At 40.9% G+C, this 72,089-nt stretch overlaps 1 long non-coding RNA gene and 1 pseudogene across 3 annotated transcripts; both read right to left on the bottom strand.

The window, feature by feature from the left end:
- Positions 1-16,404: 16,404 nt before the first annotated feature.
- On the bottom strand, positions 16,405-26,215 carry LOC131227251 (uncharacterized). Of its 3 annotated transcripts, XR_009162137.1 has the most exons (6): positions 26,150-26,215; positions 25,912-26,017; positions 23,617-23,727; positions 23,429-23,513; positions 16,862-16,923; positions 16,405-16,700 (listed from the first exon to the last, which is right to left on the bottom strand). It is a non-coding gene; the product is annotated as an uncharacterized LOC131227251 (long non-coding RNA). The 3 variants fall into 3 exon arrangements; XR_009162135.1 differs by having other exon boundaries at positions 16,405-16,923; XR_009162136.1 differs by lacking the exons at positions 25,912-26,017; positions 26,150-26,215 and adding an exon at positions 24,134-24,711 and having other exon boundaries at positions 16,405-16,923.
- Positions 26,216-55,958: 29,743 nt separating this feature from the next.
- Positions 55,959-71,362, bottom strand: LOC131226859 (5-methyltetrahydropteroyltriglutamate--homocysteine methyltransferase 2-like; annotated as a pseudogene).
- Positions 71,363-72,089: the final 727 nt, after the last annotated feature.

Below are 72,089 nucleotides of genomic sequence, written 5' to 3'. Positions count from 1 at the left end.
GAAATGAATGGTGAAACAGAACGTGGTCCCCATTCAAAGGACAAGATCGATCCATTAGAAAGCTTGGATTGTTCAATTTGTGTGGCTTTTCTACCATGGGCCATTCGATGTCGGGCCTAGCTCATCAATGGTCAGGAGTCACTAGCCATATTAATGTCTAGAGTGGTGACTTCCAATAATCTAGGACCAGACATGCTTTATTATCTTTTCTTTTTGTTAAAGCAACTGAACATGTTTGTGACAATCGACATGCATGTTCCAAATCATTTCAACATTTGTGGAGCTTAACAGCATGAGATGCTAATTTTTGTCATGTTGATGCATGAATATAATCGCTTAGATGGGATCCACATATGAGGCCATGGAGGGATCCACAGACATGGAAATCAATGTCTCGGAGAGGCACTTGTCATATACTGTGTTGTATGATGATGGTGAGGGTGAAGATGAAACAATTGTATATGAGGGGTCCTTCCAAGAGATGGAAGATAACTATGTTAAGAACCAAACAGCTCAATGGGTTCTTTATTCTTTACTTTTGATTCCGGCATGGGGCATTGAATTTTTCATGTTGCTTTACCTGCCTGTGAGAAGATACATCTCGCAGAAAGAGTTCCAGTCTAGAAAGCTCTATGTCACTCCTAATGTCATAGTTTACAAGGTAACTCCTATAGCTCCTGTCAATTTTCATCAATTGACAGATGGATATAGTGGATATACAAAATATACATCGAGGTAGGCCCATGGTCAGAGCTGCACCATGTTGGGTGTGTGTCGGGGCCGCAACTAATCCACTCCCTTTTTCCAGGACGCGTATGAGGTGTACCGCAAACACCACCCTAGTGGTGATATGTTGGGTCTGTGGGGCCCAACTTCATATATGTGTTCTATTGCCCCCTCATTGTAGGGCATGAACCCAAAAGTAAAGCAGATCCGAAGCTCAAGTGGACCACACCAGAGTAAACAATGGTAATTGATCGCCTCAAGGCCCAGGGCCGGGCTAGGGCTTAGGGGACTAGAGCTGGGCCAGGGTCGGGCTAGGGCTGGGGTACGGAGACAGCAATCCTAACGAGGCCCATTGCTACCCTTAATCCAAAACAGAGGTTCCAGAAATGGAGCCCACTGTTTGGTAATCTCGACCATTGGTCTGCTGCACCAGCTGTGCATGGACTGGTTGCCAAAAATCTCCTTCATAGGACAACCGTAATCTCGGTATTTGTTGCCTCAAAAGAACAGCTAGACATACAACACTATCCCCATTACACCAAAAAATCAAATAGGATAGTGGCCACAGTATTCAAATTTGGAGATTTTCGGCACATGATCAATCCACGGTGGAACAAACAAACAAGTGATGGCCTAGATTATCGATAGCCATGGGCCCTACTCGTCCAAACTGAAAGGGTCAATCCCATCATTCTCATCTCTGGAGAAGTGTGATGTGATGGTTACTCCATTGGATTAGAATTGTGAATCCCACTTTCCCCGATGGGATGGGTAACGTGTGTACAAGATCATGATTGTTAATCCAGTGGGCCACATTATGAATCTGTGATGGCCCCAAAAGTAGAATAACAGTGGCCCCAATGGGATGGATTAAACATGGAGAATAACAGAGAATCACAACAACATATATTCAACACGCGCAATCTACCCACCTATGGGAACCGGCCCACAAGAGTTTTATCAAGAGGCCATTTCCGTTCACATGCCACCAAATTGAGAGAGACTAGGCATGCTAGTACACCTATTGGGTCCCTTTGGCAATTGTACCACCACATGATGATCCAAAGATCAAGGTCATCCATCAGGTGGGACTCAGACACTGAGAGAAGTGCACTGATTGCAGTATCCTAATAACAAAAACAGTAGATTTCTGCCAGTTCACCATTGACTATAGACCAATCTAGTTAACTGTCCATTTGCAGGCTACCAATGGATCAGAATCAGTGGGACCCACTTTGTACGTACTCTCCTCAACCAACGGACAATCACGTGGCGTTTACAGTGGCTGCGGGCATTAATCTCTTTTGTCAAAACAAGATATTAACAACATCATTTCAATTTCATGGCGTAAGAAGACAATACCTTCTTCCAGCAAGAATTCATGTAACAAAAGAGGTCAGAACACTAATATCATCCTGTGTTTTGTCATCAGCAACCGGTATATTCCACAGCATTGCCTGCAGATGTTAGTTATAAACCATGATCGGCTTCTACTTTCTTTTTTCTTTTCCTTTTCTTTTTGGTTTCTGTTTTTGTTTGTTAGCAAAGGTAAACAGTTTCTACTCCCCCTAACAGGTAAACAGAGAGGATCCATTTAGTCACTTAGCTTCGGCGCACTCCAGCCTGGCAGCGACCCACTTGTCCTCAGTTATGGGCAGCAGGATCACATCTTCGGGTAGCTTCATGTTGGTCCCACGTGGGTACACCCGAATCCTGCTGCCCAAGACCAGAGGGCTGCTTCTTCCTACAGCCGGCACAGAAGTCAGGTCTGTGACTGATGGTTCGGAGCATTCGGAAGGCGTGGAAGATGAAGGGGATGATTCCCTGCTTTTCAGCAGAGGCTTGGCCGGGGAAGATGGTTCCTTGCACTTTGGCACGGCCTCAATATGCAGTTCTGAAAGAGGAGTCGATTGGTAGATGTGGGTTTTGTCCCTGTCTGAGGGCTCACTGGATGAAGCATCCTGTTGATCTCTATTTGAAAACCATGGACATAACTCATATGTCATAAATAAAAAATAAAGATAAATAACAAAATTATCTCTTGCTGTTTATAAATTATAATCTATGTTAGCAATGTTCAGCCATGTTGGGTGCACCCTAAAGACTTGACCCGACCTGACTCATAATTTATAAATTAAAAATATTAGGATTACCAATAGATATCTAAATAGTCAATGTTATTAGTGTGTGGTGTGTGTGTGTAATTGAAACTTAAAGCTTAAAAAAAATAAAAAACTTCTTTTAGTTTTTGAAGATTATTAAAGCATCAAACTACTTGATGATGTCTTTTTGCTTTTTCTTTTTTTAATACAAACACACACCGCACATGGGCACTCAAACCCATGACTTCAATGTTGAAATGCAGTGCGTCTACCACTAAGTCATGCATTGAGACTCCCTGACGATGATGTCTTGGTTAAATCCTGTCCTTTATCAACATTTGTTGGATCGATTACCCTCATCAACCTTAACATTTTTAAGAAAATAACATTGTGACTCACTGGGTGACTCACTCTAGTCACAGCATGTTGCACCGAGTCTTCCCAAGTGGCTGAGTCGACTCGACAAGCCTTCCCCCGAATCAGCAGTGAGTCGAATTCAGGTCCGACTTTCCTAGCAACTCGGCTTGAAATCTCACCAAGTCAAGTTGAGTTGGCTGACTTTCAAGTTGGAAAGTTTTAAAAGTATGGTACAAACCATGCCTGTCCATCACAAAATCAGCCTGATTATCTATATGCATATGTAACGCATAAACTGCAAGCTTGTATTAATGATAGAAGGAATTACAATGTCCTAGTCAGAAGCAAATCTACAGTTTTCCAAAGCATGAGATGCTGTGCATGAGGGGACCATGGTTTAGAAATCCATACGTTGACCTTACAGGGCCCACTGTGGATGGAGAAAGCCTTTGCTGTTTGGCATCCATTGAATGTGGATCCTCAATGTAGTGCTTGAACTGTCAACTTCTTGGCTACCAGTCAAAGGGTTAGGATCTTCCTATACGTGGGAACATAAGATGGGCCCCGCATTTATGGAATCCTGTATGTTGGCTGCTGAGCAGGACCCTGTAATTCCTCCTGCATGCAAATTCTTTTACACAAGCATGTATCGATCACATCAGGAACTTAGAGCAAGATGTCATCTTTAATCCCTTCATTGTCATCCACAGATAGTGTTCTGAGTTGAAAGCAAGATGTCACCTGTAATTCCTCCATTGACACCCACAGATTCAGTGCTAGATTCAGTGCTCCAAGTTGGAAGCGAGTTCGCTCTGGGTCCAGGGTTCTGTAGGAAGTCAGCACTGAAAAGCACTCCCAAGACATCCTGTATTTTACAACGTATAGAAAGATGTGCATGAATCCTCTTCAAAGAACCTAAAGAGGAAAAGCAATGAAGGTGTCAGTGCATTATTCCGCACGCACGCATGCACACACACACACACACACAACGCAGAATTTCTTATGCACACAAACAATTCCTGTACACCAAGCATAAATCACGTTGGGGACTTGCTAAGGTAATAATGATGGATAGGGGTGTAAATAGTGTTGAATCATCCAGTCCATAAACTCCATATAGGTGGGGGATCTATGGTTAGAAGTCCAAGACTATTTAATGCGGTCCTAATGAATCCATCACACAGCAAAAAGCAAAGAAGACGAGAATCCTTGACCAAATTCAATATGGGATAACCAACTCAGCCAAGCCTGGTGGTGACTCAGGTACTGGACAGTGTAAAGCCCACAAAAACATTGAATTTCTACACATCTCACATTCTGGACCTTCAGGTGACAGCCCATGTTCTGATCAATCATATTCAGGTGGGCAAGTATGAGACCTGATGAGATCCATGGTCCGCACCCACAGATGATGGTGATTGTCCAGATGTGATGTCTTCTTAGTGGGCCAAAGGCTGTTTGTAGTGCCTCACAGGGGGTGAAGGTTCAATAGCACATGACACACTTGGCAGGTGTGAACAGGCACCGTGCCAGAGCATGATCCATCAGAACATGATCTGAAGGGTAGGCCAACTTGCATCCATATCACAGACCATCCAGCGATCAATTTGCCAAACTTTTTTCAGCCTCTACATGGCCAGCATCTTCGTTGATCTGATGGGACCATCTGCAGATAAATGCCCCACAAGGAGGTCCCCTACTACAGGATCCGAGCCCTTCAATCAGTTGGCAACTGATAGATGGTTCACAAAACAAACTAACCGAAATAGAGGCCCCATTCCTATGGAAATGGAATTCACAGCCCTATTCACATCCAAGTGCAACAGGACCCAGTAACTCCTCTAGAACAAATGTTACCTGTAGCCTCTTCAACTCCATCCTTGGATGCAATATTCAGAGAGGTAGATGGACTGGAGTTAGTTATGGGCCCTGTGCTCTTCGGCAAATCAATGACAAATGCTGACTGTGAGAAACTGAAGTGCTGCACTTCGGAACTCACAGTTGAGATTCTACTTTGATGGGGACATCTCGCGCACATGCATGCCCCCCCTACGCACGTATGCAAAGAGGAGGAGGGCCCCACCATCGATCTGGATCGATGACAACATCCACGGAGGGTCTTCTAGTTAGAAGGCTGCGTTTTGGTTCGTTAGAGTTGACCCGATAGTCATGTGAATCCCACCATGGGTTCTCATGATCGTGGCCCACTATTCCAATTAATTTAGTACTTTGGGTTTTGCTTATTATTGTTATTATGAGTATCATAGACGGTTTAGATTGTTTTGATTAGTTGTTATTTTTTATTACTTCGTCGCCAAGTAATATATTGTGCACATGGCGTGAGTTTTGGAGTATAGGGTTTTATTATAAATAGGAACCCCTTGTAGTCTTTTTTATTCTATGAAGATTAATAAAATTGCTGCGTTTTTCTGCTCCTCTAAATTTCTGAGTTGTAGAGATTCAATTGGGTGTAAAACCTTCCATTCCTCGAAGGGTTGACTACCGTGATGCGAAGCCACACCTATCCCGATTCGCCCCACCTTCTTCCATCTACATTTCTCTTCTCCTACAATCATTTACGCTTCAAATCCATCCTCTATTGCAGCCGTTTTTCTCTCTACAGCAGATTTCCAGAATTTAGCCTTGCAGGATGGCTGAAACTTCGGTGGAGCACCACGCACAAACCGTGCATCGGATCGAGCTGAAATTTGGAGGTTTTGGAGTCCATCCCTAGCTAACCATGGCTAAGGTGGCCTTTTTCTGAATAGTGGGCCCCACACACGTGCGGCCGAGATCACACGCACGTGCGTCTAGGCTATTATTGTTGTCCACACGTACGGTACTTCTCTGGTTCGTATCTCTCCTCTCTTTCATTGCTCTATTACCCAAAATTCCTAGACCTAACCTTAAATTACTCAAATTCTCAATTTTATGCCCTTTTTTCAACCTTATAGTTCCCCAAATTGAAATTTCTAAATCCCTTAGATTGGGGGAATTATTTTTGTGCATGTGTAGATGAATTTACCCTCATTTGATTCTTGTTTGGTATATAATTTTGATTGATCTAGCCCTAGCATATGTAGGCCTGGATCCGCATAAGATTCCCCTTGATTGAGTGTTTGAACTTTTGTGTTGGATGTGAAATTTTGTGTAATTGTTTCTGAACTAGTGTGATCTAAAGCCCAAAATCTTGCACATCATACTTGAATTTCATGTCCTGCATCATACTTGCTCTACCCGAAAAGAGAATGCATGATAGAATATCTTAGTACATGAGCATCGGTTTAATAGTTTGCCAGACTACATGTAACTCCTCTTTATTGGCATCACATAATCCTATTTGCTAAAAATAGGGGCCCTACTTCACGCATTGAGAATAGTATTTCTGACAAACTACAAAACAATTTCTAGCAGTAATTTGACTTCGTTCCTCATTCAACCCTCCATGGCTGGTTTGCACGTGACCAATGTCAATGCATGCCTCTGCCACGGCTTATTCAAAGAGCTCAGCAAAAAGAAGGTTGATGTCTGGTGGGCTGTCGATCATAGAACTTTTACCCATTACCATCTAAAAGCCCACCCAAAATTGTTGGAAGTGTAAGACGATATTAATGGTCAACGCTCTTCAGTTCAACAGAGTCAAGCAAAAACAAGGCAATTTTATAAGGGCTAGGCTCTACAGTACCTATAATGACAATATCATATCCAATCAACCAAGCAAAAGCAAGCAAGATTATTGATTAACCATTCCACCTCAATTACTTGTCTTTCTTTATTGCTCCCATTGCAATACCTTCTCCCATTTTAGCTTCTTCGGAATGCAAATATTTAGATTGTTCCCTATCCTTTTATTACTTTCACTATCCCAAATAGAAATTTTGGAGATCAGAAACTCAGCTTAGAGTCAGCTTTGTCCTGAGTAAGATGCAACCCACAACTCAGTCAAGTACTTAATCTGAGTTTTTCAAGTTTCCAAGTGTTTGTGACATAATCTGATTATTCGGGGGGCGGGATGGCGGAATCGAGATCTAAATGCAGTGTTCCAAATGCTCAATTATTTATTTTCAGTCTTTATGATGTTAATCCTTTAACTCAATGTAAGCATTGATCGAGTCAACTAAGTTTTAGGACAGTGACTAACAAAAACTAATGCAGCACTGATACAGTACAAGGTCTGTCCCGATACACTATAGGAGCAGTGCATTTGTCTCTCTGAGTCAGAATCAATATGTTTTCCAATCTTCTTTTGTTTTGAAAGTGGATTTTCCAGCGTGAATCTCAGCAATCAATCACACACGTTCATGTCTTCTTGTTTTGTCGTGGGTACTCTGGTCTCCAGGGTATTTTGGAGGATCCAGGCAGGTATTCAAGGCAGCGGATGATCTTCTTGATAGGACCTTTTACATGGTTTGGATGTACTACATGGGAATGTACATTAAGTAACATTCGACAGCTAGCAGTGATCATTAGTCAGTTTTAATAACCTAAATCTTTATGGACAAACTTATGCTCTATATGTGGTGTGAGCAGAATGTGGTTCTGCAACAAACATGTAAATTGAAACCCACCTTATTTGAGATCATGATTGAAACCCGCTTTAGTCATGAACTGAATCCCACTTCAGTTCTAATAACATAAATCTCCATGAACAAATGCATGCTCTATATGTGATCGAGGCAGCAACCATCATAAACAAGTGAAATGATACTCAATTGACTCTAGAACATGACTGAAGCACATAGGAATAAACGTCGGTGAGTGTCGATGTTGTATTTGCATCCTGTTCATGATCCGCATCAGGCATGACAACGACAATATGAACTGGCCTTTATAGCTGGAAAAAAGAAGAGTTAGATAACCATGGCAGCACATATTAAGAGTGTAGAACCACAAGAGGCTTGTGTGGAAATTGGCTTATCTCTAATTCACTGAAAATAACATGAATACAGAGTCGATGAGAGATCTAGAGAGATCTTACCAGATACACATCTTAACAAATAAGGAAATTTCCTAATATAATAATATTTCTCTAATATACTTTAACAATCCCTACCAAAATCAAGGCTCTCTGAAATGAGTAACTTGAGTTTGAAAGGTACGATGAACATTTACGCAAAAGCAAAAGTAAAATGCAACAATAACATGAGGTGAGCAAATGAGGCAACGAAACGACGAGTAACATCAGGCAAGTAGATACTTTTGATGACTTCTAGGATGTGAACCATTGGCACCAATGACTGATGAATGATCTAGTGGCACTTCTAATGGCCTAGATTTCACCCATTGCTCTTCCGGTGGATACACACTTACAGTGGCTAGGATATCTACCATTACTCTTTCGATAGCTTTAGATATTTCGACATCAAAAAATGGTCTGATCCATACACCCGACACAAATGGGTCCGGTCTATACACCCGACAGAATAATGGGTCTAGTCCATACACCTGGCACAAACGGGTCCAGTTCAAAACACCCGACACAAATGAGAAAGGAAAAAAGAAAAGTGCATCTTATCAAAAGGCATGTTACGATGAAGATATATTGTCAAAGGTATAGAGGCGCAAGAAAGACTGATCAAGGCCGTCGGCACCAATCAAAATCCACAAGTCAATGAATGAGAATACCCCATCCCGCAAATGAAGTGTTCGACATAGGCCCGTGGGGTCCACTTGGGGGCAATCACTAGTGGGTGGGTCCCACGAGGTTTAGCCTCTTTTTTATTAATCTTGTTTCTTTCTTCCGTCTAAAGTTGAATTACAAATTCAACTTTAAGATTTAGATGAGGAGATAACGATAAGATTGAATAATCTCTGGTCTCATCCAAACTTCTGGTCCTTCCTATAAATGGGAAGAGGTCCTCTCGTGAAAATCATATCAAGAAACAACGAGAGTACAAAAAAAAAAAAATGAGATATTAATATTGTCCATCTAGATTGTCCCTCAAACGATATAAGTTGTAGACTGTAATCTGAGGCCATCTATACTGTAGAATCAGAGGGGTGATTAGACTCATAAGATCCAGTAGTGGTTAGGTGGACTGCTAGACCTAAACCGTTCAACATCAACTTTGTGGAGATACCATATCGTGTAAACTGTCGAATCCTGAGGGCCCACTCTTCCGCACAGACTTTCGTGAAGACCCAAAGTGCCTACAATAGTGGAAACATAGCTCACCAAATAAACAACTCCCCCCTCCAACAACCACTCCAATGATCAAGGTGAAACGGCGGTGACGATGCCGAATCTAAACGAAGGATGATGTAGCCAGATTTGGAGATTTGGAGATGGGTTTAGATCCGGCGATGATGGAGAATCATGGATTCGATGGCCGGACAGTGATGGAGAAGAAAACCAGAAAGGATAGATGTGGCTTGTTGGAGTGACCGATCAGAGATTCTCAGCAGGCTGAGACAACATGAGTTTCCTGATGAAGAAGATTTCGATGGAGATGGGAGAGGATTTTGGATGTGGGTTTCGGGTTCTATTAACCACGGCGACTATGACAGCGAATTGGTGGAGAACAATGGTGCTGATGTTAGAGATGGTGTTGTTATGACATACACTACCGACAGATAGTAGTGTAATCTGATGAAAAAAAATCTGTTATACAGGTGCCGGAGACAGGGAAGGCAAATTTGAGATGTGTTGGGTGCATCGGACGATCCCTTCAATGTTGGTCAATCCCTTTTCGATTGTAGACAAAGATAATGACACAACAACTGGAAGTTCTAGCTGGTAGATTTGATGCAACAATAGCATGTCCAACAGAGGAGGAGAACATGAGAAGAAAGAGGAAAGGGAGGTGGGATTAGAGCTGGGCAGGGGGCGACTCGACTCGGTGGACTCAATTCGTCTGACTCGATCATATCCGACTCGACTCGAACCGAATGGTAGAGTCGGGTTCAAATCAAGTAGCCCTATCCCGATCCAAAACCCAGCTGAGTTGAGTTCGTGTTACATAGTAACTCGACTTGACTCGAACCGAAACTCAATCTAGTCGGACTCGACCCGAACCAAAACCCGACTCAATCCGGTTATTAAGTACTATATAAACAAAAACAAAAACCCATTCTCTACCTTAACCCAAATAGCCGGTCACCGCACCCAACCCGATCATGAGCCCCCTGCTTCGGCACAACCGCACTACAACACCCGTCAGGCTCCTCTCTCTTTCTCTCTCCTCCACCCGTCCACACAGACGCACCCGTTCGGCTCAATTTCGAGCTCTCCTCCCCTCTCTCTTCCACCCGTTCGCACAGCAGCACCCGTTCGACCATCCTGCCCATTCGAGCTCCTCCAGTGCTCCTCTCTCTCTCTCTCTCTCTCTCTCTCTCTCTCTCTCTCCTCTTCACCCGTTCGCACGAGAGCACCCATCCGGCCACCTTGCCCATTCGAGCTCCTCAAGTCCTCCTCTCTCTCTCTCTCTCCTCCACCTATTTGCACAACAACACCGGTTCGGCTCGATTTCACTTTTTTTTATTGTTTATTGTTTTAATAAAATAAGTCATCAAATGGATAGCTCTAAGCAGCCCTAGGCACGCTGTGGTGCGTCCAGGCAGACTCGGGAGTGGCTTGGGCTCAATGTGGCGCATCCGAGCTTGGTCAGAATAGGTGTGGTGCGCCTAGCCTAGCTCGGGTGCGGTGAGGCCGGGCTCACTGTGGCCTGGCTCGAGTGTGGTGTAGCCGGGGTCGCTATGGTGTGTCCAACTTGGCTCGAGTGTGGTGTAGTCGGGCTCGCTGTTGTGTGTCTAACTTGGCTCAAGTGCGGCCGGGCTAACCCTAAAACATAACCCTAAACCTAAAACCTAACCCTAACCCTAAACCCTAAATCCAAACCCTGAACCTTGAACCTTGAACCCAAAACACTAAACCCTAAACCCTAAATCCAAACCCTAAACCCTAAATCGTAAACCCTAAGACCTAAACTTCTAAACCTAATCCCTAAACCCTAAATCCTAAATTGCTAGTGTGTTTTATTTATTTGAATTAAACAATTAGTGGTTAATTTTTTGAAATTATGGTTTACATTTCTTATTGCTTTGCTTATTATCGTGCATTAGATAGTTATCTTAATATGTATGGATTACATTGCTTTTTTGCTTAGCTTATTATTGTGCTTGCACATTATCTAGTTAGCTTAATATGTATGGATTACATTGCTTTTTTCTTAGGTTATTATTGTGACTTGTGAGTTAGATAATTAGTTGCCCATTTGAGGATTTCTATGTGGCCAAACATAGATATAATGTATTTTTTGTGGCATAAAAATCACTCAAATTGTCTCATTTTGGATAGTTTAAGGTTAGATAGATAGTATGCTTTCATATAACCTATTTAAATGTTCATGCCCGATCTGCGCTCCGTCTCATTTCTCTCTAGATATGTTTCTTCCTTTTCATTTCTAATATCAAATATCTTCACATTGCTTAGATATTTGGCATCGGAATGTGATGGAAGATCAACTTATCTGGAGAAACATGGGGAGGTGCTGCCGAATTTTCGGCGTGGGCGTTTAAATGGGAATATGAAAGTATTTAGATTGTTCCCTATCCTTTTATTACTTTCACTATCCCAAATATAAATTTTGGAGATCAGAAACTCAGCTTAGAGTCAGCTTTGTCCTGAGTAAGATGCAACCCACAACTCAGTCAAGTACTTAATCTGAGTTTTTCAAGTTTCCAAGTGTTTGTGACATAATCTGATTATCCGGGGGGCGGGATGGCGGAATCGAGATCTCAATGCAGTGTTCCAAATGCTCAATTATTTATTTTCAGTCTTTATGATGTTAATCCTTTAACTCAATGTAAGCATTGATCGAGTCAACTAAGTTTTAGGACAGTGACTAACAAAAACTAATGCAGTACTGATACAGTACAAGGTCTGTCCCGATACACTATAGGAGCAGTGCATTTGTCTCTCTGAGTCAGAATCAATATGTTTTCCAATCTTCTTTTGTTTTGAAAGTGGATGTTCCAGCGCGAATCTCAGCAATCACATATTCATGTCTTCTTGTTTTCTCATGGGTACTCTGGTCTCCAGGGCATTTTGGAGGATCCAGGCAGGTATTCAAGGCAGCAGATGATCTTCTTGATAGGGCCCACCTTTTGCATGGTTTGGATGTACTACATGGGAATGTACATTAAGTAGCATTCAACAACTAGCAGTGATCATTAGTCAGTTTTAATAACCTAAATCTTTATGGACAAACTTATGCTCTATATGTGGTGTGAGCAGAATGTGGTTCTGCAACAAACATGTAAACTGAAACCCACCTAATTTGAGATCATGATTGAAACCCGCTCTAGTCATGAACTGAATCCCACTTTAGTTCTAATAACCTAAATCTCCATGAACAAATGCATGCTCTATATGTGATCGAGGCAGCAACCATCATAAACAAGTGAAATGATACTCAATTGACTATAGAACATGACTGAAGGACACAGGAATAAACGTAGGTGAGTGTCAAAGTTGTATTTGCATCCTGTTCATGATCCACATCAGGCATGACGAAGACAATATGAACTGGCCTTGATAGCTGGAAAAAAGAAGAGTTAGAGAACCATGGCAACACATATTAAGAGTGTAGAACCACAAGAGGCTTGTGTGGAAATTGGCATATCTCTAATTCACTGAAAATAACATGAATATAGAGTTGATGAGAGATCTAGAGAGATCTTACCAGATACACATCTTAACAAATAAAGAAATTTTCTAATATAATAATATTGCTCTAATATACTATAATAATCCCTCCCAAAATCACACTACAAGAAAATAGGCCTTTACTAGAGGCCAAAACCGCCGGTACAAGTACTACCGGCGGTCGGACGCGCTGTCCCCTTTTAGCGGCGTTTGTAATGGCCGCTGCTAAAAATCAAACTTTAAGCGGCGCTTCTTGCGACTGCCACTAAAAACTGTAAAAACGCCGGAAAAATTTATAATAAACGCAGTTCAAATTGTTAGAAACGCCGCTAAAAGCTGTAACTAGTGCCGGTAAGAGATTAAAAACTCCAGTAAAAGCTGTAAAAAAACGCCAGTAAAAGTGCCAATAATAGAAATTCCTACTGATTCTTTACTAATCCTTTCACATAAATTCCTATTGATTCTGGCTAATCCTTTCCTATAACTGCTGTCCTACAATCAAATCTCCATCGGTCTAACTATCAAATCTCTATCTGCATAATTATCAAAACCCTATGACTGAATGACAAGAATATGAATTACCCAATAATCCGATTTCATAAAAACTAAAATGAGAATAGAGATGAAAAGACAGTGAAGCAGACAAGAGTAACCCGGCCCAAAATTCAACAGACTCCTATTTGGATCATTAAAGCAAGTCTTCAAACTACAAGGTAGATAGCTTCAAATGTTTTCAATTAAAAATAATCAATATACAGAACTTGTGTGACAAGCCCCTGTTTGGTAACAAGACTAACAGATATCAACTAATGCAGATATAGAACACCTATTACTCAAGGCAAAGAAATACTATTGGCAGATATCAAAAAATTCTACCAAAGAAATAGTTATAATTCAGATAAACTTCATCAAAAATTACCTTAGTATGTTCCTTAAAGTTTTTGAAGCAATACAACATGACATGATGACCATTCACATGATTTGTCAGAATGTTTGCATCATTTGTCACACTGAAAGCACTGATGAGAAACATGTGATTCTGTCAACTCATTCAACACATTATCTTGCCAATACTAGTGGAAAATCAAGCTAATGCATAAGTATTTAGTATCATGCAGATTTTCATGTTGAATATGGTAAATTCAAGCTCCATAAAACCTGCTATTTCATACTGTCTGAACCCGCCTGATGGATGGCTTGGATCTTGCACCTGCTTGTCATGCTGGGACATATGGTGGCATGTAGATGGTATGCCTTGTACAGGCATGGGTGCTACAGATAGATTTTAAAAAAGGCATCCATAATTGACTCAGATTGAGTTAGTTCCTAAACAAGTCAATAATTAAGCCAGAATCAAACCACATGAGCACAAAGTGAGTTTACTGCATCATTCGGTGCTTGGTTTCTACAAAAATTGAGTGACTCAGTAGAATACAGAGTCTCAGCTTCTAGTTTCAAACCATACCCAATGTCCATGTGGTAGAGAAAGACTGTGAGAATGAAGTCATGGGCTTGATTCCAGCTTACCCACAAAACAAAAGAGAAAAGAAAAGGTCATGAAATATAAAACTACAAAAAATGCTTCAGGAACAAAAGAATTACTTGGGGAGTGTTTGTCGTAGGACTTCCACATGAAGCATCGGTTCCATCTACAGCCTCATGATTGCCAAGGCAGAAAAAATTCAAATAATCTTGCGGCACATATGTTTTTTCGAGCCTAGCCTCTTCCAAGGCCTTATAAATTGTCATACATCATTTGCATTGTTTTATTTTGCAGCAATCGAAAGGTCTCCATATAAATAAACATTACATCATACAGAGTACAAAAGGATGAATGATAAAATTTATAATATAAAAAAAATAAAAATAAATAAACGTAAATTAAATTTCCCATTCAATGTAAGATTCCTAATAAAAACTAAAATCAAAGACAGTCGGTGAAGATCACCTGCCAAAAAAGAATCCTCTGTGTAGGAACACTTGTCAGATCACCTTCAGGCCACATTGGGATAACTATATAGGCAGAAAATCTCTCATTCGCTTTGATCTTGTTTGCAATCTTAAGAGCAATTTCCATTGGTATTAAATTGTTAGCACCTGCACAATAACCAAAACTCCTTGAAATTCTTAAGTTGGAAATGTTGAACTCAAGAAAATTTTGAAGTATATTAACAGCAGCGAATCCTTGTCTGTTTAAAAAGATCTTAGAATTTTACAGTTGCCAACGAGCAGAATTAGCTACCAACATAAGCAGCTAATTACCAAGATAGCAGAAAAAAAGAACCCTAGAAAAATAGCCTCGCATAAATATTAAAGAGAAATATGCAACAGACAGGTATATTCCCCCACACACTAAATTCTGATAATGACTGCCTCTGACTCCAAATGTACGAACCACTGAATAACCTATGCCCCAACTTGTAAGTGTACCTGCACCAATATCAGGTTATAAAAAAAGATTTTGAGGCAAGGCATAAACAAAGGTTTCCTGACAGGCTACTTCAATTTGAACGCCCTACCATTAAAGACTTCCTAAAGCCTAGTGTAATGTTTATTAATGTTTATTTATTATCCAACCTATGAATAAGATCATATAAATCTGGATGAAGCAAAACTAATCATCGGGTTTCAACCACAAAGCCTGATTGCAAAACCAACAAAGCTTTTAAATATTGCTCAATTGTGAAGTGCAAAACAAAATCGGGCAAAAAAATTCAAAGTTGCATTGACTTAATTAATTTATTTTCTGCCAAATGGAAAAATAAAATAAAAAAACTTGCAGTTCAAGATGTTGATGATGATGATGATGATGATAAAAGGAACAAACACTAGCTGAAATGATAGAATGCGTAAATTGGAGTTCCCCTATAACACAGGAAGGAAATTTGATCATATTCTGTTTGATTTCATGGATTATACAATTTAAACTAACGTGCAAATTTCAAGCAATGCAATAGCAACAAAAATGGTTAGTAGTATCTGACCTTATGGTAATATGTAATTGCATAATTGAAATTATCCTGAAAAGGGAAACAACAATCATCAAGACATTGGAATTATTGGACTGAAATGGAATTCGTCTGCACTTGAGAGATAATTGCTTTCTAGGTACAAAGGCAAGAGTAAGAAGCCCTTCAGAATTTGGATTCATCCAGAGAGAAAAGGGCATAACACATTACATCCACCACGAAAGGCGTAAATACCCAAATGCAGTAAAAAGAATATATAGATTGGTGTTGCTCATATCCGGCACTCAATATTGCAAAACCAGCTCAAGTACAAAAGCAATTGGGGCAAGCCTCTTCTATCTGGATTTTTTTAATGAGCTGAAATGAGAGCCTCTTCTTCCTACACAAGTGAAGCAAGAACACAGTTCCAAACTCAAAAAAATAAAAACCATTGCATACAGAAAATGCCTTCTGATAACTGGCTACAGAAAAATGAAGAAATGACAGAAAAGAAGCTTGGAGTGAAAATAAGCCTACCTCAAGTCGTGCAACGTGTTCTGCCTCAGCCCTGGATATTCAAGTAGAAAACCGAATGACAGCTGAGTTCTATTGACATGAACCAGCCAAGTAATACCAAGTCAATGCAAATGAAAGTTGACTCAGAATATGGCTGTTCTGAGTTGATTTGGGTGAGTCCCAAGTCAACCAGCTGAGTTCACAACAATGAGTCAAACCATATAAAATGCAATCCTACAAAAATCAGAATGCCAACAAACAGTTGAAAGAGTGATTTTGTAGATGTACGAAGCTAATGAGAAAATGAGAAATGAACTTGCCTGTGTTAACGTTGTTGCATCTGCAATGACAAATGGCACATTCACAAAGCGAGCTAATGTTTTTGCAAGCAATGTCTTCCATGTCCTTACAATTAATATTATAGTATGTAAGCAAGATCATGAACCTCAGTCCACGTGAAGGCAAAAATCCACAAATCCTTAAGGCAAGCACCAAGAATAATGTGATAGATAAATGAATTAGCAGACAACCAACACTTCCATGCCTTTATAAAGCAGAGTCCATACCTGAGCCAGTTGGACCCATCAACAATACATTGCTTTTCTCTAGCTCCTCCGAATCATCATCCCTCGTACAATGCAAAACAGTAATTAAAAATATAGAATTTGAGAGAGGGAGAGGGAGAGAGAGAGAGAGAGAGAGAGATGAATCAGGACTAAACAGCAAGAAAATAAACACGAGTAGCTTTCCAATTCCCAAAATGGAGAACAGGTGTATGCAAATCAATCAGGTTGGGTTTAAATATCAGCTTCCAAACAACTTTTTATTATTATTAAAGATGCGTGAAGTTTTAAAAAGTGCATGCTTGTATGTATGTATGATGGATGGAGCAAATTCAGTGGGTGAGTTTGGGACATCCAAAAGGTCAGAATCCTCCTTTCAAGAAGCCCCATGGTTTGATGAAGATGTGGAAAGTCAGGTTGCTGATTGCCATGATCAAATGCAAATCCAGAAATCAAGGTGTCTCCAAGATAAGATGACTTCCAAGGAGAGATTGATTTGGTTGGCTGTATTGAGCAGTGAGGAAGCTTCCAACAAGGATAAATTCTGTGCATGTTGATGTTGAAAATTTTCTAAAGGCTAGACATAAAACTGAGAAACAACTCCATCGAATCAAAATGTTTAAGAAACTCCCCAAAAAGCCTGTATGAAATTTTCAGTTGTTCAACTGAAACAAGAATCAGGATAGAACAGAAAACAGATAACAATGACAGAGAAAATGTGTGAGTAGAAATGGAGCTACTTGAAAAATTTTAACCAGATGTGTGATCCTTGAGTAGAATCTTGATCCATCACTTCATGAAGAGTGTCAAGAACAACCAATATCAGACAATTACCATACGAATGATAGAAAAATGTCAGTTCTTCAAACCGATTCAATCACTCAAATCGGAAAGCCCATAAAATGGAATCAAAATTCTTCTTCTATAAAAAGCATTAATTGAAGATTTACACTGCAAGGAATTCTCCATCAGCTGAAACATTGAAGGCAGAAATAGGGTCACGGACTATTTTCTTTGATCCAACTCTCTCCCATGATATGGTGTTCCAAGAGACATATAGGGTTTGATTATCATCACTATTACGAGAAAAACAGTAGAACCCGAAAACCTCACCCTGAATTTGACAGACGTATCCAGCTTAGATTCACAGATACAAGAAAAAAATACCAAATTATTTTTTGATTCTGCAGAAGTAGTGGATTAATATCTCATTCTCACAAATAGTTCTTGAATGAAAGTTGTAAACTGAGAGATGCAGAAGATTTTCTGTGTATTTGAGACAACCCAATGGGGTTGAATATATAGAGATTACAACCATCTATACAAGGAAAGTAGTAAACGCAAAATCCCCTACCTATAGAAACAAGATATACAAGGTATGTGAGGTATCTAACATCCCCCCTCAAACTAATGCTGGTCATCGACAAGTAATAGTTTGCCAACAAGAAACGAGTGACGTGCAGACGTGAGGGACTTGGTGAGAATGTCAGCAATCTGATCATGGGATGCCACATGTGGAAGAGAAATGAGCCCAGACTGAAATTTCTCACGAATAAAGTGACAGTCCACTTCAATATGCTTCGGTCGTTCATGAAAAACTGGGTTAGAGGCGATCTGAATGGCACTGAGATTATCGACATGGAGTGGAGTAGGATTCTGTAGAGGAATGCCCAAGTCTGAAATAAGTCCACGTAACCAGACAAGCTCACTACACGCAGCGGACATCGCCCGATACTCGACTTCTGTACTCGATTTGGAAACAGTGGCCTACTTCTTACACTTCTAAGAGATGAGAGAAGTGCCGAGAAAAACACAGTAGCCAGTGGTAGATGTTCGCGTGAGAGCGCATCCGGCCCAATCAGCATCTGAATAAGCACAAAGGTCTAGAGTCGTTGTGGAAGAGAAGAATAGAGATCGATCTAGAGTTCCACAAAGGTACCGTAGGATGCGCAACACCACAGTCATATGAAGAGTCCGAGGAGCAGAAACAAACTGACTGACGACTTGGACAGCGTAGGCAATATCAGGGCGAGTCATAGTTAAGTAAACCAGACTCCCAACCAGACGGCGGTATAAATCGGGCTGTGCAAGTAGATCACCATCATCACGACCATAGTGAACGTTAAGTTCTAAAGGAGTCTGAACCATCTTCTGATCCGTCAATGATGCTAAGGCGAGAAGATCCTTAGTATATTTACGCTGGCTGACCAGAATCCCACAGTTGGAACATGAAAATTCAAGTCCAAGAAAATATGTTAGATGGCCGAGGTCTTTCATCTTGAATGATGATTGCAGAACTTCCTTTAAAGCCGAAATGCCAGTAGCATCGCTAGCAATTAGTAGGAGGTCATCAACATAAACCAGAACAATAACAATGCCATGAGCAGTGGTGCGCAAAAATAAGGATGGGTCATGACCACTTTGAGTAAAGCCAGCACCCGTAACCACATTGTGAAAGCGTTGGAACCATGCCCGTGGTGCCTGTTTGAGGCCGTACAGGGCTTTCTTTAAGCGACATACCTTATTGTCAGGAATTAAAGAGCCAGGAGGAGGTTTCAAATATAGGGTTTCTTAGAGGTCTCCATGAAGAAAGGCATTTTTCACATCCATTTAAGAGAGTGGCCATGAGCGAACAGAAGATATAGCCAGAAGAGTACGAACAGTTTTCATCTTGGCCACAGGAGCGAAAGTCTCATCGTAATCAATTCCGTATTCCTGTTTGTATCCCTGAGCGACAAGTCGAGCCTTGTATCGATCCAATGATCCATCAGACTTGAGCTTTACAGAATAAATCCATTTGGTACCAATTAGCTGTTGATCAGCGGGTCGAGGGACAATCTCCCACGTATGGTTATTATCCAATGCCGCAAGTTCTTCTGCCATAACCTTCTTCCAACAATCATGAGTGGCTGCCTGAGAATATGAAGTAGGAATAGAAACAGTATCCAGAGTAGCATTCATGACAGACATAGAGCATATCAAGTGATCAGGCGCTCGATGTTCACGAGCAGAACGACGTATCGAGGTAGGTTCAGGATCCACAACAGGTACAGTAGGTTCAGGTTGAGTAATAGGTGGTGGATCTGTACGTGGTCGACGTGAGTATACCTGCAATGGATGAGGGAGAGTACTCAAGGCAAATGGAATTTCAGGAAAGGTCGTTAGACCAGAAGAGTTTGGAGTGTGCGGAGGAGGAAGAGATGAATGAAAGGCAATATTTTCAACAAAAACAACATGTCGTGAAACCCGAACACGACGAGAAACAGGATCATAACATCGAAAACCCTTTTGAGTTTCCCCAAATCCCAAGTACATACATTTGACCGATTTTGGAGATAGTTTATTACGTTCACGTGAAGCCAGGTGAACATAATAAATACAACCAAACACACGGAGTGTGGAATATGTAGGAGGTAAGCCGGTGAGAACAAAGTAGGGAGATTTACCATTCAGAACTTTGGTTGGCATCCGGTTAATCAAGTAGACTGAATGTAACATGGCTTCCGCCCAGAAAGAACGAGGAACACTCATAACTGTCATCAGAGTGTTGGCAGTTTCAACAATATGACGATTTTTCCGTTCAGCCACCCCGTTTTGTTGTGGAGTATCAGAACAGGTGGTCTGATGAATAATCCCATGACCTTGAAGAAATGTACAAAATTCGGTTGAGAGATATTCCCCCCCTGAGTCAGAACAGAGAGTTTGAATTGGAACCCGAAACTGAGTCTCCACCATAGAGTGAAATAACTTGAATTTTTCAAAAACCTGTGACTTTGATTACAGAAAGTAAATCCAAGTGTACCGTGTGAAATCATCAATGAATATAACATAGTATCGTAACCCAGAGAAAGACATAATTGGTGATGGACCTCAGACATCTGTATGCATAAGTTCAAACATAGAAGATGATTTTGTAGTACTTAAAGAAAAGGGAATACACTTACTTTTTGAAAGACAACAGGAAGAACAAGAATAATCCAAATCATTTTTATTAAGAGAAATATTCCCTAACATGCCAGATGAAATTAACTGAAGTAACCGATCCGAATGTGGATACCCAGGCGAAAGTGCCACAGTTTTCACATTTTATTTGTTGAAGTAATATCTGATGAAGATGGAGAAAAGAAACAACGAGCCGGAGTGACAGATGGATCAAAGTCAAGCACGTACAGACAACCATGCCACCTACCCTTCCTAAGTACCTTCCCCGTTACCAGATCCTGCACAAAACAACAGTTGGGAAGAAATATGACTAAGTAGTTATTGGAAGTGAGTTGACCAATTGAAATTAAATTGGAAGAGAGGTTAGGGACATGAAACACATCACGAAGAGTGAACTGGCGATGAGCAGAAGGAGAGAAAGTCAATGATCCAACGGACTGAATAGGTAGTCTAGTATCATCCGCAGTATAAATAGCCTGATTGCCGGTATAAGGACGAATGTCACGAAGATGGGATACATCACCGGTCATATGATTGGAAGCACCCGAATCGAAGAACCATGTAAAAGATGGGGATATACCTGACATACCGGCAGCAGAAAGGACCTGAACAATTTGTTGGAGCATCGCAGGAGTCAATGGAGATGAAAGACCTTCAGCAGAAGTAGTAAATGCAGACTCACTAACAGATGGCTAGGAAGAAATAGTGGCAGCCGTAGCAGAAAGAGCACGACCACGGCCGAAAGAAGATGCATAAGCTCGTGTACGGCAGTCCTAAATACCATGACCAGTCCGTCGATAATAAGCACACCATTCCTTGCATTGAGCGACAACATGACCCACCTTGTTGCACCCGCGACAAGTCAAGGGAGAGGAACCAGAACCACGTGTTGGTGGAGTTGTGGACACAGCAAGCACCATATCAGATGAGCCCGGAGTTGAGAAAACTTTTAGCCGTTGTTCCTCAGCCAATAAATCATTAATAACCGAATTCAATGGAGTAGGGCTACGGTTCAAGAGAGCAGCCCGACAATGCTCAAATTTCGGACGTAGCTTCATAAGGAATTGACGAACTTGCGCACTCTCGCGCATAGTTTGGAATATTTTAAAGTCACGAGGAAATGTTGAATCCGTCATAGCCATCTCTGTCCAAATTGTGACAATTTTGGAGTAAAATGATTGAATACTGTCGTTACCCTTACCCTGAGTAAGGGTAACAAGATCCTGTTCCAAACGGTATAACCGGGCCGCATTACTCTATTGATAAATCGACTGGAGATGTTCCCATATCGCCTTAGCAGTGCGATGAGGCGTGAGTCTAACAGCAATGGACCGATCGACCGAATCGAGAATCCAGGTAATAATCCGTCCATTGTTTATTTCCCAATCATCTAATTTGGCGGCATCTGTGAGGATAGTAACATATCCATCCAGTAGTCCTCACAAACCACGACCCTTGAGGAAGTTCTTAAAATGGATGGCCCATGGAGAATAGTTGGTACCATCAAAACTACAACGTGGGGCTTCTGTACGTGATGAATCCTCATCCATTGATTGATCTGAAGTAATGGAATACATAGAAGAAAGTTTCAGATGTACCGTACAGCAAGGGATCGGAACAGAGAGTGCTGAATCCGGATCTGGAACAGAAGGTGGCTGGATCTGGATCTGGATGAGCAGAGGTTGAATCTGGACGAACAGGATCTGGACGAGCAGAGTGTGTCGGATTTGAATCTGGATTTGGACGAGCAGAGGCCGAGCAAGGGCTAGCCGGACGAGCAGGGATGAACAGAGGAGCAGAGGGACAGAGGCGCAGAGGTGAGCAGAGGCGAGTAGGGACGACCGGACAACGCAGCAGGGTCAGACGGGTAGATCTGAAGTAGAGGGGTCGCAGGACGAAGCAACAGGGACAACCGAACGACGCAGGGGAGGTCGGATGAGCAGGAACAATGACCAAACGTAGCAGGGATGGCCGGACGATGCAGCAGGGGCGGTCGGACGGCGTGGGAGAGGCGGCCGGACGACGCAGGGGCCGTCGGATGAGCAGAGGCACTTGCCAGACGCAGCAGAGGTGATGAACGGACGACGCAGGGACGGTTTCGGATTAACTTGGCTCTGATACCATGTAAACTGAAAGATGCAGAAGATTTTCTGTGTATTTGAGATAACCCAATGGGGTTGAATATATAGAAATTACAACCATCTATACAAGGAAAGTAGTAAACGCAGAATCCCCTACCTATAGAAACAAGATATATAAAGATATACAAGGTATGTGAGGTGTCTAACAAAAGTAGTATCGTCCTCCAATGAAGGAACAACTTGATTTAAAATAGCATATTAAAAATTCAAGCTAGAAGAAACCATCTTATCTTGGAATGCATAAGAATGGAAGTCGAGGATCTCACTTCCACTGTTCCACATTATTTGCATGAATGATGGAATTGAGAAATGAAGTTGCGGCCTCATTTGGTAGTCTTGGCAAAATAACATCATAAAATTAGAGTGAATATGATAAGAATACCACTATAAGTACAAACAACTTAAGGCTCGGTGGTGGGAATATATAGGCTTAGAGAAAAGAAACTCAAGGCTGGAGATTTTCTAGCCTTGAAGAGGTGAGGCTTACAAAGTTGAGCAAGAATACCAATGGCTACCAGAAAACATCCACCAACAAATGTAATAGATAGCATTTGCAATGATGAAGAGCTCCTCTGCCACAAAATGAAACAGCCATCTAAAGAATAGATGCTGATGTTAACAATGCATATTTTTTCAATGTCATTATACAAGTTCCACTCATCACAACTTCAATACCTTACTCTTTGATAATTTTGAAATTTCCGAAACCAACCCAGATGAGGACTGTTTGTTAGGGAGGGTGTACAGATCTTCATAATATAAATCCAGAATTTTAGCCAATCCAACCTGCAAAAATCATGAGTTAGCATTAAATCCAACAAACAACATATTAAGCTTTCATGAGACTTGAATCTTTTGAAATAGCATTTTATTTGTAAAAGAACCGTGCAAAAGTTTATAAATTGAGCTGAAGTCTCTCATCAACACTTGTTCAAAATTCACAACATGATGCATAGCAGACAACAAATTTCCACCTTTGACCACTGAAAAGACAATGCTAGACTTCTTTTTTATAGGTTAAAAAAAATGCCAACATTCTCTTGAATAGTTGCACATTGCATGAAGCAAAGCAACAACAGACTTAGGTGTGGGAGTCGGGAAGTGTCTACTTCAAAATGTTATCAAGTATCAGCATCTAGGAAGTGGGAGCAGGAGCAAGATTTTGAAGCATGACTCAAAGAGGGAAGAGCACCTAGTTAGAACTCAGAAGAATCGTGCAACTAAGCCCTTTTCAAATAGTTACAATTTAAACAATCCAATGCCCTGTAAGACGACAGAGCTTAAACACCGCTGGAATGCAAGTAACAAAAATTTTGATATGGAGCCAGCATCATTTGATTCATTAATACAACCTTGAGTTTAATTCTAGAACTCATAAGAACGTATAAAACATGCAAAGAAGCAAACTATTGTGATATAGCACATCATCGTATGTAATGGGCCAGACTCCATTTAAAATGGTGGTGACTACTCCTCACATGTGGCACTAATGCAAAACTATCCAGACCATGAGCCCCACTGTGTGGAGCATGCCTGCGTAATCATGCAGATCAATCAGCCAGCATATGCTCCACATATGTAGTTGAGAGGATTTGTGGTGTGTGACACATGATGTTGCCATCTTTAAATCATGATAGACGGCATTGGGAAGATCTGTTCTATTTGCCATCTAGAGAAAAATATCTACAACTCAAATAGTTTCTATACATAGTAGCATTCAAGGAATAAAGCCATATACACACAAGTGGGCCCCAACGTAGCACTCATGGAATAGAGCTTATTCTACAAAAACTTTTAATAACTTTTATGGTGTGGCAACCATGATGGATAGTAACCTTGATAGATAGCAACAACTTTGATTGATAGTAACAACTTCTATGGTGAAGCTGCCTTGATAGATAGGTTGGATGCCATACACACACAAGTGGGCCCCAATGCAGCACTCATGGAATAAAGGTTATTCTACCAAGACTTGTACAGGAACAGTTCTCAAGACCATTCATGTGTACAAGATTAAGTTTCACTCATTTACATCAAATTCATAGATCTCAATCTCATAACACACACTGCTAGTAAAGAATGGGAATGTATTTATGATTGTTCCCTTCTTAGAGAAAAAGAAAAGGGCATAAGATGCTACTCAAGAAGCTTTTGCACTAATTTCTTTTCCCTCTACTTTTATCCTGCAGCTCATCAATTTATATCCCACCCAAGTGTCATAAAGACTATACAATAAAACCATTTTAAGGGTTTGAAATAAGATAAAGTTAGCAAAAACATAACATAACTATATCGAACATGACTGGGGTTGAAATGAGACTAACTCTATATAGGCCTGCTAACAAGACTGAGACATCAGGATTCATAGGCATGCGTGTTAACATGGAGCGCATGTAGAGAGCTAGGCTGTTTGGCAGGTGGGCCCATTGAATTCCCTGGCCCAAAAATCAAGCCAAATGCAGATGCACTCATATGATAAAAATCTAGGTATAAAAAAAAATATAAAAACAGATTTAAATGCGATGGAGGTCCACTTGTTTAGATTGTGGAGAAGCTAATAGTATCAGACCACTAGACCTGATTTATTTCAGATCCATGGAGAAGGAGATGAGAAGTTGAGCTGACATGCATAATGATGTTTGCTGTATAATCAAGAGGAAGGGAGAAGCATTGTGCAATCAAACAAAAGTGATTCAGATGTTCTGTTCAATCACCAATAGGGTTAGAAGAGATGGGAAAAAAAAGAAGTGATTCCAATGTTCTGAAATAGTTAATCGAAAGAGGATGCCCCAGGTCTAGCCAGCATATTTGCTTTAGGCGTGAGGGCCTATTTGTTTACCAATCGTGATTGAAGCATTTCTTCAAACATGTAGGGGGCCATGGACAGCGGCAGACATGGCTGCCACTGCCATGGATGCTGCCCAATTTCTGGCCATCAAAAGAGAAAAAATAGAGAGAGAGAGAGAGTACTGTCAAGTGCCTTCTCGGATTTCTTCTATTCTCTTCACCGTTGATGACCACGTCCGTAGGTTACTGGGCGTACTCGATCTGTAGCTATAGATCTTATCTAAGAACCCTGAGAATGAGAAGAAAGGAAGAGAAATAAGAGAGAGTGAGATTTGGAGATGGGAGATGGAAAGTTCCAAATCAAAGATGGGAGAAGCGCAGGAGACGAGTGGGAGAGATGATAAAGGGAGTGTTAATTAACCAAATAAGTAGCAGCAGAATTCTTTTGGAGAGAAGAGGCATCCCTGACGAGGAATAGAAAGGGGGGGGAGAAGGTTTTCGGAGAGAAGAGGCACGCGGGAGAAGAAGCACCTTTTGGAGTTCGGGGGGGCGATTTGGGGAAATATATTTTAGGTTTTTTTAAAAAAAAAAATGGAATGTGTGGCAGTGGCTTCATCCTACAGGGGCGGGCACATAAAAACACCCCTGATTTCCATCTACAGTGGCGTTTGTTGTGGCCGCCTGTGATAAAAGCGCCCCTAATAAGGGTATTTCTTGTAGTGTCAAGGCTCTCCAAAATGAGTAACTTGAGTTTGAAAGGTACGATAAACATTTACGCAAAAGCAGAAGTAAAATGCAACAATAATGTGAGATGAACAAATGAGGCAACGAAACGACGAGTAGCATCAGGCAAGTAGATACTTTTGATGACTTCAGGGATGTGAACCATTGGCACCAATGACTGATGAATGATCTAGTGGCACTTCTAATGGCCCAGATTTCACCCATTGCTCTTCTGGTGGATACACACTTCCAATAGCTAGGATATCTACCATTGCTCTTCCGATAGCTGCAGATATTTCGACATAAAAAAATGGTCTGATCCATACACCAGGCACAAATGGGTCCGGTCGATACGCCCGACAGAATAATGGGTCTAGTCCATACACCCGGCACAAACAGGTCCGGTTCAAAACACCCGACACAAATGAGAAAGGAAAAAAGAAAAGTGCATCTTATCAAAAGGCATGTTACGATGAAGATACATTGTCAAAGGCATAGAGGCACAAGAAAGACTAATCAAGGCCCTCGACACCAATCAAAATCCACAACTGGACAAATAAGAATACCCCATCCTGCAAATGAAGTGTTGGACATAAGCCCGTGGGGCCCACTCATGTGCAATCACTAGTGGGTGGGTCCCCCGAGGTTTAACCTCTTTTTTATTAATCTTGTTTCTTTCTTCCGTCTAAAGTTGAATTACAAATTCAACTTTAAACAAAGATTTAGATGAGGAGATAATGATATGACTAAATAATCTCTGGTCTCATCCAAACTTCTAGTCCTTCCCTATAAATGGGAAGAGGTCCTCTCGTGAAAATCATATCAAGAAACAATGAGAGTACAAAGAAAAATGAGATACGAATATTGTCCATCTAGATTGTCCCTTAAACGATATAAGCCATAGACAGTAATCTAAGGGCCATCTATACCGTAGAATCAAATGGGTGATTAGACTCATATGCTCCAATAGTGGTTAGGTGGACTGCTAGACCTGAACCGTTCAACATCGGCTTTGTGGAGATCCCATATCGTGTAAACCGTCGAATCCTGAGGGCCTACTCTTCTGCACAAACTTTCATGAAGACCCAAAGTGCCCGCAGCAGTGGAAAATATCTCACCAAATAAACAACTCCCCCCTCCAACAACCACTCCAATGATCAAGGTGAAGCGGCAGTGACAATGCCGAATCTGAACAAAGGATGATGCAGCCAGATTTGGAGATTTGGAGATGGGTTTAGATCCGGCGGCAATGGAGAATCATGGATTCGATGGCCGGACAGTGATGGAGAAGAAAACTAGAAAGGATAGATGTGGCTTGTTGGAGTGACTAATCAGAGATTCTCAGCGGGCTGAGACAACATGAGTTTCTTGATGAAGAAGATTTCGATGGAGATGAGAGAGGATTTTGGATGTGGGTTTCGGGTTCTATTAACCACGGCGACTATGACAACGAATTGGTGGGGAACAACGGTGCTGATGTTAGAGATGGTGTTGTTAAAAACAATGGCAGTATGGCATACACTACCAACAGATTGTAGTGTAATCTGATGAACAAAATCTGTTATATAGGTGTCGGAGACGGGGAAAACAAATTTGAGATGTGTTGGGTGCATCGGACGATCTCTTCAATGGTGGTCAATCCCTTTTCGATTGTAGACAGATAATGGCACAACAACTAGAAGTTCTGGCAAATGGTGGATTCCGGCTGGTAGATTTGATACAGCAATAGCATGTCCAACAGAGGAGGAGAACAGGAGAAGAAAGAGGAAAGGGAGGTGGGACTAGAGCTAGGCAGGGGTTGACTCGACTCGGTGGACTCGATTCGTCCGACTCGACCCGAACCAAATGACAGAGTTGGGTTCGAATCGAGTAGCCCTATCCCGATCCAAAACTTGGCCGAGTTGAGTTCGTGTTACATAGTAACTCGACCTGACTCGAACCGAAACTCAATCCGGTCGAACTCGGCCCAAACCAAAACCCGACTCAATCCGGTTATTGGGTACTATATAAACAAAAACAAAAACCCATTCTCTACCCTAACCCAACTAGCCGACCACGGCACCTAACCCGATCATGAGCCCCCTACTCCGGCACAACCGCACAACATCACCCGTCCGACTCCTCTCTCTCCTCCACCTATCCACACAGACACACCCGTTCGGCTCGATTTCGAGTTCCTCCTCCCCTCTCCTCCACCTGTCCGGCCACCCTGCCCATTCGAGCTCCTCTAGTGCTCCTCTCTCTCTCCCTCTCTCCTCCACCCGTCTGCACGAGAGTACCCGTTTGGCCACCCTGCCCATTCGAGCTCCCCCAGTCCTCCTCTCTCTCTCTCTCTCTCCCCTCCACCCATCCGCACAGCAGCACCTGTTCGGCTCGATTTCACATATTTTTTATTGTTTATTGTTTTAATTAAATAAATCATCAAATGGATGGCTCTAAGAAGCCCTGGGCACGCTGTGTTGCGTCCAGGCAAACTCGGGAGTGGCCTGGACTCAATGTGGTGCATCCGGACTTGCTTGGAATAGGTGTGGTGCGCCTAGCCTAGCTTGGGTGCGGTGAGACCGGGCTCGCTGTGGCCTGGCTCGGGTGTGGTGCAGTCGGACTCGTTGTGGTGTGTCCAACCTAGCTCGAGTGCGGCCGGGCTAACCCTAACCCTAAAACCTAACCCTAAATCCAAACCCTAAACCCTAAATCCAAACCCTAAACCCTAAATCGTAAACCCTAAACCCTAAGGCCTAAACGGCTAAACCTAATCCCTAAACCCTAAATCCTAAATTGCTAGTGTGTTTTATTTATTTGAATTAAACAATTAGTAGTTAATTTTTTGGAATTATGGTTTCTATTTCTTATCACTTTGCTTATTATTGTGCATTAGATAGTTATCTTAATATATATGGATTACATTGCTTTTTTGCTTAGCTTATTATTGTGCTTGCACATTATATAGTTAGCTTAATATGTGTGGATTACATTGCTTTTTTCTTAGCTTATTATTGTGACTTGTGAGTTAGATAATTAGTTGCCCATTTAAGGATTTCTATGTGGCCAAACATAGATATAGTGTGTTTTTTGTGGCATAAAAATCACTCAAATTATCTCATTTTGGACAGTTTAAAGTTAGATAGATAGTATGCTTTCATATAACCTATTTAAATGTTCATGCCTGATCTGCGCTCCATCTCCTCATTTCTCTCTAGATATGTTTCTTCCTTTTCATTTCTAATATCAAATATCTTTACATTGCTTAGATATTTGGCATCAGAATGTGATGTTATCTAGAGAGACATGGGGAGATGCTGCCGGATTTTTGATGTGGGCATTTAAATGAGAATATGAAAGTATTACAATTCATCCAACCTTAGATGGGTGACTAATTTAGAGTTTAGTATAAATCTTTAAGGCATTAGATTGTTAATGCTAATATGATTTAGTATCTTTCAACTATTAGATGGCTAGTGAGGGTCTTTCCAATACCCTCGGCAGTTTGTCAGTTACATCGCTGATGATCTTAGAAGATGAAAGATTAGGTCTAAAAGATGAAGAGGTGTCCATTGATATTAGTACCCCATAGTCACAGATCACAGGAAAAGCGAAAAAAAAGATCGGTAGTGTGGGAAGATTTTGAAGAAATAACCTTTAAAAACAGCACAATGAAGATACAATACAAGTACTGCAAGGTTTAATATGCTAAACAAGTAGATGGGTCAACCATAACTCTGAAGAAACACATTTTAAAGTATCATAGAAAAATGACAAGTCAAACCTCAGGGCAACAGACACTTTCATTTACCCAACCTTTAGTGGGTCCGTCACAAGGTACATTGTCCATCTATAAGTATAAAAGAGAGCAAGTGAATGAGTTGATAGCCATATTTATTATTACCAATGAAAGACTGTTTCAGATGATAGAGTCCTTTTTATTGAATTAGTCAAAGGCCTTAACGCCAGATACGAGAAGGTCTCTCATACAACAATAAAGAGGGTGTGCATGAAGATGTATAAAAGTGAGAAGCTCAAGTTGAAAGGACAGTTGAAATTAATTTTCTGAATTAGCCTGACATTAGATTTGTGGACAGCATCCAATCAACGAAAGGGATATATGTCACTAACTGCCCACTACGTTGATGCTGAATGGAGGCTCTGCAAAAGAATCCTAAACTTTCGTTATCTTGCGCCTCCTCACACTGGATTGATGATTTCAAACTACATGAACAAATGTCTTGTGAAGAGGGGCATTGAGAAGAAAATATGCTTGATAACTTCAGACAATGCCTCTGCAAATGATAGCATGATAACGACTTTGCAGAACTAGTTTAGGGCTATCGGTGACTTGTTTTTTGGTGGAAAGATATTTCATGTTAGGTGTTGTACCCACATCCAACAATTAAACCAATGATCGAGAACATAAGAGAAAGTGTGAAGTACATATGGGGATCAGCTTCATGATTATATACATGGAATGAGATTGTGAAGTGGTTGAATTTGTCATCTTAGAGAATGATGAAGCTGGATGTCATGACACGTTAAAATTTAACTTTTGAAATGTTAAATTCAACGACAGCTTTCAGAGATGCATTCTCTTACTATGCGGAGCGTGATAGTGTGTATCTTTGGTTGCCTTCTGATGATGATTGGTCAAAAGTTGAATTAGGTCGCAAGTTCCTTTCAGTTTTTTATGACACAATGAAGAAATTTTCAAGAAGTATCCAACAACAAATATATTTCTGCTAGAACCTTGAAGGATAAAAGATATCTTGCACAGAAGTTGTAGTAGACCAGACTTTTTATAAGTAATGACCATGGGTATACAGTTAAAGTTCGATAAGTATTGGTTCAAGTACAGTCTGGTAATGGCTATTGCAGTCGTTCTTGATCCACGATACAAGATGTTCATGGTTATATTCATATTTAATAAGTTGTATGGTGAAAAGAGTGCCTCTGAGGTCGATAAGATTCATGATGCAGTTGATGAGTTGTACAATTTTTATGTACAAACGGTGAGCTCCGCAAAAGACAAAACTGCAGCTGTAAGCCCGTGTACTCCTCAAGTGGGTTCTAATTCTGTTGTTGATGAACAACGAGACATGATCTAAGATTTTGTGTCTTTCCTGGCACAGGTTGAGACTCACACGCAGACAACCCAATCAGAACTGCAACACTATCTCAAGGAGTCACTTGTAAAGTACAAGAGCGAAGATTTTGATGTTTTGGACTGGTGGAAGTCAAAATCTCATGATTCACAATACCATGTGCTCTCGTTAATGGCACGAGACATTATCAATTCCAATTTCAACCGTGACATCAGAATCTAAGGTCGTGAACAAGTATTGAAGCTCACTTACACCAAAATCAGTTGAAGCGCTCATTTCAACACAGGATTGGCTGCGTCCGATCTGGGGGAAAGGGAACTCTGTTGATGAGGAGTTCGATGATGAGAAGAGTGACAAGCAAGATGAGACAGTAGTCTGATCGGGACGCACCACCAGCGAGCTCAACCGCACGCCCGGACCACACCCGAGCCAGCCCGGAACACCACAACAAGCCCGAACCACCAATCGAGCTTTGAAATAAATAAATAAATAATTAGATTAGAAGTTTACTTAAAATTGGGCGGATTGCTGCCGGATTGCTGCCGGACGAGTGGATTACTGCCGGATGGGTGGATTGTTGCCGGACAGGTGGAGGGAGGAAGTGGACTGAAGATGAGAGAGAGAGGAGGAGGAGGAGGTGGAGGTGGAGGAGGGACGGCCGAACGGCTGCTGGGTTCGGGTAGACGGTAGTCCGATCGTGAGTGGCGCAGGTAGGGTTAGGGTAAGATAAAGGTAAAAAAAAAAAAGAGTAAACTTTTTATATATAGTACCCGATACCAGATCAAGTCGGGTTTTGGATCGGGTTGAATCTGACCGGATCGAGTTTCAGTTTGAGTTCGGTCGAGTTACTATGTAACTCAAACTCGACTCAATCGAGATTCAGAACCGGATGGGGCTACTCGATCCGAACCCGACTCTACCTTTCGGTTCCGGTCGAGTCAAATCTGACCAAGTCGGACAAGTCGAATCCGCCGATTCGAGTCGGGTCCTGCTCAGCTCTAGCTCGGAGTCAGCTCAGAGTTCTTCCACAGTTGAAGCCGTAAAAAGATAACCAAAGGATGATTCTGGCAACGAAGGTGGAGGATGGGGTTACTATTATGAAAAAGGTTACTCAGGTTACACGCAATAAAAGCATTCATCATATAGAGGATATTGAATGAATGAAAGTTTTATTGGTCTATATACGGATGTGGTTTATTTACTTTTGATTTTTTACAGCGGTTTATTTACTTTTGATTTCAAAACAGGATCGGGTACGGTCAGCCCTAACTCATTTTATGGGCATGGTTTATTTCCTTTTATTTACTTTATAGTCGCATTTTTTGCATATTGCAACTTGCAATGCAAAGAAGACCCCAGTGCAGCCTTGCCATAGTAACCCAGCCCGATGACCCGATCTGACTCGATGCCAACTCGATCCAACTCGGTATTTCTAACCGGATCGGACTCGGTTCGGATAAGACCAGCCCATACCCGAACTCGAATCAAGTCAGGCATGCTGAACTCAGTACCGAGTCGGATCGAGTTTAGGTCAAGCCTTTTTCACAACCGGATCGAGTCAGGCCAGCCCTAACTCGGTCCAACTCGACTCGATACCCAGCTCTAGGTGGGCCTAGGGTTTGAAAACCCTAGTTGTGATACCATGTAGAACCACAAGATGCTGCATTGTGGAAATTATCATATCTCAAGTTAACTTAGAATAACATGAATATATAGAGTATATGAAAGATTTGGGGAGATCTTACCAAATACACATCTTAAGAAATAAGGTAATTTCCTAATCTAATAAGATTGCCCTAATATCCTCTAACAAAGAGAGAGTCAACACATTCAACAAGATAATTGAAGTAAAGTGTGCTCGAACATAAGTATCTAGTTACAACAAAATTTATCAAACAAGTACAAGCAATTATTGGGAAGACAAGGGCTTTAAATGGTTCATAGTGCAAACGTCATGAGGGCTTCCTCATTTGTTTGTCAGATAAATATCAGCCAAAAATACGACAATCTAGCATAAAAATATTTTGTAGGATTTACACATCATATTTGGATTCCTATCACGGTGTGTCATAAAGGCCACTACGGGACCGTAAAGATAACAGTGGCAATTGTTACACGTGACGGGATTGTAATGGTCGTAATGGCCACTATGGAAAAAATGACCTGTAAAGGCCCATTATTTATTTTTTTATTAAAAAGGGGACCGTAACGGCCATTACACCCCATATCGTAAAGGTAACGGTGATGGCCATTACAGCCACAATTACCGTTATGGAATACCTTGATTCCTGTTCAAAATGAAGAAGACTTCTTTTTTTTCCTTCTTCGGTGAAGATGGGAGAAGTTTTTATTCTTGTTCTTTTATAGAAGAATAGAAAGGAAATTCTGTTTTTTTATGCGAAGGGAAGGATAACTGTTAAAGAGGGAGAGCTTGGAAAGTTGAAACATGTTTCTATTCTTTTAGTTATACACATGCGTGTATGTGCACATGTAAGTGAATGTGTGGATGGATGCAATGCATGTGGACATGAATCTATGCGCGAACGCATGGATGTATGCATGCATGCATGCACCGATGCATGTATGAAGGAATCTGACTATAATTATAACAATTTGATGGGGTTCATGTAACATGCAATGTCTAGCAAAGAAAGTGAGATGTTGACTCCGAAAGGTGAATTGAACATGAACTTGTGGATTCAGTTTCCCCCTAAATAAGAGATAAATATTGCCTGGATGTGCCTAGCACAACAACTTTGTAAATTCATGCACACTACAAATTTAACAGCATGTCTCTCCATATGGTGCACTAAAAAGCTTTGCTCTTACAAACAACATATGCCTCAAGTCAAAAGCTAGCTTACGTTAGAATCAATTTATTACTCCATTTTTTAGTTTCTCTGCTCTTTCACGGCCAGGATTGTTTTTAGATCAATTACATGTAATCTTTGAAAAATCATGAGGCCAATCACAAATCAATTACAATTTCAAAACAAATTATTATGTTAAATAATGTATTTTCCTTCTCATGACCTTTCAAAAAGAAGAAGAAGAAGAAGAAGAAGAAGAAATTATGCTTCTCATAAAAATAGATAAAAACATGCAAAAAAAAAAAAAAAAAACGTAATGCAGATTAGCAAGTTATCTCAATTTTGTAGCACATAAGAAAATCTTAGTTGGCAATTGAACCAAATATTAGAGTAGTTAACAACGGCCTCACACATTGATGCAGAACCATGAGTTAAGGGATGGAAGATTACGCGATAACTTACGCTCTTTAAGACAAGACCAAGCAACCTTTGCTGCAATCATCTCTGCCTGCTTCTTGGTTTTTGCTGCTTTTCAGAGAAAACCTCTCCTTCTATTTCAACAGTGGAAAAGAAAGTAGGCAAATGAGGTAGACCGGACCTAACGGTCTTACATACCGATAGCGAAAAGCCTTCTTTCTGAGCTAATTCCTGCAAAAGGTTCTTGCAAAAACCAGCATCATCCTTCAGAAAGTAGGCCACAAATCAATAACCTCATTCATTAAGACAAATTAAAATGCACAAAGAAGTAGCTTATAACTAGGCACTAGCTCAATAACATTTAATGAGGAACACTTGCCTCTTGATATCCTGCTGACAAAGATGCCAGAGCAACTTTTACAGCAGCATGTTCTGCTTGTCTTAGTGTGCAGAAAAAATCAGGACTCTCAAAGGTCCGTCCATCTACTGTAATTATAGCCTTAAAGCAGAGGGCATGAGACTGTCCATCACGAAGACTAGAATAAACGGGTAGACACAGGTTTCTTTTCTGGGCCAAATTCTGCAGCTGGCTCTTGTAAATGTATTGCATTTCTAGAAAGAAAAGAAAAACAAAAACCAAGTGCAACTTTTGTGAGTACATGCTAACAGAAATCAAGGTTATATAGACTGGCAACGAGTGATAAGAACATTGGAGACAACAGAAGAATTTGTCAAATGAAATTTCTTTTTTCTTATGTAAATACACAAAAGTTTCAAAATCAATTGTCAGTGACAAACTAACCTTTAAAAAATCGTCAATCATTATTTACTGATCAGGATTTAGAACTTGCATATAAGAAAATCACATATGCAGCTCAATGTGCAGGAGCAACTACCAAGTTAGCATTAAAAAGTCAAATGTAGCCTACATGGGCTTTTCATTTGTTTGGGTTCACAACTTAATTTCCAGATGCAGTAGGAAGTGACATAGGAATATCAACGAATTTGCCACTGATCCTATCTGAAAGATAAAGTTTAATTTCATGAAGCAGATATTAGAAAGTTTGCAAAGAGTACAGCAATCTTTTGTCACCAGACACTATGTTAAGTTACTTTCCTTGTCGAATGACAACATCCCTTTGACCTATAATTGACGGACTTCTATTGATATTTGAAAAGCAAAAATAAACTTTCAAAAGAGGAAAGGTAGAACCAACCACACATGCTTTCTTCTCGCTCTTCTAGCAAGGGTCCCATGGTATCAAAAAATAAATAAATAAATTGTTGGACATAGGCCTAGTGGGTGGGTCCCATATGTTTAGGCCTCTTCCGGCCTCTTCCGTTAGAGATAGTTTTCAAATTCAAATTTGAATGAGAATGGGAGATTGGGATAAGACCGGATTCTCTGGTCTCATCCAAACCTCCCATCCTTTCCTATAAAAGGACGAGGCTCTCTCGTGAATAAAAATATATATGAGAAGTACCGAGAGTACACAAAAGAATAGTGGCTGGTACATAGTAATTTGTCCATTTAGCTTGTCCTTGGGATGATTTAAACCATAGATCATAATCTAGGGCCATCTATACCGTAGAATCAGAGGGGTGAATAGACTCATCTGCTCCAGTAGTGAATAGGAGGGCCCCTGGATCTGGACTGTTCATCTTCAGCTTTGTGGAAGTTCCGTATCGTATAGACCATCAAATCTTGAGGGCTCACACTTCCGCACATACTTTCAGTGGTATCAGAAAGAACTCAACGGTGGATCTCTGATTTATTATTTTCATCTAAAAAGGTAAGTGGCCCCTTTTTTTTAATGGATTGGATTCCTGTTCATGGCTTTTGAATGGTATGAGATCAATGTGCGCACTATGACTCTCGATGTGCACATATGCACCAAATTTGTGCCCACGTGGATGCATGTGCACGTGTAAAATCTGGACTCTTAGATGTGGATGCCATGGACAGTGCCCACTGCATTTGATATTTTTTAAAAGCCTTGATTATGTTTACATGGAAGAGTTCCACAACATCAATTGAATTAATAAAGATGAATCTGTCCAAACTTAGAGAACCATAATCAAGTGGGTTAATGTTTGTAGAACGTCGGTTCACACCATAGAACTTTTTGGAGCCCTACTCTCATATAGACCATTGGATCGGCAAAAGACGTTTGTGGTCAATGGCTGGCAATTGAGAATGGATCACTGGACCTAGAAAATCATGTCTGATAGTTTCCAAATGCATCACCCGAATCACCTTATGAAAGGGTTGAAGGGAATATCAACGTCACGATATACCAGTAAGATTCAAATGGTGGGCCTTTCCATCCCATTATTCCTATGGTGTGGCATGTTTACACCCATATATGATCAGTCAAACAGCTGTCCAAGGTCTCTATACAGCCAACAACCAGATTAATATAATTAGTGTATACATATATGGTCCAGACTGTAGACATGTTTCACTCTTAACATGTGCGAGATCTAGACCACTGATAGATGCACTGTGCATGGATGCAAGATAACTAAATAGTAAAGACGGCACACCTCTAGTTGTTCCATTGGATGCACTTTTACATGTGCATCAAGAACTCAAAAGTTAAAACCATTTCTCCACGGTATACGTAGCAGGTAGATTCACTGATCGTTGTCGTCAATCTGGCAATCCTTATTTTCTTTGGTCTCTTTTTCAACAGCCACATATAGGAAAATTCTATCCATTAATTTTTCTTTAACTATACTACATCGATGATGAGAGAGTGATAAGCAAGATGAGACAATAGTCCGATCGGGACGCACCACCAGCAAGCTCGGCCGCACGCCCGCACCGCACCCGAGCCAGCCCGGACCACCACAGCATGCCCGAACCACCAATTGAGCTTTGAAATAAATAAATAAATAAATAGATTAGAAAATTCACGTTTACCTAAAATGGGCGGATTGCTGTCGGATTGCTACCAGACGAGTGGATTACTATCAGATGGGTGGATTATTGCCGGACAGGAGGAGGGAGGAAGTGGACTGGAGATGAGAGAGAGGAGGAGGCGGAGGGGGAGGATGGACAGCCGGACGGCTGCTGGGTTCGGGTAGATGGTAGTCCGATCAAGAGCGGCGCAGGTAGGGTTAGGGTAAGATGAAGGGAAAAAAAAAGTAAACTTTTTATATATAGTACCTAATACCGGATCGAGTCGAGTTTTGGATTGAGTCGAGTCCGACCAGATCGAGTTTCAGTTTGAGTTGGGTCAAGTTACTATGTAACTTGAACTCGACTCGGTTGAGATTCGGATCTGGATGGGGCTACTCGATCCGAACCCGACTCTACCGTTTGGTTCCGATCAAGTCAGATCTGACCGAGTCGGACAAGTCGGATCCGTCAAGTCGAGTCAGGTCCTGCCCAGCTCTAGCTCGAAGTCAGCTCAAAGTTCTCTCATAAAGTCGTAAAAAGATAATCAAAGGATGATTCTGGCGACAAAGGTGGAGGGGGTTACTATTATGGAAAAGGTTACTCAGGTTACACACAATAAAGGCATTCATCATACAGAGGATATTGGTCTGTATGCAAATGTGGTTTATTTACTTTTGATTTCAAAACAGGATCAGGTAGGGTCAACCCTAACTCATTTTATGGGCATGGTTTATTTCCTTTTATTTACTTTGCAGTTGCATTTTTTGCATGTTACAACTTGCAATGCAAAGAAGACCCCATTGCAGCCTTGCCATAGTAACCCAGCCCGATGACTTGATCTGACTCGGTTCCAACTCGATCCGACTCGGTATTTCTAACCGAGTCGGATTCAGTTCAGATAAGTCCAGCCCATACCCGAACTCGGATCAAGTCAGGCATGTTGGACTCAGTACCGAGTCAGATCGAGTTCAGGTCAAGCCTTTTTCAGGACCGGATCGAGTCAGGCCAGCCCTAACTCGGTCCAACTCGACTCGATACCCAGCTCTAGGTGGGCCTAGGGTTTGAAAACCCTAGTTGTGATACCATGTAGAACTGCAAGATACTGCATTGTGGAAATTGTCATATCTCAAGTTAACTTAGAATAGCATGAATATATAGAGTATGAAAGATTTGGGGAGATCTTAACAAATACACATCTTAAGAAATAAGGTAATTTCCTAATCTAATAAGATTGCCCTAATATCCTCTAACAAAGAGAGAGTAAACACATTCAATAAGATCATTGAAGTAAAGTGTGCTCGAACATAAGTATCTAGTTACAACAAAATTTATCAAACAAGTACAAGCAATTATTGGGAAGACAAGGGCTTTAAATGGTTCATAGTGCAAACTTCATGAGGGCTTCCTCATTTGTTTGTCAGATAAATGCCATCCAAAAATACGACGATCTAGCATAAAAATATTTTGTAGGATTTACACATCATATTCGGATTCCTGTCATGGTGTGTCGTAAAGGCCGCTATGGGACCGTAAAGATAACAGTGGCAATTGTTACATGTTATGGGGTTGTAATGGTCGTAATGGCCGCTATGGAAAAAATGACCCGTAAAGGCCCTTTATTTATTTTTTATTAAAAAAGGTAATGTAACGGCCATTACGACCCCTGTAACATCCATTACACCCCATATTGTAAAGGTAACGGTGATGGCCATTACGGCCACAATTACCGTTACGGAATACCTTGATTCCTGTTCAAAATGAAGAAGACTTCTTCGTTTTTTTCCTTCTTTGGTGAAGATGGGAGAAGTTTTTATTCTTATTCTTTTATAGAAGAATAGAAAGGAAATTCTGTTTTTTAATGCGAAGGGAAGGAGGGTCCAGATCACAACCCTTGCTTCAAAGGCACCGTTTCCATCAATGGCGTCAATTAACAAACCATTGATTCTGCCAGATCCTCCAAAGAAGCTCAGAACATGGCCGCCAAGCTCGCTTTCAAGCATTTCACCACCGTCGGAAGCTTCAACGTGGTTGCTGCCTTTCTTCCATTGTCATCAGCAGGTGAATTTCGTAATTCTGTTTGTTTTTTAGGCCAATTCTTGAACTGAAGCGTCAGAATGCCTTTTCTTTTGAGTATTTGCTGTCGTAGGATAAGATTTTAAGCATTAGGTGCGCAGGTTAGCATTGATCATCTCCTCTGCTGTCTATGCACTCCTCTTCCTCATTTAACATGTGAATTCCACAATTTTAAGGGTTTTCGAGGCCGATTCTCTAAGTGGAAGCTCGGAATGCCTTTTCCATTGAGTTTCTAGGGGTGTAGGATAAGATACTCAGCATTAGATGCGTAGGTTAGCACTGATTGTCACCTATATTGTTTATGCACTGTGAATTCCGTAATTCTGAGGATTTTTTAGGTCGATTCCTGAACTGAAGGCTCACAATGCCGTTTTCTTTTGAGTCTCTGGGGGTGTAGGATAAGATCCTAAGCATCTTGTGTTTAGGTTAGCACTGATTGTCTCCTTCAGTGTCTATCTACTCTTCTTCCACTGTTGCCCGGTGATTTGCGTAATTCTGACGATTTTTTATGCTGATTCTTGCAATGGAGGTTCGAAATGCTTTTTATTTACCCTTTTTCTTTTGATTCTTTGAGAGTGTAGGATAAGATCATAAGCATCAGTTGCGTAGTTTAGCACTGATTGTCTCCTTCTCTTTCCATGCACTTGTCTTCCATCATTGCTGGGTGGATACTGTAATTATGAGGAGCTTTCAAGGTTATTCTGGAAACTGAAGGCTAAGGATGCCTTTTAATTTCTCCTTTTTTTTTGAGCTATTAGGGCTTAGGGTGAGATCCTCAGCATAATATGCGCAGGTTAGTAATGGTTTATATCACCGTTCCTCTTTCATGGCCGCCAGGTTACTTTTGTAATTTAGAGGGTTTTGGAGGCCGGTTCTTGAAATAAAAGGCTTATTATGCCTTTTTCTTCTGCCCCTTTTCTTTTACCCTTTGTGTGTTGGGGGTGTAGTATAGGATTTTGAGAAATAAGGTTTGTTGGTTATCACTGATAATCTCCTCTACGGTCGAAGCCACTTCTCTTCCCTTGTCGCCAGGTTAGTTCTGTAATTCTGAGGGTTTTTAGATCATTTCTTGATTAAATGAAGGCTTAGAATGCATGTTTTTTTTTCCTGCCTTTAATTCCCTTTTGAGTCTTGGGGGGCATAGGATCAGATCCTGATCAGAATTTGCTTAGGGGTTGTTTGGATTCCTGTAAACGGTTTAAGTGGTAAATGATTTACAGGTTACAGGTTGATCTGTTTTTCTGTAAGCTGTAAATGATTTACAGGTAAATAATTGTTTGTGTTTGGATAGCCTGTAAATGGAGAGCCAATCTTTGAAAATCCAGCCGTTGGGCTGTAAATGAAAAGCCTGTAAATGAAATCATAGCTTTTTGCTGGGAAGTCAAATGGGGTTGAAAGTTGTAAATGATTTACATGCATTTTTCAGCATGCAAACGCAAACTATCAACCATTTTTACCTGTAAATCATTTACTAGTAGCCCTATTTACAACCATCCAAATGACCCCGTAGGTGAGCATTGATTGTCTTGAAATGCTTCCAACAAAGCCATAATTTCTAGGGGTTATTGAAGGCTTATTCTTGCATTGAAGGAATTCAACTGAACTTCCCGGTTTAATCAAGAATCTTAGATTTATTTATTTATTTTTGTTTTTGAATGAAATGGAGTGTGTAAGATAATATACTAAGCATACTGTGGAGAGGTTAGCATTGGCTGACTGAAAATGATCTGGAATCCCTAGTTCCTGCTGTTTTAAACAATGATTCTTGAATTAAAAGGTCTTAAGAAAAAATATCTAATTTTTTTTTCAGAGAATCTTGGAGTTTGTTGAGTTAAAAGTGGTGTGTAGGATCATTTCTAAGCATTCTGTGCATATGTTAGCATTGATTGTCTTAAATAAATTGCTTTGGAGATGCTACTTTCTAGGTTTTCTCGAAGACTGATTATTGAATTGAAGGCTTTAAACTGAAATTGCCTTTAAAAATGCTTTTTGGAGTTTGTAAGCATATTGTGCGCAAGTTAGCATTAATTGTCATTGAACGGGCTTCTAGCCTTCCAAGTCTTAAAGGATGTAAATTTTATTTTTTTTTTCTTAGGATGAAGCTGGGTTGCCGCCTTGGGGGCTTTGTCTACTGTTTGTTTTGTAGTTTCCTTTTTACTCCTTTAATAAAAGCTCACCATCTTTCAAAAAAAAAAAAAAGGAAAAAAAGAAAGGAAAAGAACAAAAAAAGTTAGTACTAGCATTTTAGATAATTAGTACTAACTTTTTTTGTTCTTTTCTTTTCTTTTTTTCCTTTTTTTTTTTTTGAAAGATGGTGAGCTTTTATTAAAGGAACAAAAAGGAAACTACAAAACAAACAGTAGACAAAGCCCCCAAGGTGGCGACCGAGCTACATCCCAAGAAAAAAAAAAATTTACATCCTTTAAGACTTGGAAGACCAAAAGCCCATTCAATGACAATTAGTGCTAACTTGTGCACAATATGCTTACAAACTCCAAAAAACATTTTTAAAGGCAATTTCAGTTTAAAGCCTTCAATTCAATAATCAGTTTTCGAGAAAACGTAGAAAGTAGCATCTCCAAAGCAATTTATTTAAGACAATCAATGCTAACATATGCACAGAATGCTTAGAAATTATCCTACACACCACTTTCAACTCAACAAACTCCAAGTTCACTGAAAAAAAAATCAGATATTTTTTCTTAAGACCTTTTAATTCAAGAATCATTGTTTAAAACACCAGGAACTAGGGATTCCAGATCATTTTCAGTCAGTAAATGCTAACCTCTGCACAGTATGCTTAGTATCTTATCCTACACACTCCATTTCATTCAAAAACAAAAATAAATAAATAAATCTAAGATTCTTGATAAAACCGAGAAGTTCAGTTGAATTCTTTCAATGCAAGAATCAGCCTTCAATAACTCCCAGAAATTACGGCTTTGTTGGAAGCATTTCAAGACAATCAATGCTCACCCAAGGGGTCATTTGGATGGCTGTAAATGGGGCTACCAGTAAATGATTTACAGGTAAAAATGGTTGACAGTCTGCGTTTGCATGATGAAAAATGCATGTAAATCATTTAAAGCTTTTAGCCCCATTTGATTTCCCAGCAAAAAGCTGTGATTTCATTTACAGACTCTCCATTTACAGCCTAACGGCTGGATTTTCAAAGATTGGCTCTCCATTTACAGGCTATCCAAACACAGACAATTATTTACCTGTAAATCATTTACAACTTACAGAAAAACAGGTCAAGCTGTAACCTGTAAATCATTTACCACTTAAACTGTTTACAGGAATCAAAACAACCCCTAAGCAAATTCTGATCAGGATTTGATCCTATGCCCCCCAAGCCTCAAAAGAGAATGAAAGGCAAAAAAAAAAAAAAAAAACACACATTCTGAGCCTTCATTTCAAGAAATGATCTAAAAACCCTTAGAATTACAGAACTAACCTGGCGACAAGGGGAGAGAAGTGGCTTCGACCGTAGAGGAGATTATCAGTGATAACCAACAAACCTTATTTCTCAAAATCCTATACTACACCCCCAACACACAAAGGGTAAAAGAAAAGGAGCAGAAGAAAAAGGCATAATAAGCCTTTCATTTCAAGAACCGGCCTCCGAAACCCTCTAAATTACAAAAGCAACCTGACGGCCATGAAAGAGGAACGGTGATATAAACCATTACTAACCTGCGCATATTATGCTGAGGATCTTACCCTAAGCCCTAATAGCTCAAAAGAAAAGGAAAAAGGAGAAATTGAAAGGCATCCTGAGCCTTCAGTTTCCAGAATAACCTTGAAAGCTCCTCGTAATTACAGAATCCACCCAACAATGATGGAAGACAAGTGCATGGAAAGAGAAGGAGACAATCAGTGCTAAACTACGCAACTGATGCTTAGGATCTTATCCTACACTCTCAAAGAATCAAAAGAAAAAATGGTAAATAAAAAGCATACGCAAATCACCTGGCAACAGTGGAAGAAGAGTGGGTAGACACTGAAGGAGACAATCAATGCTAACCTAAACACAAGATGCTTAGGATCTTATCCTACTCCCCCTGAGACTCAAAAGAAAAAGTCATCCTGAGCCTTCAGTTCAGGAATTGACCTAAAAAATCCTCAGAATTACGGAATTCACGGTGCATAAACAATATAGGTGACAATTAGTGCTAACCTACGCATCTAATGCTGAGTATCTTATCCAACACCCCTAGAAACTCAATAGAAAAGGCATTCTGAGTTTCCACTCAGAGACTCAGCCTTGAAAACCCTCAGAATTATAGAATTCACATGTTGACGGAGGAAGAGGAGTGCATAGACAGTAGAGGAGATGATCAGTGCTAACCTGCGCACCTGATGCTTAGAATCTTATCCTACGACAACAAATACTCAAAAGAAAAGGCATTCTGATGCTTCAGTTCAAGAATCGGCCTAAAAAACAGACAGAATTACGAAATTCACCTGCTGACGACAATGGAAGAAAGACAGCAGCCACGTCGAAGCTTCAGGCGGTGGTGAAATACTCAAAAGCGAGCTTGGTGGCCATGTTCTGAGCTTCTTTGGAGGATTTGGCGGAATCGATGGTCTCAAAATCGACAGCTTTGATGGAAACAGTGCCTTTAAAGCAAGGGTTGTGATCTGGACCCTCCTTTGAAGTGGCGTATGTGGGCAAGCTCCATGATTTCTGATGTCAGAGCACTTGCAGCCGAGATTTATACATTTTTCTTCACGAGATAAATGGAGGGGTACGATTGAGATTTTTTCCATTTTATAGAGAGATGGGGAGAGGAGGAAAGAAGGCGAAGGGAGAAATGGGGAGCAGATTAGGTACGGCCCCGGCCTGATTGAAGACGGTGCACTTCTTACGGTGGGTCCCACCTTGATGTATTTATTCTATATCCACACCGTCCATCTGTTTTTTCAAATAATATTAGGTCATCATACCAAAAATTAATCAGATCCAATTCTACAGTGGACCATACCATAGGAAAAACCGGTGAATGACCATTAATGGTCCATAGAAGTTTTCGATCAAGCTGACATTTTTTTTTTCCATTCATACAATTTATCTAACCTTATCAACAGGTTGGATGGAAAATGAACATTACGTATATGGGCCCTAGAAATTTTTTTAAGGGTAGGGCATTCATTCAACAATTTTTCCTATAGTATGGTCCACTTGGATTTTTGATATTCTAAATTTTTGGGATCTACTCTAAAATAATCTTCCAAAACGGATGGACGGTGTAGATATAAAATATACACATAGAGGTGAGTCCCATGGTAAGGGCCGCACTGTCTTGTGTGCAGCCGGGGCGGCACCTAATCCGCTCCCGAAGATAGTACAATACATTGATCCACACTATTCATTAGGTTCAGCGCACATTTCATGACCTGTTATGCAAATATTAAACAAATCAAACAAATATTAACCATTAATCATTGACCATTAGAATGGACGGTCAGTAATGTTTACATAAAAATAGGATCAAACAAAATTTGATCCGTCCGTTTGTTGTCCCCCATCAAGACTGTTATGATCCTAAAGAATCGTTTTTTAGATAATCACAGCCATCCGATCTATAGCTTAGAAAAAGGCGGCTAAACAAAATAAGGCCAAATAAAGGATTGTTTAGATCATCCGATCAGTGTGATTTTTGCACAGTGGATCACCAAATTAGTGTAATTTCAGTTTTCAAGTCCAATCTAAAATGATTTCAATTATTTGGACGGTTCTTTTTTAGTGCCTGTGTATCAACCATCACACTCTTCCGGAGTATCCAAGTTTTCTTCTGAGAGAGAGCCGTTGAGGAGTACGGAGGGAATAATTTGATACGTGGCCCGTGTTTCTCCACCGTATAATGAGCTTTTACGTCTCAAAAGTAGGACCCGCATGGTGATCTGGACCATTGGTCTGTTTTGTCCCACGGTGGATGAAGATTTCAAAAAAATAACAAATAAAAAAGTTTCAGAAGGTCTAAGTGATCAATAACATTATCTTTATTGTCTTAATGTGGACCGTTGTTAAACATCTATTTATGGGCCATAAATCGAACGGTTAATATTTTCTTATCAAGATATTTACTTTTGAGATAATATAATCACATTGGTATACAACAAACCAATGGTACAGATTCTTTGAAAAGAGGCTCAATTTTCAAACTTGAAAATCGTGTATAGCATTTGAAGATGAGGACCGCGTATCACACAGTTCTTGAGAAATTTCCTACTGTACAGCCCATTTATGGCCCACCAGCCATTTGAAGCCCACCTCTTTTTAAGCTTCCAAGATTACCCCCTGTGTACGGCCGACTTTTCAAGGGACCAAAATACCCCCGTCATTCGTTCCTTCCGGAGGCCGATTGGCTGGGGTGCGAAGACGAGCGCTGACGCTTGTCGACATGGGCCCCACAATGATGTATTTATTACATCCACACCGTTCATCCATATTTCGAGATCATTTCAGAGCATTATCGGAAAAAAGAATCATATCCAAAGATCAACTGGACCACACCACAAATAGCAGCGGGAAACTGGATTTTCACTGTTAAAAATTTCATAGGGCCCACCTTAACATATATTTTCCATCCAATCTATTCATAAGGTCACAAAGACCTGGATGAAGAGGAAAACAAAATCATATTGATCTAAAACTTCTGTGACCACTGAAAGGATTTCAATGGTAGACATTCAATCCTCCACTGCCTTTTACGGTGTGGTCCATTTGATAGCTAGATCTGTCTTATTTTTCGTCTCAAGCCTTAATACGAGTTCGCCAAATAGATGGACGGTTTGGATATAACACATACATCATAATGGGACCCACAAAAAGTAGTGGGGATTACAACAGCAAAAAATAAAAATAATAAATAAATAAGGAACTTTAGGCTACTGGGTTTCAATGACTACGGATTATAACCGTAGCCATAGCTGTAATATGTGCCAGTCAATGAAAATTTTATTTTTTATTTTTATTTTTATTTTTTTTACATGGAGAACTTTATTCTTCCTACAATTTTCTCTAATACATATTTATATAAATATATATGTGTAAGTATATATATATATATATATATATATATATAAGCATATAAATTTTTTTTCTCTCTTTTTTCATTTCTTTCTTTATTCATTTAACAAGAATATCTTATAAACCAAAATTAGTTACTTGACATACCCTATATGATTTTGGGGTAGGAGAAGCTACTTTAGCCAACCAACCTGGTTAATTTTCAAGATTCCATCATGTCGATGGTCGAAAATCCATTTCATTCACTTCGCGGTCAATTTCAATCCGGTCGCGGTTAATTTCGTTCATTTCATTTACTTTGCGATCATTTTTATGCATTTCATGGTCATTCCTAGCGATTCCGTGTTGAGTCACGGTCATGTCCACGCATTTCACGGTCAATTCCCTTCACTTCACGGTCATTTCCACGCATTTCACAGTCAATTCGCTTCACTTCACGGCCATTTCCAAGCATTTCACGATCAATTCTCTTCACTTCACGGCCATTTCCATGCATTTCACGGTCATATCTGGCAATTCCGTTTACGTTCACGGTCATTTCGACGCACTTCACGGTCAATTCACTTCACTTAACGGCCATTTCCAAGCATTTCACGATCAATTCTCTTCACTTCATGGCCATTTCCATGCATTTCATGCTCATATCCGGCAATTCCGTTTACGTTCACGGTCATTTCGACGCACTTCATGGTCAATTCCCTTCACTTCACGGCTATTTCCAAGCATTTCACGATCAATTCTCCTCACTTCACGGCCATTTCCATGCATTTCACGGTCATATCCAGCAATTCCGTGTTCATTCATGGTCAATTCGACGCACTGCACGGTCAATTCACTTCACTTCACGGCCATTTCCAAGCATTTCACGAGCAATTCTCTTCACTTCACGGCCATTTCCATGCATTTCACGGTCATATCTAGCAATTTTGTTTACATTCACGGTCAATTCGACGCACTTCATGGTCAATTCACTTCACTTCACGGCCATTTCCACGCACTTCACGGTCAATTCACTTCACTTCACCATCATTTCCATGCATTTCACGATCATTCCCAGCGATTCCGTGTTCATTCACGGTCAATTTGACGCACTTCACAATCAATTCACTTCACTTCACGGCTATTTCCACGCACTTCGCGGTCAATTCACTTAAATTCATCATCATTTCCATGCATTTCACGGTCATTCCTGGCGATTCCGTGTTAATTCACGGTCAATTCACTTCACTTCATGGCCATTTCCACGCACTTCGCAGTCAATTCACTTCACTTCACTTCACCGTCATTTCCATGCATTTCACGGTCATTCTCGACGATTTCATGTTCATTCATGGTCAATTCGATGCACTTCACGGTCAATTCACTTCACTACACGGCCATTTCGACGCACTTCGCGGTCAATTTACTTCACTTCACCGTCATTTCCATGCATTTCACGGTCATTCCCAGCGATTTCGTGTTCATTCATGGTCAATTTGACACACTTCACGGCCAATTTACTTCACTTCACGGCCATTTCCACGCACTTCGCGGTTAATTCACTTCACTTCACCGTCATTTCCATGCATTTTACGGTCATTCCCGACGATTTCGTGTTCACTCACGGTCAATTCGATGCAGTTCATGGTCAATTCACTTCACTTCACGGCCATTTTCATGCACTTCGCGGTCATTTCACTTCACTTCACCGTCATTTCCATACATTTCACGTTCATTCCCGGAGATTTCGTGTTGATTCACGGTCAATTCGACGCACTTCACGGTCAATTCACTTCACTTCACGGCCATTTCCATGCACTTCGCGGTCAATTCACTTCACTTCACTGTCATTTCCATGTATTTCACGGTCATTCTCGGCGATTCCGTGTTCATTCACGGTCAATTCGATGCACTTCACGGTCAATTCACTTCACTTCACGGCCATTTCCACGCACTTCGCGCTCAATTCACTTCACTTCACCGTCATTTCCATTCATTTCACAGTCATTCCCGGTGATTCCGTGTTGATTCACGGTCAATTCGACGCACTTCACGGTCAATTCACTTCACTTCACGGTCATTTCGATGCACTTCGCGGTCAATTCACTTAACTTCACCATCATTCCATGCATTTCACAGTCATTCCCGGCGATTCGATGTTGATTCACGGTCAATTCGACGCACTTCACGGTCAATTCACTTCACTTCAAGGCCATTTTGACGCACTTCGCGGTCAATTCACTTCACTTCACCGTCATTTCCATGCATTTCATGGTCATTCCCGACGATTTCGTGTTGATTCGCGGTCAATTCACTTCACTTCATGGCCATTTCGGTGCACTTCGCGGTCAATTCACTTCACTTCACCGTCATTTCCATGCATTTCACGATCATTCCCGGCGATTTCATGTTCATTCACGGTCAATTTGATGCACTTCACAGTCAATTCACTTCACTTCACGGCCATTTCCACGCACTTTGCAGTCAATTCACTTAACTTCACCGTCATTTCCATGCACTTCACGGTCATTCCCGGCGATTTCGTGTTGATTCACAGTCAATTCGACGCACTTCACGGTCAATTCACTTCACTTCACGGCCATTTCCACGCACTTCGCGGTCAATTCACTTTACTTCACCGTTATTTCCATGCATTTCACGGTCATTCCCGGCGATTCCGTGCTCATTCACGGTCAATTCGACGCACTTCACGGTCAATTCACTTCACTTCACGTCCATTTCGACACACTTCGCGGCAATTCACTTAACTTCACCGTTATTTCCATGCATTTAACAGTCATTCCCAGCGATTCCGTGTTGATTCACAGTCAATTAAACGCACTTCACGGTCAATTCACTTCACTTTACGGCCATTTCGACGCACTTCGCGGTCAATTCACTTCACTTCACTGGCATTTCCATGCATTTCACAGTCATTCTTGGCGATTTCGTGTTCATTCATGGTCAACTCAACGCACTTCACGGTCAATTCACTTCACTTCACGGCCATTTCAACGCACTTCGCGGTCAATTCACTTCACTTCATCGTCATTTCCATGCATTTCACGGTCATTTTGCTTCACTTCACAGTCATTTTCATGCATTTCACTGTCATTTCCAATGATTTCGTTTAGATTCACGGTCATTTCGATGCACTTCATGGTCAATTCCCTTCACTTCACGGCCATTTCCATGCATTTCACGGTCAATTCGCTTCACTTAATGGACATTTCAATTCACTTCATGGTCAATTCCCTCCAATACAACACACTTAAACCAAATCACTCCCTCTAAATTTCCCACGACGTTCACGCTCATTTCCATACTGTTCATTCATTTCTTTAAATGATTTACAATCATGGACCAAAAAATTAAGTACATCCAAAGCTCAAGTGGGCCACGTAATAGAAAACAGTGGAAATAAAATAGTCGAGGTCGAACGGGTCATACCCGGTCGACCCCAACTCATTGTACATATACCCGGTCGATCGGGTTGTGACCCAGTCGACCCCATTTCCCTACAATTCACATAAGTGGGGTCGATCGGGTCCTAATCCGGTCGACCGGGTAACTGTACAGGGAGTTGGGGTTGACTGGGTCTGACCCGGTCGACCCTGACTATTTTCTCTGGCAGGCATTCAATCTGCAGTATTTTCTATCATGTGGCTCACTTGAGCTTCAGACCCGGTCGACCCTGACTGTTTTCTCTGGCAGGCATTCAATTTGTACTGTTTTCTATCATGTGGCTCACTTGAGCTTCTTATTTCCATCATTTTTCATTCATTTGTGGTTTTGTATTTGAGATGATGTTACCAGCTCAGCCCTCTTGATTTTTACTAGTTGCAGGACATATCAAGGCTTCTGGAAAGAACCCAAGCCAATCAATGTGACCACTTTTTTCCATTTATGACAATCCAATAAGTTCCGAAAATAGCTTATTCACACTTCTAAACATAGATATGATAATGGATCGAAGGATGTTATATTGTATCGGTCAATAGAGAAAGGGCCTCTGTCATCATCAGGTGAAGGATTCGAAGTGGAGGATGTGGGCCACCATCTTCTAATTGAGAATCTTTATTTGCATGAAGGGGGAGAAGGAGACGGTAGTGATTTAGAGGGTATGTTATTCCATGGGGTCGATAGAGAACGGACCGCTATCACCATCTGAAAAAGTATTTGAAGTGGAGCATGTGAGCCACCATCCACCAATCAAGAGACTTGATTTACTTGAAGGGGCAAAAGGAGATGGTAATGTACCGGAGGGTATGTTACTACATGGATTTATAGATAAAAGGCCGTCATCATGTTTTGATGAAGGATTCGAAGTGGAGGAGGTGGGCTCGATCATCAAATCAATGGTGAGGATAAACCAACGATAGACGGGACATGTATAAACTTAGTGTACAATAGAAAAATCTGCTATTTGTTACGAACATAACGCAACTCAGTTTTTCTTGTTCAGATGAGTCACTATGACATTAGTAAACTTGGTAGAATTTCTCACAGTCCGTGTTCACAATATCAGTATCGATGTATGTATGACCCTTGGGATACAAAAATATCCATCTTGTCCACAGAAATGTTTAAAGGCATGGATTTCACAGTCAATTCCCTTCAGTTCATGGTCATTTCCACGCATTTCACGATCAATTCCGGCGATTCCATGTTGATTCACTGTCATTTCCATGCATTTCTCGGTCAATTCCCTTCACTTCACGGTCATTTCCACGCATTTCATGGTCAATTCGCTTCACTTCACGGTCATTTCCATGCATTTCAAGGTCATTCTCGGCGATTCTGTGTTGATTCACGGTCATTTCCATGCATTTCACGGTCAATTCCCTTCACTTCACAGTCATTTCCACACATTTCACGGTCAATTTGCTTCACTTCACGGTCATTTACATGCATTTCACGATTATTCCTATCGATTCCGTGTTGATTCACGATCATTTCCATGCATTTCATGGTCAATTCCCTTCACTTCACGGTCATTTCCACGCATTTCATGGTTAATTCGCTTCACTTCACGGTCATTTCCATGCCTTTCACGGTCATTCCCGGTGATTCTGTGTTGATTCACAGTCAATTCGATGCACTTCACGGTCAATTCACTTCACTTCATGGCCATTCCCATGAATTGACCGTGAAGTGTGTCGAATTGACCCTGAATCAGCACGGAATCACCGGGAATGATCGTAAAATGCATGGGAAATGACGGTGAAGTGAAGTGAAATGACCACGAAGTGCGTGGAAATGGCCGTGAAGTGAAGTGAATTGACCGTGAAGTGCGTTGAATTGACCGTGATTGAACACGGAATCACCGCGAATGACCGTGAAATACATGGAAATGACAGTGAAGTAAAGTGAATTGACCGCGAAGTGCGTGGAAATGGCCGTGAAGTGAAGTGAATTAACCATGAAGTGCGTCGAATTGACCGCGAATCAACACAGAATCGCCGGGAATGACCGTGAAATGCATGGAAATGACGGTGAAGTGAAGTGAATTAACCGCGAAGTGCGTGGAAATGGCCGTGAAGCGAAGCGAATTGACCGTGAAGTGCGTCGAATTGACCGTGAATGAACACGGAATCGCCGGGAATGACCGTAAAATGCATGGAAATGACGGTGAAGTGAAGTGAATTAACTGCGAAGTGTGTGGAAATGACCGTGAAGTGAAGTGAATTGACCGTGAAGTGCGTCAAATTGACCGTGAATCAACATGGAATTGTCGGGAATGACCGTGAAATGCATGGAAACGGGGGTGAAGTGAAGTGAATTGACCGCGAAGTGCATGGAAATGGCCGTGAAGTGAAGTGAATTGACCGCGAATGAACACGGAATCGCTGGGAATGACCGTGAAATGCATGGAAATGACGGTGAAGTGAAGTGAATTGACCGCGAAGTGTATGGAAATGGCCGTGAAGTGAAGTGAATTGACCGTGAAGTGCGTCGAAATGACCGTGAATTAACACGGAATTGGCGGGAATGACCGTGAAATGCATGGAAATGACAGTGAAGTTAAGTGAATTGACCGAGAAGTGCGTGGAAATGGCCGTGAAGTGAAGTGAATTAACTGTGAAGTGCGTCGAATTGACCGTGAATCAACACGAAATTGCCGGGAATGACCATGAAATTCATGGAAATGGGTGTGAAGTGAAGTGAATTGACCATGAAGTGCGTCGAATTGACCGTGAATCAACACGGAATTGCCGGGAATGACCGTGAAATGCATGGAAATGACAGTGAAGTGACGTGAATTGACCGCGTAGTGCGTGGAAATGGCCGTGAAGTGAAGTGAATTGACCGTGAAGTGCGTCGAATTGACCGTGAAGCAACACGGAATCACCGCAAATGACCGAAATAACGGTTAAGTGAAGTGAATTGACCGTGAAGTGCGTCAAATTTACCGTGAATCAACACGGAATCAGCGGGAATGACCGTGAAATGCATGGAAATGACGGTGAAGTGAAGTGAATTAACCGCGAAGTGTGTGGAAATGGTTGTGAAGTGAAGTGAATTGATCGTGAAGTGGATTTTTAACCATTGACCCGATGGATTCTTGGAAAATTATTATGTTGGTTGGCTAAATTAGCTTCTCCTGCGCTCAAAATCATATATGGTATGTTAAGTAACTCATTCTAGCTTAGGAGATATGCTTGTTAAATAAATAGACAAAGAAATGAATTAAGAGATAGAAAAATATTTTTATATACTTATATACACGTATTTACATAATTATATAGTCGAGAAAAATGTAAGGGAGAAAAAGTTCTCCACGTTTTTTTTTTTTTTTAACAAAAGGTGGAACAGCGAGTTGTGGTGGACCCGGTCGACCGGGTCAGTGGGACAGCGAGTCGGGGTCGATGACCCGGTCGACCGGATCAAGGCTGGGTTTTTTTTTTTTTCCTGTTGTAATCCTATCGCTGTTTATGGGTCTCATTATGATGTATATATTATATCCAACCTGTCCATCTATTTGGTGAACTGGTATTAAGGCTTGAGACGAAAAATAAGTCAGATCTAGCTATCAAGTGGACCACACCTAAAAGGCAGTGGAGGATTGAACGTCTACCATTGAAATCCTTTCATGGGTCACAGAAGATTTGGATCATTATGAATTTTTTTTTTCCTCTTCATCCAGGTCTTTGTGACCTTATGAATAGATTGGATGGAAAATATATGTTATGGTGGGCCCTACAAAATTTTTAAGGGTGAAAATCAATTTTCCCGCTGCTCGTTGTGGTGTGGTCCAGTTGATCTTTGGGTATGATTCTTTTTTTTCTGATAATGCTAGGAAATGACCTCGAAATATGGATGAACGTTGTGGATATAATAAATACATAACTGTGGGGCCCATGCAACGTTGATATCTTTTGAACCGTTCGTACAACTCGGAGTTCGAGGAGCGTAAGCGCTCGTCTTCGAGCACCAAGCGATCCGCCACAGGAAGGAAAGCAGGGGCATTTTCGACCTGAGAAATGGGGCCGTACAGCTGGGGAGTATTCTTGGAAGGCAAAAAGCGAGTGGGCTTAAAAAGGTTGTGGGCCATATACTGTTCGTACAGTTGGAAATTTCTCACAGTTCTTCTCTGGCCGTTACTGATTCCCTCTCTAAGAAGTACGGTGCATGTGATACTGTACATGCGCCACCATGGTTTGGTGATCCGAACCATGGTTTCCGTACATGCGCGACCATGGTTCGTGCTCTGATCTGATGAGATGGATGGATGGCTGGGAATGACTTGGAAGTATTCAAGATCGGAAAATCTTAACCCTTCGATCACTGTCCCAGAGAAAGACAGCTAAAAATAGATAGTAAAGAAGTTCATTCATCAAAAGGTTTACATATTCCAAGGTAGGGAATTTTTTAAGTGTCCACCGTCGAGAGTGAAACCCATCGTATAAACGGTTTGGATCATCGAAAAATCTCACGACGTATGTGTAACGGGAATGGATTAGGTATTACCCTGGTAACGGAATGGTATTAATTGTATTGGATGGGATTAACGTTGTTATTGCACAATGACCGTATGTTGGGAAAATACCATGGTATTATAACCGGACGCAGATTGGACACTGAGAGGTTGAGTAGCAAGACTCTTATGTGGGACCCACCATGATGTATGTGTTGTATTCATACCGTCTATCTATTTATAGTGATCATTTTAGGGCATGAGACAAAGAATGAGTCAGATCCAAATCTAGAGTGGACCCCACCACAGAAAACAGTGTGAAGATTAATGCCCACCGTTGAAACCTTCCTAAGGTCCACTAGGATGTTTGTCTGACATCCAACGTGTTAATAGGTTAAGACAGAGATGAAAGAAATCATGTCGTTACAAATATTTAATGGTTGGCGCCACTTTCTCCATTGTTTTATGTGGTGGGGTCCACTCGAGCTTTAGATTTGACTCATTCTTTGGCTCGTGTCCTAAATTGATATCTCCAAATGGATGGACAATGTGGATAAAACTCATAGCTCATGGTAGGTCTCACGGAATTTAGTGACACCAGTCTTGCTACTCAACCTGTAAGTAGATAATCCGCGTCCATTATAACTAAAATCATGTCGTGGATTTCACGTGTGCTAAAATCACAACCGTCGTTCACTTGTACACCTATAAACGGTGTATTTAGATGGACAATATAGATCAATGACATAATGTTTGTGAGAAATCTAATCTATTCATCTGTTTGGCCGGATTATGTTAAGATATAGTCTAAAATATGCGGCAGATCCAAAGCTTAAATTAGGAAAAATAATGGTAGTAAAATGTTTATGGTTGAAACTGCCATAGGGTCCTATGTGATGTTTATATGCCATCCATACAGTACATAAAGGTCATTCCTACTAGTGATCTAGACCATCGATCTTTACCATCTGATCGGGCATGTGGGGCAACAGTACACTTGGAGCTGGACAGAGTACGAATGCACGAGGATCCAGACCATCGATCTTTACCATCTAATCGGGCATGCAGGCCCCCCACTGTACACAAGGCGCTGCATGAGTGAGAATGCACAATGATCCAGGCCATCGATCTCAACCATCTTATTGCGCATGTGGGGCCTACTGTACACGTGGCACTGTAGTATGCAAATGCACGGTGATCCAGACCTTCGATCTTTACCGGGTTGTGCCAAGCTCGGATGCACATTGATCCAGACCATCGACTTTTAAATTTCGGAGCAAAAAAATGCCGAGGCAGGCCGCAGGCTCTTACTCGGCGCTAGCAAGCTGGGTACGGAGGAGCTTGGCTGCAAAAACCATGTTAGTCAGTGCAGGATTCACCTTATGATACTTGCGGGTCTTGAGACCGCAATCGGGGTTGACCCATAGGATATTCGTCTCAAGCACAGCAAGCATCTTGTTGATGCAGTTGGCAATCTCCTCCGTCGATACGCGGGGAGTGGATGTTGTACACACCTGGACCAATGCCAGTGCCATACTTGACCCCCTTGCGGAAGACGGAGAGGAGCTTCTCATCAAAGCAGGAGTTCTCAATGGTGATCACGTCAGCGTCCATGTCGATGATGGAGTGGATGATGTCGTTGAAGTTGGAGTAGCACATGTGGGTGTGGATCTGTTGTGGACAACATAAATACAAGGGAGATTAGTAGGTGTGAGTGTCCATCAGTTCCACCATAGAATAAATCCAAAGGGTTAATCTGAATTTGGTCTCTAAAATTGGAATGTTAATCTAAATTGATATACGCCATGGGTACAATTTAAGTGCCTAAGTATCAACCCTGACACTATGCCGGAGTACTAAATGATAGAGTTTTCCTCCTCAGTTCAGAGGAGAGATGGTGCAACCAGTTGAAAATCGGACGTGTTTCACCGCGTTGCTTGACCAGTCAAGTGGACTGCTCGATCAGTTGAGGGAGCCACTCGATCGGTCGAGGGTCACTCCACTCAAAGTCCAGGGAGCTTAGTTTTTTGGCCTCTACTAGTCGAGGGTTACGCAGATTCAATCCGAATTTGGTGCGGACTATGTAAATTTGAGGTGATTTTCGTAGAGGTGCGAAAATGAGTTTCCTAAACTATAAATAGAGGTCCCTAGGGCTTTTCTAGGATATTGAGAAGGCTTTCTAAAGCTATCGTGCTAAGGGTTTTCACGACTAAGGTGAGAGAGAGAGAGAGAGGGAAAGCTTGTGGAAGGGAGAATCCTTAATCGACGTCTCAACACTTCTATGTCCTCGTAATCGGTGAGATCTCTTCGTTTTTCATTGTTCTTTTATTGTTTATCCACTCCTGCGTGAATGAAAAAGGTTTGATCCAAGCGAGGTGTGCTTGTGATCGATTATAACGTTAAACTTTATAGTGAATTGTTGTTTTGGACTAGGTCCCGTGGTTTTTACCTCTTTGAGGGTTTTCGACATAAAAATCTCTTGTGTTCTATGGTTTATGCTTTGATTTATTTCATTGCTTTATTATCCCATAATTCTGGTGTTTTGGGAGGCGTGATCATAAGGTTTTTGTTCAATCCCAACACTAAATAACTCCTTCACTAGCTTTAGAGATTTCTTCTATCTCTCTAAGGGTTAGCTTGTTCTGGAAAAGATTAGTAGCTAAGAGAAAACTAAGATGTCTGAAAAGCAAAAGAACCTGCAGGATCTATTTGTTTTTTTATAATCCTATCCTATTATGGTCTTTTAAAATAGATGGACGGAGTAGATTTGTCACAGATATCTTTATGGACCCCACAGAGCCCCGAGTATAGAGATATCTGTGACCCCAGGGTCACTGGAAGTCCGCTGCCTCTAATGCCTGTAATCATTAACATTTCCTTTTATGCGTAGGGCCCATCTAATGGGAGATCAGCTTTATTCTTGGGCCTCTGAATGTAGAAAGTGGGACCCAACTGATGAGGGGCTTGGACCTCTCTCACACCTGTGGTCGTTTGACAGCATGGATTTAAAATCTTATGTAGTTGGTAAATTTTGAAACTGGTAAAATCATATCTATGCTATAAAACGTAACCGATTTCGTGGTGTGCCACACACCATCGACCTCCATGGTGTGTCCACGTCACCAAGTTTGGTGGGCTCCACCAAGATGTGTTTGTTATATCCATACTGTCCATCCATTTTATGAGATCATTTTAGGGAATTTCCCAAGAAATGAGACATTTAAGAAGCTTAAGTAGACCACACCATAGAAAGTAGTGGGAATTGAATGTGAACCATTGGGAAATTTTTAGCAGCAACAAAAGTTTTGGATCAATTTTATATTTGTTTTTCTCTTTCATACATATCTGTGTGACCTCATCAAAAGGTTGGATGACAAATAAACATCATGGTGGGCCTTGGGAAGGTTTAAATGGTCGGAATCATTGTCCCCACTGTTTACTGCGATGTGGTCCACTTGAGCTTTGGATCTGTCTAATTTTTTTAGATCGCAGCCTGAAATGATCAAGTCAAATGGATGGACGGTATGAATATAATACATATACAATGGTGGAGACCACAGAATTTGGTGATGTCAACACACCACAGAGAGTCAAAATAATGAGTGGGGGAATTCCATGATGTGGCCCACCAAACCTGCAGACAAGATAGTGTCCACTTGCCCAATTTAGAAAGCTTAAGAATTGCATATCCCTAAGTCCTCTCAAAATATTTGGCACCAGATTTGCTTGAATACATCCTAACTTATTACAATGAGATGTACGGGGACACTAGCAGTTGCTCTGGGCTTGGATTTCTTTCACAGGTTGAGATTTCTTTTTGACAGCTGCAAATTCATGAGTCCACTTTATCAAATTGGAAAAAATGCCAAGGACCGAGCCGAGCCAAATTAATAATACACCCTAATGGGGTTGATGGGCCTCTACGGCCAAACCCAGCCTGGTTAGTAGATGGTCGAACTTTCAGGTCCAAGTCCATCACCAGGCATGATAATCAAGACCAAGCATGTATATGGTTGGACCAGGCCCAAAAGCCCAGACGGGCTGGTCTAACCCGTTTATGACACTTTTGGGTCTCAATTAGAGAAATCAGCTGAGGTTTGGGTGACCTCCCCACCTATAGTCAAGGTTGTTGCAGCTAGGCCTGGACCAGGGGGCTGGACCCGTAGTTACATCCAACTGCTGCAGGTTCTCCAGTGTATGGTCTTTTCATCCACCTGTGAGGTTTTGCCGAGTGTCTAGTGATCAAGTCTAAGTTCAATGTTCAAATTAACAAGCGAAAATGGGAGCAGCCAGTGATTGAGTCTAAGTTCAATTTTCAAGTTAACAAGAAGAAATAACAAATATCCTCCAAAAGATGGAATCATGAGGGTAGTTGTATTAAAACACTTTGGCACTCGAATTCTCCCCCATCCAAATGACTCTGAATGTTCTAATACCACTACCCTTATTTTTGAAAATCTCAATTAATTGAAAGCATTTTTCATATCTCATCTTCATGGTATTAATTTTAATTTGTGTTCTTTACTTCATCACTTTCAAAGACCATTATGTGGAGATGGGGGTGAAGGTTGTTGCGCCTGCTGCAGTTTCCTGCAGAAGTTGCTGTTGGAACGTTTTTTAGTTCTGCTGGGCTTTATTCCTTTGTTTCAATGGTGCTTGGGTTTGCTACGAGGGTATTCCTCTTGCCTAGTCTCAGCCTCCTTTTGTTTTGTTTTGTTTTTTTTTTTTTTTGGTCATGCAGCTGCATAGTGTTGTCATATGATTGGTGTGGGCCATTTATTTGGCTGTGCCTGCCCAACTTTTGTACAGCCATTTTATTATATCAACAAAATTATAGGGGGTGTTCTCTCATGTGTGTTGAACATCAACACCGTACATTTGATGGGTCCCTTTAGGTTATGGGATATCCCAAAAATCAGCCGAATATGGAATTCAGGTGGGACATACCATCTAAAACCATGTGAAGACGTGCCTAAAACATATAAAAGTACTTGGTGGGGCCCACCTGAGTTTTGTAGGTGGTTGAAACTTGGTCTGATCCCTCATCCAATTGGGACACACACAATTCATGGGCTGGATTTGTGAACCACATCTCGGTGGGCCCAATGAATGATTATGAATGTTTTAATAGGAAAGTAACCCTCTCAACTGTTGTATGCGGTGTGACCCACCCAAGTCATGGATGCATTAGATTTTTAAGCCCATGGCTCACCAGGAAATGGTGCATCTGACTGATGGGGTAGATGTTCGACACACATCATGTAGGCCCACACAACTCTTTATATATATATATATATATATATATATATATATATATATATATATGATTTGAAATGATTTAGACACACATGCCAGTGGGGCCTACACAGCTCAACCTCATGGAAACTTTTCATGAGGTCGACCTCTGTGGGCCCCACTGTGATGTGTGTTGAACATCTACCCCATTAGTAAGATGAACCATTCCATGGTGGGCCATGGGCTTAAAAATCAAGTCAATCCATGATTTGGGTGGGCCACACCACATACAACAGTAGAGAGGGGTTACCTTCCCATTAAAACACTCATAATCATTTATTGGGCCCACCGAGATGTGGTTCACAAATCCAGACTACCCATGGTGTGTGTCCCAGTTGGATGAGGGGTCAAACTAAGTTTCAGCGGCATCCAAAACTCAAGTAGGCCCCACCAAGTACTTTTATATATTTTAGCGATATCTTCACAGGGTTTTAGATTGTATGGCCAACCTAAAGGGGACCCATCAAATGCACAGTGTTGATGTTCGACACACATCACGGTGGAGCCCCATGAGGTCGATCTCATAGTACCATTTCCAGATATATATATATATATATATAACTACATTTGTATGTTGAATGGAATCACACACAAGCATCTTGAAGTTGTGACCCATTAGATGATTAAATGAGGCCAATGGACTCGCCCAGGCCATTTATCACTAGCTTTGGTTTGTCCCGGGCCAATCACAAGGTCTAGATTTCTAAGTCCTGGCCTACCCTTGGACGTAGTTTAGGGCTCTATGCGGGTGGTTGCCTGATCCATTGCCTAACTCCTTTTGAATTTAAATAAGTCAAGCTGTTTGGGAATCCCTTGCCAACAACGGTAAAATATGTTGCACTACCCGGCCTAGCCAAGGTGGCCCAACCTTTTAGGACCAAGACATGGTTGGGCCAAGCTTGTAAACTAGGCCCGTGTAGCCGTTGCACTAGCCAGGCTCATCAAGAACAGGCCAGGCCTTACCTAAGCCTTGTTGGGTCAAGGACAGGCAAGGCATTTCGGGCCAATGCCAGGCTAAAGGCATTGGGAGCTAGGGCCCGGCTAAGGCTGATCCAAACCCACCTGGCCCTAGCTTGACCCATTGTCACCTCTACTTGCCAAAGTATATATATATATATATATATATATATATATATATATATATATATATATATATATATATATATATATATATATATATATATATATATATATATATATATCTAGACACACACACACACATACACACACGGAAACGCTCACCTGTGAACCGTTCATAGGTACTACATACAAACTTTTTTGAGAACCCATCATACGTGATGTGGATCCAAAATTTGAACCGTTCATGTGAAGAAGCACCTCGTGAAACCCCTCGGGACCAAGTTTTCCTTTGATCTAAAACTTTGATGGGCCATGAAAAATGAAAACAGTTTCCTCCCTTGATTTGCATTTCTCTTTGTTATGGCCTACTAGAATTTTAGATCAGGGTGAAAATTTGTCACAGGGGTTTTCATGGGATTTCGCATCACATGGACCATTCAGATTAGACACCCATGACACGTGTGCAAAGGTGCCCACGTGCGTAGGTGCGCAGGGGAGCATGACTCAATATTTATATATATCAAAACACAGACCCAGCCCGTTTGGCTATTGGATTCAATCCCAGCCCATGGCACAGTGCTGCCAGAATGAACTGTGTAGGCCTAGTTGGGCCCATCCCACTTTCCTGCTATTTGTGGGACCCTTCAGAAGCTTTTCTCTTTCATCTTGAGAAAACAGCCATGGATTCTTCAACCAGACAAACCTGTCTCAAGCTAGAGTTAGAAAGAGGAGAAGGCAATGGCAAAAGTGCAATTTTCATATGGAACATACAAAATATTTTCTTAGCAGGTAAGAACAATTATTTGAACCATACTTAGAAAATATTGGCTCAATAAAATATTGATATGGACTCCTGATGGGAACAATGTAAAATTGCTCCCAAAACCACTAAGTTCACATGTTGCAGTTCGCTTGAGGATTTTAACAGGCTGATTTTTGTCTCTTCTCTTTATACTGGTGAGTTAAACCTGATTAATAGGGTTGATGAAAGATACACCACATGGTAGCCCACACACAAACCTATGGTCAATGTCCCCATCACACTATTCCATATGGTCTAGTCCATCTGAGTTGTGGATCTAGCTGATATTTTTCCTCAAGACCTGACATTGAGTGTTCCACTTGGTGGGTACCACTGTATAGATGTTGCTCTGTTCGTTAGAAGGGCCACACATACGCTATGAACCGTTGGTGACCTTTCTTAAACCGCACCACATATTGTCATCCTCAAAGTAGGGTGGCATCTTAGGCTCCACTCATATGTCCCATTCACTTGCCTAATTGGGGCATTTGGACCAGTTAAATGATCCACTACTAAATTCCTGCACCATAGATGCTCATGAAAATGAAGTTTGGGTTGGTAGAGAAGGTTTCTCCCAATTCAATTCAAATGAGATGGAAGAAAACAACAATGCAAATGCAGTTGTAGTGGCTGGGGCCATTAATCTGATCTAGAAGAGCTGACACTAATCCTAATTGCAACACCCGAGCAGAGGCTCGAGCATTAGCCCAAGGGCTATCCTTTTGTGTTGGCCATGGTTTCTCCAAAATTATTGTGGAAAGCGATTCCAATATTGTCGTAGACATGGTTAACAAGGGATACTCTAACACATGGAGGATGTGGTACTAGATTGCTCAAATAGAATTTCTCAAGCATAGAGCTCAGGTTTGAGAGAAGTACACGCCACGGGAGGCAAATGATGCTGCAAACGGTTTGGCCAGATTAGGCAGTGGATTCCAGATGGTTAGGCTATTCTGTGATGTGTTGAAGCTTCCTTAGGTCATTTTAGGGACCCTCTTCCTTGACAGGGTGGGTCTGGGGCGTTCGTAAGGGATGATGGCCTTCCACTCTATTTCTTTCTTTTGTTTTGCTTTGGGGTATATGATAGGCGGGCCCTAGTATTTTTGAGGCTAGGGGCTGCTTGAATGTAATCTGTGATGTATAGATTTGAAAAAAATCTTCCTTTAAAAAAATGCTCAACAAGCGCTTTCTCATCATCACATCCTATTAAACAGTGCTAGGCAGATGATTGAGAATTGATCACCTACTAACAAAGGTACAATGACTTGTTGTACCATAACATCTTCCTCCCAACATGCCAGCTGTGTAGGAAAGTTCGATTGGCTAGAATCCGTTATTTGAACGAAAATAGATCTTGTGGAATCATATTGTCACTTTCAAGATGCCTTGATGGTGAAATGGTAGACACATGAGACTCAAAATCTCATGCTAAAGAGTGTGGAGGTTCAAGTCCTCTTATTTTAACCATTTGTAAGATAAGCTTATCTTATAAACATTTATAGTGGATCCAACCTGTTAAAACTATATTCCCCCTTCTCAAAAATTAGGCTAATCAGATCATTAGGTGTGGCACACCTATATACTATGTCAGACGCTGTCTGTCCATTAATTACCAGGATGTGGTCCACCTGGGTGGATGTACTATGTTGGCGAGATACAACACCATAAATTGTGGTACCTTCCCTGTAGGTGATAGGGTATCGGGATGATTTCTTAAATTGTTATATGATGGATGATGGTTTCTAGCAAAGTTATTTTTTAATTCTTGGCCTTTCAAGATTAGAGGCATGTTTAAGGACCAAAGTGGTTAGTGGGGGAGGGACCCTCAAAGAGAGCGGAATTCTTGACTATTAGAACCGGTGTGGAGATTTTTGTGAGCTGATCATGTATGGAAACTAAAATGCAATCACTTGGGCCTTTGGGAAGGAACGATCTCTGAATTAGTTGATTCTTGTCTCATTTGAAAGCTTGTGTTAAGTTATCTTTCTACTGAGCTAAAAATTGTCTAAATCCAACCTCTGAAGAAATAGTTATGAGGGTTTGAAGTAGGAAAAATTCAAGACTGACGACTGTGATTCTACTTTTGGATGCCCAAATGGTCTCGAAAAACAACGATTCCAGTCAGGATAAGAAGAGCAGTAAATTACGTTTCAAATGACCCTAAAATTGACCTAATCCAACATCAAGCGAGGGAGTTATGAGCCTCTTCGTTGGATCACGCGATTTCGAAAGATTAATGATCAAGATTGAAAAATGATGTTGAAGATTTCAACGTGGAAGATTTCAACGTGCTTTTGTGATATCGAATGGTCTCCGAATCGAGCTGTTCTTGTCCCATTTGAAAGCTTGTCAAGTTACCTTTCCAATGAGCTAAAAATCGTGTAAATCCAACCTCTGAAGAGAGAGTTATAAGGGTTTCTGTCAAACTAGGAGAAGTAGGAAAAATTCAAGACCAACGATTGTGATCCCACTTTTGGATGCCCAAATGGTCTCGGAATATGACGATTCTAGTCAGGATTGAAAGAGCACGAAAGTACCTTTAAAATGACACTAAACTCGACCCAATCCGACATCAAATGAGGGAGTTATTAGCGTCTTCATTAGATCACGCAATTTCGAAATATTAACGATCAAGATTGAAAAATGACGATCGAAGACTTCAACATACTTTTGGGATATCAAACGGTCTCCGAATCAAACTATTCTTGTCTCATTTGAAAGCTTGTCAAGTTCCCTTTCCAATGAGCTAAATGCATTCCTCTTTCAAAGCAGGGCTCTATTTTGAATGAGTTAAGGTTGTGATCTTGCTTCTTGAAAATCCCATGTGTAGGTTCCATGCAGTTGGTTTAATTGTATTGCTGACTCTATGAATACCTGAAAATTTTATTCAGTCGTCTGTTTGGATTCTTGTTGAGGAAAAGAAAGGTCACTTCCATGTAACTAAATTTCATATATTTGTGATAGATTTTTCATTTTTTATTTTTGGCAAGAAATGCATTTTTCCATAGCAGGAATTTTCTTCGAAAACGGGCCGTTTATTTTCTCATCACCCCCTTTAGAAACAATGATCCCCACACTCATAGGCAAGAGAATTTTCAATGTGCCAATATGTTAGGTGTGTGACTTTTCCATTGTCCATCTCTAAGTGCTCCACATGTGTGACACTAGCCAATGTTCCAAATGTAAAATGTACCACAAGCCACATGTGTCATTGTCGATCTTCAAGCGCCCTGCATGTACCATGTGATAATGTCTCACATGTGAGACCATCCATCTTCAAACACCCCACATGTGCCAATGTGCCACATGTGCCGGCATCCATTTTCAAGCACACCACATGTACCACTATCGATCTTCAAGTGCTCCAAATGTGCTACATGTGCATCGGTCCATCTTCAAGTCTTCCAAATGTATCACTCTCATAGAAATTTTTTCTTTCCCACACAACAGATTTGAAAATGGGCCCCAACTTTCATGGAAATTGTTATTTAAAAAACCAATAACAGGAACTTTTCTTTTCATTTCCTTTTCCTTGGAAGGAAATTTTCCTTTTATTTCCACCCTTTGAATCCAAACAGCTCCTAAGAGAACTGTGGAGGCAGTTGTGAATTTTAAGCTGTGGGGTACTATTATTGTAAAGGATGTGGAATATGTTTTTCTATTGGACAGTTAAACCACCTGTAAAGGTCCATTAGAAGTAGCTCACTTTGTTCTCTGTCTTGCACAAATTAGTGGGCTCCAATTACAACAAACACTACCAGAGGAAGAAGCAGAGGTTGCGTTTATTTCAGAATGCATATTAAGCAGCTCCCTAAGTCTGTAACATTATTAACTGTTATGCTTCTTACAAGTAATCAAATGGGTTGGTTTTATGTGCAATTCTTATATGTTCAAGGAATCCATCTGCCATTGTATTTACTGTTTGGTCTGATATCTCTCTGTTTACTGTAAATTTGTCAATGCCAAACAGCTAGGGCAGAAATAGCATGTACGGGCGGGCTGTCGCCAAAATAACAGGTTTCAAGAATTTAGGGGATCCCACAAAATCAAGATTAACGATTAAGCCTTAATCCCAATTTTGGCGGGCCCATGCCCTCCACATCAGATTGAACATTCGGAGAGGCATTTTCCTTGCTTAATCACAACCATCATTCTTTTTTCTGAAACTTTGTATAAGTGTGATTAAGAGGTTAAATGCTGTTTTCTCATGTCGTATTTGACATGGAGATATGGGGCCACGTGAATTGCCATCAGGGCATGATCTGCTTGTGCACCAGATGATCCCCTACCCAAACAGACCATTTGTTCCATTTATACATATGTTTAAAACATTAGAATTTATGACATGCATGTACCCAAAATGTTGCAAGGCCTCTGTTCTGGTGCTCAATATGCATGTAGTGATCTAGTCAGTCCATCTGGTGGACCCCACTGATCAGCAAGAAATGTGCAGCAGACATCACATGATATTTATCGGAAATTCGGACAGTCAGAGGTATGGATATGATAAATACATCATTGTGGGGGCATGTAACTTTGATCTCCTTTGAACCGTTCGTATGACTCGAGCTCGAGGAGTGTCAGCGCTCGTCTTCCCAGGACAGGTACCCACACCAGCCAATCCGCTTCCGGCTTGGGTTGAGTCATCTGGCCCAACCCATTGATAAGCTGTAATAGTCAACACGTTTTGTTTTTTGAATCCGGCACTGCATTTAATACAGCAAGCAGGAGTGAACACAATTACAGTAGGCCCCACAGTTAGGATGCAGTGACCAACCTCGATGGATCCGAGGATTCACTCAAACCGCACGCCACCAACTGTGGCTTTACATGACACGGTTTTGCATTTCAGTATTTTTCAAAAAGCTACCTCATTAATTAAAGTATCATTCCACTGCCTTCAGTTATCTTTCTTAAAGGCGGCCTTGTCGGTCAGCGGCTTGAGTTGGCCCACTGTCATTTTTATGCGAAATCCAACCCAACCAGCATAAGAGCCAGCTCTTTTAAGGGTACATCTCAAAAATCGGCCTCATCTGTAGTTCGGGTAGACCACATGATCAGAAATAGTGTATTGCCCTCGAACCTGCCTCTTGGTGTGGATGGGCCTGAATTTTTGGCCCGGGCCTAAATTAGGCTTTGCATCTAATGGATGGAGTGAATTTCATATATTAATCATGGGACGGGCTTGGGTTAGGGTGATCAGGGAGGGTGACTCATGGTATCGAACTGGGTCAGGTCTGACCGATTCCGAGTTGACTTAGATGAGTTGTGTCAGGCTCATCTGAGTCTTAAAACCATGGAGGCAATGGTTTGGATTTGAGTCAGGTTGGGGACGGCTTGGGCCTACCCTTTTAATTTAATTTTATTAAATGGAGTTAGAATTCTATCCCAATCTTGACTTGTTGGTTGTGACCCATTACCTAGTGTACCAATCCATTTAATCGTAATCCAATTGGGCTCGACCCACCAGATCCATCCTGCACAAACACACTCAGGTTTACAGGGTGTAACTTGAGTAGGTTGGGTCAGGTTGAAGATCAACCCAAGCCCAACCCGACCTCATGGGACCCAACCTGCAACTGAACCTGACTCAGCGGTGTCCAACAGGAACCCAACCTAACCTAACCCGAACGTGCTCAATCCATCCCAACCTGAATGCGAATCAGGTTATTGTTTTCCAATCTGAATCCAACCTGAGGATCTTGACAACCCAACCCAAAATTAGTTTGTTTGGATCAATTGGTTTTGGGTAGTTGCAACCCGAGGTTTTAGAATGGAATATAGTGGTATATGGGCTGGGTTGGGTTAGTTCATCTAGCCCAGCTCATTGATAAGCTATATAGCCGGTTTAGGCTAGGTTAGGTGCGGTGAAAACTATGAGCTTAAAACTCACATAAGCTAGTGACAATCTAGTTCTTATCTATTTCTCATGATCTTGTTAAGAAAATATCACTATATATATAAAGCTATTTTCTTAATTAATGAACAATTTTAAAATTTAAAATGTGCTATGTAATGAATTAATTTTAAATTTAAATAATTGTCCTGTGAAAATTACAATAATTTTGTGTTAGAAATGCAAAAATGCAAAAATAAAATTGACCCAATTTATTGTTCAGCTGATTGGACTCAGCTCAACACAATACCTAATAATATAAGGGAATTCTACAAAATACTAAACTCATTATTACGGTATATACGACTCGCAACCCCTTTTATTTTTTTATTTAAAGGTTATCAATAAATTATCCCATTAATTTAAGTAATTATCATTGGAGTACTTTCCTTTAAATTTCTTAATGGAAGTGGGGTCAAGCTGAGCCAGCAATAGGTTGACAGCTTGAGTAAGCGGCACTGTGATATTTATTTGAAATCCACCTTACCTGATCCATCACCCCATGTTAGGCCGAGGGCCAAAAAATAAGCTCCATTCATAATTTAAGTGGACCACATGATTGGAAACAATGAACTGGGCTAGTTCACCCTCCAAACTATTTTCCCTTGGTGTGACCCACTTGAATTACCGATGGGCCTGATTTTTGGCCCCAAGACTAAATTTTAGTGTGACATCTAATGTTTGGAGTGGATTTAATATAATCATCATAGTAGACCCTCTAAATCAAGATTGAACGTCTCTCTTCCTACTGTTTCCTTTGGTGTGGCCCACCTGAATCACATAGCACCTTGATTTTTGGCCCTAGTACAACTGTGGGATTACACATCCGAGCTTTTGATGCTCGTGTACAGCTCTAGTGAGACCCTTAAAAAATTAAGGGCAAGCTTCCTGTAGAATTTCTTTTTAGCAGAAATTTGGAAACAAGTGGGAGAAGCACATCACCATTGATTTTCTAAGGGGCTCACATTGATGTTTATTTAAAAATCCACTCTAATAATTAGATTCGAGGTACAAAAGACTACGTTTTAACTTTTGAGAAGACAGGAGCCAATTTAGTCGGGTATATGGATTTAGATTACGTAGGCAGTATATATTCTGGAAAGTCGACTTCAGTTTACTCATTTGTGTTAGCGAGTGGAGCAATCAATTGGATGTCGAAGTTTCAGTACATGATAGCTCTTTCCACGACTAAAGCGGAGTATATAGCAGTGACAGATGCATTCAAGTAAGGTGTTTAGTTGAGAGACATGATAAATTAGTTAAGATTTCAGCAGAATACTGTACTAGTTAATTGTGACAGTGAGAGTGCTATCAATTTGACTAAATACTCAGTTTATTATTCACATACTAAGCACATGGACGTTCGTCACCATTTTATCCGATAGGTGTTTAAGAAATGAGGCGTGACTTTGGAGAAAATTCACACTATTATGATCCGACGGACATGCTCACCAAGGTGGTTCCTGTAGAGAAGTTCTAGTTTTGCGCGACTTCTCCGGGCTTGACAAAGGCGTAAGAGAAGACGGAGTGTGCACGAGAAGCGATATTAGAATTATGACGCAAAACAAAGGTGAGAGAAGATTGCAAGAAGCTACATGTTTGATGATTGAAGACATGGTGGAGGTTGTTGTTTTTTGTTATCTTAAATTTATTTAGAAATAGGGTCTGTTGATGCCATTGACAGACAATTCGATGTCATCGAGCATTGTTCGATGCCATCGAACAAGTGCTCGATTCCAACGAGAATTTTCAGATTTTCTTCAATTGGTTGCTGGAAATATTGGGCATCATTTCGATGTCATAGAAGAGGTTTCGATGACATCGAAGATCAAGTTCGATACCATTGAGAAAATTCGATTTTCCATGTTTTCTCTGGACATTTTTGGTGTTATTTCGATGACATCGAAGTGGGTTCGATGCCATCGAAGGTTAAGTTTGATGACATCAAAGACTCATCGAATGTGCCATCGAATTTATGTTCAAAATTGTTCAAATTGGGTATTCTCTAAGAGCTTTCTAATTCGTTCTTAGGGTTTTCAAGGGCTTGTAAGGCGAGATTTGAGGCTTGTTCAAATTGGATATTCTCTCTATCTCATGTAATTTCTACTTTCAAAGTGATATCTGTTGCTTTGTGTGGTAGTTTTTTCCCGTAAGGATTTTTCCACATTAAATTCTGAGTCTTTGTGATTGGGCTTGGTTGTGTGATTGGAATACTTTGTTTAGTTCATCTCTGTGTGCTTCTGTGGTCCCTCAACAAAAAGTTGCTTAGGCAAATCCGATATGGGACTAAACCCACAATACAAAAGCAACACATTTTAAAATTTGGAAGGAAACTGAAATATTTGAAATTCTCTTTTATTTTATTTATTTTTAAAAAACAAACTACAACATATGATCTTAACCACAAAAAAGAAACTAAGTTGCATTTAGCACAAGCCAGGAGAAAAATAAATTATGAATTTGGGATTTCCACTTGCAATAGAATTTTTAAAAATCATGTAAAAAATACTTATGCAGTATCAAAGAGCTCTTTCTTCCCAATACAACAAAAACGAGCCCAAGTTCACAAATATTTTGTTTTTGTGTGTGAAATACTTCTAAGAATAGAAATTCCAAAATCGCAAATTATTTTGTCTGCTCCTAAAATGGCCTTGAGCCGAAAGCAACATAAGAGCTATATACTTAGACATTGACGTGTTAATCTATATGTCCCATGTGTAAAAAATTTAACATAAGCAAATAGATCTTTGTAATTAGCCGTGTCCAAGAACTTCATTTAAGCGAACACAAACATGTTTTGAAACACACCATTTGAAGAAAGTGACTTATCTTTATTACTAGGGTTTAAAGATCACAAACATGGAAATCGAGAAAAGAATAAGTGGATCATACATTTATGTTTTGAATCTTCACAGTTTTTATCATTCCTTTCAACTCCTTGTCTGCAGATCTCAAAGCTAACATCTTAAGAGCCAATGCAGCAGTTAGTTCAATACAGGGTCCTGCCAAAATATCATTAAAATATGGACATAATTTCACAGAGAGTAATGAGCTGTTATCAATCAGCATTTAGAGATGGTTGGCAAGAAACTAGCAGCATTTTTACAATCTGAACTTTGGTAAGCCAGTTTTAGAATGAATCCAGATCCTCAGTTTGCCACAAGCAGGGCAATCTTGTTTGTTTGTTACAATCTAATTGGGCTGCATCATCACACTACATTTAATGCAGCATTGCTGACAACGTCAGTAAATGATGTAGAGCAATAACGATGCAGGAAAATAGGATTTCAATCCAGATTCTTTTAGAATTACATGTCAAGACTCCCATCTACTATTTATTGATGGCGGTGATACTCTCAGAAAATGCTTGGAACAGCAGAGTGTTCTTAGATATTGCCCGTGATTATAGGTATTATAGACAAAATATTGGTGCTGCCAGCCTGGTGATACCAAGAACTTCCTTGTCTGCCCCATTCATCACTAGCTTTACCATGCTCTAGCCCAATAACAAGGTTCAAATTTCAAGTTGGGGCCTACCCTTTGGACCAACTTTAAGGAAATGAAGGCCCAAGTCCTGCCTCTGTAGGGTCAGGCCAACAGCCTGACACATTGCCACCCCTATGCAGTATTCAAATTTCAATAAGCTAGCTAGCCTGTGTTAGAATCTCTCACTAATAACACTGAAATTCGCCAGGCTGCCCGCCTTACCCAGGTGGCCCAACCTTGTAGGGCCAGGGATAACTTGGGCCGTCAAAGTTGGCTGGGTAGGGTCAAGCTTGAAAACTAGGCCTGATGTAGATTAGGCATGGGCGAACGATACCCCAGCTGGGCCCATTTGCTCAGCCTCATCATCAAGTGGGCAATAGTTATACAGAAGAACTAGTTTAAAATGATTTATAATCGGTCTACATACGATGTAAATATGTAGTTTAAAGGTGCTCTTGTATTTTGGGTCATGTTTCAAAGATCAAGATCCTTTAGATCGTGGTACTCGTTGCAGCAAAAATAAAAATGAAAAAAAAAGTAGATTGAAGTTATACAAAATGTTAATCCTCTTGCCCTTTTTTGGTGTAGGGCCTGCCCTAGCCTTGTTGAGCCAAGGTTCACGCGAGGCCTTTTTGGACCGATCAGGGATATGTCTGGGCCAGGGCATAGTGAACTAGGGTCAGGTTAGGGCTGATCCAAGCCGAACTGGCACTAGCGTGGCCAATGTCCATATCAGAACCCAGACCCGGCCCCGTTTGACTATATCGGGTTCAATTCCAGCGAACTAACGCTCCGCTCATCCAAATTCGAGATTTGGCCCGAAATGGGCCCAGCCCACTGTTACCCCTGGA

Source organism: Magnolia sinica, chromosome 15, assembly GCF_029962835.1.
Source record: "Magnolia sinica isolate HGM2019 chromosome 15, MsV1, whole genome shotgun sequence".
Classification (NCBI taxonomy): Eukaryota; Viridiplantae; Streptophyta; class Magnoliopsida; order Magnoliales; family Magnoliaceae; genus Magnolia; species Magnolia sinica.
Note: the sequence above shows the minus strand (reverse complement) of the source record. Positions and strands in the feature narration are given on the sequence as shown.